Raw genomic sequence first — 63,311 nt, 5'->3', positions numbered from 1 at the left:
TACTTTACTATATGAATGTGTGTTTTGCCAATTGGAAGTTGTAAAATTTGTGATTCTTTTGGCTAGGAAAATAAAAACATGAGAATGAGTAAATTTATAAGTACTTTTATAACAATATATATATATAAAAAAAAGAAAAATCGAGCCCCTCTTTGTGCATGATGACTATAATAATGTATCCATAACATGGCTTGCATTGAAGAGTCACCTTTATTTTTAGCATATCAATTATCAAGCAAACTGATACTAACCTCAGCGATTAGTTTCGTGGAACTTGATTCTTCATAGAAAATTATTAGAGAAACACAGGTAGCTAAGAAATTAATTAATAAAGCATACAAGTGGTGATCAAGTTTGCTGCTAGGGGAAATTCGTACCACTTTTCTACTTGGCCCAGTTTCTTGCTGGTAAGCGTGCTAATGCTCCACGTGAGGCACTTCAAATTCTGACATTGTACTCACCCTAGAATTCAGTTTCTTATTCAACTCCAATTCAACATGAAATTTCTCTCTACTCTTCTATGTTTCCAAGATATGGCTTCTGCTGCATTTATTGAACCTCTTCCAGTAGTGGAGTGTGCTGCCCAGCTGCTAGGAAAAGATTTACTGTCAAGGCAATTGTCTGATGCTGATCGCATTAAGGTACTCTATAAACACAGTTTGTTCAAACCATTTTTTTTAATGTTAATGATGTACAATTTAGGGAGCTACTATAAGATGGTTAACAAGAGAGCCCGTGTAGTTATTTTTTCTTCCTGGTACTGTCCTACAATAATTTCAAAAAAAAAAAAGAAAAACTTCTTTTCAATAGTTCTCTTTATAAGGACGTTATATCTTTATAGGCTCCATGTTGATGAGAACTCGACTATGAAATCAGTTGTTGAATATTTTTCAGAGATGTATGGTTTCACTATTAAATACAGTCACCTTCATTGTGTACAAGTTGGAAACCAAAATAAGGCAAACTATTTACCTATGGAGGTAGGAAAGTTTATGGATATTGAAGTAACCAATCTTCTTACTGATAGTTAGATTCATTATTATTACCTGCTTCTCATTCCCCAGGCTTGCAAAATTGTTGAGAAGCAACATTATACAAAAAGGTTGAACGAAAAGCAAATCACTGCTCTTGTTAAAGTTACTTGCCAAAGACCTCGCGATCTGGAAAATGACATTTTGCAGGTATCTCTATAATTAGCTAACTCAAATACACACTCATTATTGAATCCTGGCAATAAAAACTGGATGACTTAGCTTATTAGGAAATAGGAATGTAGGGCTTTTAAGGTATGATTTTCCAACGATTCTCTTGAGCAATACTAGGAAGTAGCAAGTGTGTGTTTCTATCATCTACCCAAAGACTGTTAAGGCCTAACATTAAGGCCTAATACTTACAATGAAAATGAAAAAGAATGCATATATCATGATTCTAATGATACCACCCAATTGAGGAATGAATTTTGAAAGAACAAGGGACACCCAACCCAAGATATAGCCTAGTTAACACGGTTAAGTGGTTGCATCTTGTAGAATATCTTGTGTATAATATGGAATTTTGCAGAGTCAGCATCTCAAGGAGTAAACATCCAAATGACCAAATGTTAGCTTCTATGTGACAACACGAGTCAGTGCTGTGCGGTCACAAAATGCAAAATTGTTTTTTATGTTACATCAACATTCATACAACTATGCACATTTCAAAACCAAAAAGCAAAAATATATGCCTTGAGTGCAGCTCGGACAGAGCACAAATAACGTCTTTATATAAAGCCAAATCCAATATTTCACCCGCTTCTGATAGCTTCTTGAGATAGTTCTTTTAGGGGGATTTAAAAAAAAAACAATTAAAAAAGTGCAAAAATTTAGTTAAACAACAAACAATATGTCAGTATTAATAGCAATTGCTATAAGAAATCTTACTTTTAAGGACCCTCCATCCAAATTCATAAAAAAACACTACGCTTGACATCACCATCCGCAGAGAGTTTCCAATGGGCAAGAATTTGGTGTCCATCAATTTCTACTATGCAAGGGTGGTCCAGAGTACCTAGAACTCTTGCTTCTCCCAAAAAGTTATGTTACCGAATTTTTTATCCCGTAGGCTGAACTATCCTGAACTTCCAAAGTACGCACCTTCAGTATCATGCAAAAACATGTATATGAAACTACACTAACACAATTTAAATAACTAGTGGGAAAAGAACACCTATATCTGAAACAGGAAATAAATGAATTAGCGACTGAATAAGCAAATAATCCACCTCCCAAAACCACCCACTAATCAACTAGAGTGATTAAAAAAAAAATCACACTCTTGGCACAAGATTCAACGTCCAGCAGGCCTTCAGTAACATACCTTAGCCGCAGCTCAACTGATCCCAACTAGCACCTAACTAAAGTAGTTGAATTTGTCACAAGCAGAGAAAGATGGAAAGGAACAACCAAGATCAAGATTTCCTCCAGTTGAAAGAGGGATTTTGATTCGACAAAGAGGTATACACCTGAAACAAGTAGATTAGGAAGAATGACATAATAAGCAAAGACATCATTTTAAACTAAATATGCCTTTGATGATACAGACCTGCAAAAGCACTCAGGATCATTCTCTTCTCTTATATCATGTGGTCTACAACTACAAGCATCAGCAAGCATCCTGATGCATATATCACCCCCTCTTAATGAGGATGATATTCCATGCACGTGCTAAAAAATCCATGTAATCTCTTAAAATCTCATAAGATATAGGGGCCTCAATGTGATCGCATAAATACAAAACAATAGAATTGTATCAGATCATATGATAGGTAATGGAAGAGTTCCAGCAGAAAGGTTTACGTACAAAAATTTGGAATAAACACAACAATGATACCTTGAAAAGCAGGTTTTATGTCTGCACCACCGAACTGCTCAGCTCTAATTGGAACTATGAGATGTTGGAGAGAGTAATATTCTCTATGGTATCAACAACTTATCTAGCAGATACACTTATATCAGTGCTGCTCCCAGTTGAGCACATACATAGGCTTCTTGTACTTTGAAGCAGACACAGACTTCCGTGTCCTTTCTACAATAGCACTTCTATTGCTGTTCCAAAATGATCTGACATGAAAAGTGCAAGCAGCGAAGCAATCCTCGAGTTGTCAATAACAGCTTGATTTTCAAGAATGTTCAAGTTATTTAAGGGCTTCAGATGTAAGATCGCTGTACTAGCGAGAGTATAATAGCATCCGACTCCTCATCCCTGTAAGAAAGCTGAAAGAGAAAAACAATTCAATTACTGTAAACGGCCACTAACACACAACTACCATCAGTAGTTCAGTACTTCCACAACTAATATTATTACTACCAATAGTAATAATAACAACAAGCCTGCCTAACAAGATGACTTCACACGTGAGAAGACACCCATTTCTCTCATAGTTTTCAAGGTGCTATAATAGCAGATCATGTCCTGCATCATAAAAGCCATCTGGTAGACGGTATTCAATGCCACAAAAGGAGACCTTACTGTACTTGCAAGACAATAACAAACTGTTATCCATTGGTTTTCTTGACTTGCACGATTTAGGATTATCAGGATCATGATCTGAATTCCTCTTTGAATTAGAAGCATACATTGAAACTTCTAAAGATGATGCTTCATCCAATTCATTCAGTCCATTCGCCAAATAGAACGAGCATGCATCTTTTGCATCTTCATTCTCAGAAAATTGTCGTCTAAACTGACTCTCAGTGCATAATTCAGCATTTTCATAATCTTTAAATCGTCATTTTCTGCATCTTCATAGGATATTCTTTTCCCATCGTCATTCAGACTTTAATTGTCTGATATAGTTTCTCTATAACTTTCAGAAGCAGGATGTTCCAGATCTTCCAGTCACAAGTTCTGAGAATCTTTTGCCTTAGGGACAGTATCACCCGCATCTTTCCACTCCTGCAACTATCCGGGCAAGGCTTTCTGCCATAAACAATGCTGGCACTTCCAGCGTTTGCCTGATTTCTGAGATGCAATACATCTAATGGGCGAAGAAGGGCTATTAAATAAGCTTGATGATGCATTATAAGTGTCTGCAGCACATTACATATCAAACAATAAATTTAGATCCATTGCGGGAGGAACTTCTATATTCATCATTGCTTCCACCTATATCATTTATTTTCATGTTACAATACATCCATGAAGGAGTTTGAGAAATGATGTGCAGTTTGTTGTACTAAACAAAAAATATGCACACCGACGTGTTAGATGAAAATCAAATATTTTCTTTTTCAAATGAATCTCGTTGAAGAATGAGTTACAACTTACAGCACAACAACAACATAAACCTTTCCCTAACAGATAGCACTGGCTACATGAATTAAATGGCACCATAGTGCCCTCTCTTAAACTATGTCCATAGTCAAGACATTAAAATCTAAATCATATTTTGTCTAATTTTTTCGTCTGAGTCTCCTCTACCTCTAAATACTACCCTATTCTACCATTCTGGCAGTTTCCTCTGAAGATCAAATCACCTTATCAATTGAAATTCTACATAACATTGCGTTTTGTTTCACAAAAAAGATGCAATTACCAAATCTATACATTGGACTTTACAAATCATAGTTAGGTATCTACAAATTTAAGTTTTGAAGTCTATGCATGGAGACAAGTTTGAGAGAATTCAGTGAAGTCAACCTGTTATATGAAAGGTCCAAATTCTACTGCCTGGACAAAGAAGTCAAAGCTGAAGGTAGTTCCCCTTCACTATAGTGTCGTGAATTTGCTTGCTAATGCAGATAACAGTGACATAGAGGAACCTTAAAACAAATAAACAAACTAAAGAGGAGCAATAAAGTAAAATGTTAAAGAGTAACAGAAAGTCAGAAATACAAGCCTTACAGAGAATTGTGGTCAATCTATGAAGGCCAGAAGAAGAATTTGGAGGAACCTTTGAAAGCTCAAGACACTGTAAGCGATCAATGGCTGAAATATTCTTTGTTCAGTTGTTGCTACTAATTATGCTCGAGTCCCTCACTGCCTTTTTTTCTTTAATTATTATGAAAATAATATTTATAAGTCTTGTGAATATTCTTAGAGCACAAATTTATTATGTTCCAGCATCATTCAATAATTATGATAATTGCTAATTGAGTAATACTAAAATAGTTGTCTAGAATCTGTAGAAGAATATAATAGTATATTTTGAAGCCTTGCAGGGTTCCAACTTCCAAGAGTGCCACAGTTCCAATCCCAAGTTCATCGAGGCCACGTTCTGGTCCATATGTAAGCCACATGCACGCACATCTCTGGCTTTTCTCATGTATGCCTGGACAAGTTAACTCACGCGACCCAAGTTACCTTTGGAGCCTAAGCCCTAAAAGTATGCTTCACGCGGAAAAAAAAAAAATACCCACGCTTCATTATTGCTTCTGCCTACAATTCAAAGTTAAGTCTCTTTAAGCCTTCCTTAGGTATTCTTTGTGGTTAGCTTAGGTGCCAAGAATAGCAATCATATAAGTAGCTCTATCTATTGTATTAATTGCCATTGTAACCAGATACTCATAATAATAGTACATTCATCAGGAACAGTTCCAGCACACATTACTAACAAAATTCATCAATGGCTGCTGCTTCATCATATGCTATGCAGTCTTCTATTCTGGCCTGTCCTGTGACCAACATTTCTAACAGGTGCAGGGTGAACCAGTTTGGCATTCCAAGCCTGAGGAGGAAAGCTAGCCTCGTAGTTCGGTCCATGGCCGAGGTATTAATTCTCAAATTTTACTATTAATTGGTATTATATCACATGATGTAATCCTGTAGTTGTTGTGTTTTGTGTATTTCATCAAAGGGTTTAAGAGAAAACATATGCATTTGGTGACCATATATATCATTGGTCTTTGATCGCAGGAAGAGCAGGCACCAAATCCAGTTACACCACCAGCACCTTCACAAAAGGTGAGTAGAGAATATATTTAAATATCAAGTTGTGAGCATACAAATAATGAAATAAACATCATTAACACAAGAATATGTTTGCAATTTTTTAATTTGATTATCAATCTGACACCCCGTTAACACGAGTAATAACTGCAGGTGAGCAGCAAGTTGATAGATATTCTGGCTTTCAGTGGGGCAGCACCAGAGAGAATCAATGGAAGACTTGCCATGATAGGATTTGTGGTAGCATTAGCAATGGAGGTGACCAAAGGGGAGGGTGTGTTTGTACAGATATCCAATGGCGGGATCACATGGTTCCTGGGGACAAGTGTGATCTTGTCACTTGCTTCTCTGGTTCCACTCTTGAGAGGGGTTAGTGTGGAGTCTAAATCAAAAGCGTTCATGTCCTCTGATGCAGAGCTATGGAATGGTAGATTTGCCATGTTAGGCTTGGTTGCTCTTGCTTTTACTGAATACATCAAAGGAAGCACAAGCACCCTTGTTTGATTATTTGATTAATTATGGATGTATGTATTTATGGGGTTCAATTCATAGAATATGAAAAACTCAAATGCTAATGTATCAAAGTTTAGTGGATAATAAATGATCATATTAGACGAATGAATTTGTCCACGTTGGAACCCAACAATATCGCCACAATTCATTTAAAAACTATCAACCACGGGAATGAACCTTTCTTATCATGTTCATATGTGAAACGCAATTGATGAGTAAACATACATCTCATCTGCCAACAAAGCTAAGATACAACATATTTCTTGCATCCATCCTGCATGCGACTATTAAAAAAAAAAATCTAACACCTGCAAGTTAAGCATCAAATAGACTATTCCACTCTTTGGAAACATGATGTATTATTAATATTATACTAAGATGAGGTCCTAGAATATAACTAAAAACACTCCACTCCTTTGAAATTTTGTATTATATTGTAATATGATTCGACTGAAATGGATCAAAACAAACATACAGTGTAAATGCTTTAATTTCAAGCAGCTCATTGAAGAATTAAAGTTGGATATATGTTGATGTGGTGTTCTATTAGTATATTTTTTATGTTTGAAGGTTTTTTGTGCTCCCTCACCTCTATATATGAGACTGGTGAGTGACAACTCCAAAAAAAAAAACCAACAAAATCCAGAGTCAATGGATTTATGAGGAGAGCACAACCTTTGTAAATTAGAAGATCGCATGGGAACGGGATGCAAATGCTCCAATTTCTCTTATCCCCTGTTTTTTGTTTTCAGCTTATGCTTCCTTATCTTTTTCATTTTGGTTTTTGTATTTGAACTTGTTAATCCTTTTTTTTTTCAGCTTTGAACTTTTTTTGTAACAATTCGGTAAAATTACGAAATGAATCTTTCTAAAAATGATTATGATTTGTAAAATAAATTTTATCATAGTTTAGTGATTTAATTTTTAAAATTATAATTCAAAATATAATTAGCATTAACTATAATAACACAACTAAATTTCACCAATAATAATTTAACAATTAAATAAAATATAGAGGGCAACCAATCCTCTATTTATGAGGGAATTGGCTAAAATTTACCTAATTTTTATGTTATATACATAAAATAGGAATTACAAATATTTTTTTTTTCAATAAGAGACACAAACTTTGGCTCTTATTGTGATCCTACCTATTTAATTAATTAAAATGAAATAACAAAAACAAAATTTATTAATAATCTATCAAATATATTTTTCTATTTTTAAATATTAAAAAATAAAAACTACTTTTCAAGTCCTTCTTCTGAGATCTTCTAACTTTCCGTCTCATCTTCCCTTCTCTTTTCTCCAATGAAACAAATTCCTGTTTTCTATATTCTAACACAAAAACAAATTGGAGACAACCTTTTTTTGTCATTGGAATTGCTCTTAGATCCCAATTTTCAAAACTTCTTGTCAAACCTATGGAACAAACTAGACTCATATCCATCCAACTAGCTCAAAAGCTAATGCTTATTTATTTTTTTATTCTTTTGGGTCCTCAAATCTCTAACTCAAGTTTAGCCCATAAACTCGTGAACCCAACTGTTGTAAACTTGTAATGAACAAAGTGACATAGCACACCCTATAAACAAAATTTAGAAAAAAAAAAAAAAAAAAAGAAGGGTGGAGGTTGGGGGACATGATCCACACAGATATTAGTTCAGTGATTCAGTCACTTCTAACCTCATCTAAAACTCGTGACCGAAAAAAAAAGAAAACTTATCTATAACTAATTGATTACACCTTTTTTAGATGAATCCCAAATACGCCAATACAGCCAAAGAAGAACATATTATTACAATAAAATGCTGATATGCTGATGTCCATCACATTAAAAAAACAACGCTTGCATTAAACTTTTGAACACCATCAAACTTAATGGGTGAATAACACAAACAACATAAAGAGTAGCATCTTTATCCAGAGGTAGCATTATTCTTTTGAGTTCAACTCTTGTTTTAAAGCAGTGAAATCATAGTCTTTTCATCCAATCTTAGGCAGCGGCATCAACAGTTTGTTTGGCAACATCATTTTCCACAAAAGCCTTGATATATTCCTCTCTGCACATTCAAACCACAAAAATGAGGTTCTATGAATTTATGGAGTGCCATTGATTGTCCCGAATGTCACTCAACTCAAATCATATAAATTTATACCTCGCAGGCAGATGATCGTGTGGGCGATTGTACGGAGTCCAAATTGGTTCACCAACGAAAAATCGCAAAGCCTGCAAATGTATAAACAAAAACAAATGAGGATCTCTGCAGCCCTTCAGGATGTCTATTCATCCAAATAATAAGACACAATTAACCATTTAAAGGTAGACGAGATTCAGCAAAACTTAATGTAAATGAACATCAATTGGTAGAAGAAAATATATCAAGTTACATATTTGCATATCACAAGAATACAAGTAGAAAATATAATAATCAGATGCCTGACACCAATCGAAGTAGAAGATCCTTTGATTATAAAAATAAAAGCCTTCCAAAAAGGGAACAAGGCCACGAAGTAAATTTAATCACTCTTCCCACAAAATGGGATGGACTAGTAGGAAGAAATTGACAGGTAGAAGTTCTCTTCAATTTGCAACAATGAAATGCATATTAGTACTGTCATATACGATCAACACCTTAATGTAGTTGCTCTCATCAAGTGTGAAGCGATGATAAATTCCAGCAGGTAAGATGATCATTCCTCCTTTCTTTACCCATACACGAATCCAAGCATCATTTCGATCTCTAACATCAAAATAACCTTCAGGAAAGCACAAACATCAGCAATTTAACATCATATCTAATGTATCGCGACAATCAAAGCAGAAGTATTTCAACAAACCACTTCCAGCAGCACAAAAGCGGATCTCCTCATCAGTGTGAAGGTGTTCTTCAAAGAAACTTTTGATTTTTTCTTCATAATTTGGCAACTTTTCCGGGCAGACCTCACAGACATCCTGCAGAAAAAAATATGCATTTCAGGTCAAATATTCAAAAATTAACACAGGCAGAACATTGTTGGCAATGCCATAACTAGTGTACTGTTCATGTCTTAAACAAAAACATGTTATCCTTTACAATAATTATTGTTCCATGTAAGTCATAATTAAGGATGGTCGTGTATCTGCATTTTGTTGATATTTCTGATTATGTAATTGGAATGGTCAGATTGATGGTGAATAAAATCTAGAAGATAGTAAGGCAACTTTGAATCAACATATTATAACAAACCATGTAGGTATAGCCCCGTTCTTCACGGATCTTTTTCAGCTCTGGATCTGTTTCATGGTTATCAGCATCCAATCGCCAACTAAGAACTCCAAGTTCTGCATGTTAACATGGAAAATCCCAAGTGAGCGTAAGTTCCTCAATAAGCTAATAAAAAGGCAACACATTCTGCAAAGAATCCTACCGGCAAGTTGCTCCAATGACACAAACTGCTTGGGTTCTTTGTGGTGAGGAAGCCTCTGATCTTCTTCACTATCATCCATGTACCATGCTTGAAGGACTTCCTCTCGGGGATCCTGTGAATAAGTGACATTTGAAGAATTATTTATTTTTTTCTATGACTATGAAGTCCGAATGAATAACTCAAAAATTCCTCTCCATTATGTAAATAGAAATAGTAGCGATTTTAGCACAGAAAATTAACATTTTTTTCTTTTTATTTATTTATTTCTTTTTCAAATAAGCAACTATGTTTGAATATATAAAATTATAAATCATGAGAAACTTTCAGCGCTCTCTCTCTCTCTTCCACAAACAAACACAAAGCACACATACGAGGAGCAGAGGAATAATCACTATCGATTCACTAAGCCATTAAAGCAAATAATAAGTTAGAATTACACATTGATAGAAAGAAGCTCAACTTCAAAACAAATGAATCTCACAATTAACCGAACACTGTTCAGCTTGCTTGCCACAGCAGCACTATGCATGGTAAAAAAAATTCTAGACTTCATTACTTCAATATATTTAGTTATTTATTTGTTTATTTCTCTTGAACATATAGCAGCTTTATTATCGGCCCTTTTGAAAACAGTTGAAGAAGGAAGAATTTAAGTTTCTGAAATCTGAATGAAGGAAATAATATAGAGACTTAAAATTGAGCATGTGATGAAACAAAGCAGAAAGAGAAAGAGAAAGCAATGGAGGATATTGCAGAATCAGGACACATAAAACTTTGTAAGGGAGAAGAAGTAAGAATGTAAGATTACCTTGATGGAGGAAGCCATGGTGGTTGAGGTGTTGTTTGGGAGATTTTGATTCTGCGCTTCGTGGAGACGCGATTGTTAGTTAAAAAAAGCAGTGTCAACCCAAACAGAGAGTTTGCGCGTTTTGACCAACATGTCCTGGCCCCCGCTTTCTGGTTAGTTGAATCTGGACATCCTTAACAGTTAACACTGCATCAACAAATTAAAAAATGCCTCCTTTCAAGGCTCTCTTTGAATTTTTAATTAGTTAATATTATTTTTTTTTTTTTTAGTTTCTTCCTGAGCTTTTGATCCTAATCATTTTAGTGGCTTTTCTTTTTTTTTTTATAATAATTCTTTTTTATAGTGTTATAGTTGTTTTCAGGGGCGGAGTTAGATAAATTATTAAAGGGAGGTTAAAAATATTTATACAATAAATTAAGATTAAAATAAAATTTTAAAAAATATTAAACTGAAATTTATATATAATTTACATGTAAAAAATTAAAATTAGGGAGCATCACTCCTTTTCCACCACCTAACTCTGCCCCTGGTTGTTTTATATGAATATTTTAGATTTAGTTATATCTTTTCTTTAAATTTGGGAGAAAGATGTCAAAAGAAAAGTTTTTTATTCATAGAAATTTTTGCAGACTAGAAAATTGTTCCATTCTACATTTTGGAAGAGAAAAAAAATCCCATTATGTTAAAGCATATCTAGATAGATTTAGAAAAAAAATCAATTTTATTTTTGTTTTTGTTTGTTAAAATTCTGTATAATTCAATCAAATATTGTGTCTCCTTTCAGTTTATAACTTAACATAAAAAATATATTTTTACAGATTTAGCTAACATATGACGGCTAATATATGACTTGAAGACAAATGATAATTTATTATTATTAAAAAATTTTAAATATTTTTATTTAATAAATATATTAAAATTTTTATTTTTTTATATTTTTAATAAAAATATTTCTACTAATAATAAATTTATCATGTAAGAGTAAGACACATGTTAGCTATTCTTTTTTTTAATTATAGAACTAATGTGTTTACTGTAATGTGTATAAGTGCCGTTTGATAATATAAATGAAAGTTAATTTTCCTGTCAAAAGAAAATGAATAGGAGTGGCTGCCTTGCAAATTGCAACATTCAATTTGTATTTAATTAGTTAATTGAACAGTATTACTCAATTAATAGTTTTAATTAGAGATTGATGATGTAAAATGTTAATTTAAATATACATGACACTTAATATGTAAAATTAGACACTAAATAATTATGGTTATAAAAAATTATTAATTTAGTCTATTTTTTAATTATATAAAGCATAATTCTAATATGACTTAACAACACTAAATTAATAAATTTTTATAAATATATTTATTCAACATCTAATTATATATACTAAGTATCATGTATGATATGAGTTAATATTTTATATTATCAATCGTTGACGAAAATCGTTAATTAAGTGACTGAAACATAAAAATGATTAATTTATAATCTTTGAAAAACAAATTTAATTGATAAAATTTTTCAAAGACAAATTTAAAAGACAAATCATCTTTTAAAACTATTTTAACTATTAACTCTTATTTTTTATCAGCACTTGATCAGAAATAATATTTTTATATATATGTTTAAAAAAAAGACCCAAATGCATCATGTATAAAAAATAGTAAATACTATGCTGACTAAAATTGATAAAAAAAAAAAATACTAGCACTTAACTGTTGTAGTTAATTAATTGCCACTTGCCTCCTACTCCCATTTGTAATTTTTTCCAATACTAATATATAATGAGAAATATTAGAAGATTATGAAAATTTATTATTTTTATTCATCACTTAGTCATTAATTCAATTTTTTTAATCTAATTTTTTTAATTTAGTAATTCAACCATATATCTTATCTCATTCTTTTAAATATTGATACCTAACTTATAGACAAAAATAATAAAATTTGATAACTCTATAACATTCGTGGCATATAATTATAGATGTCCGTTAGAAATCTGATTAAAACTTGGATTATTGTCTATTATATGATACAATATCTGGTGCTAGAGTAGACATTGCAAGTGAAACGAAACATAGCATGTATGTTCATGATTTACCTTGAACTGTCACCATGGGAAGTAAAATGTGCTATCCTTATGAACGTATAGTGTAAGGAAATAGAATCGGCTATTTCCTGAAAACTAATTAAGTACATGTGTCGACGAGCACGCAAGTATATACTATACTTTCCCTAAGTTGTATGATCTTTTTTCAAACAAGACAATCAAATTTGAAGTCCAATGGTATTGGTACGCTCTGATGCCTATCTGTTGCAGTTGTAGCCAACAAGTGAGTGTTATCTCCATTGAGGTAAGCATTCAAGAATGCAACAATAACTCCTCCAACAAACATCCTCATTGGTTTCCTTGATTCCCCATTCTTGCATAGACAGTAAGTAGCTTTCCCTGCAAGTCCCTTGGTATCATCATCAAGCATGTCAAGATGCCCATAATCCTTGGCCACAAAATACCAAGCTGGTTTCTGGCATTCACTGAAGAAGTTCTCATGGTTCACACCTTTCGGTGCACAAGGGGGAAACAAGGGATTCCTCTTCACTTCACCTAGCCCTGACCCTATCACCAATGCAGCCATATCAACATCGAATGAGTGAGGGACATATGTCAGAACTGGCGGCGGAGTTTGCTTTCCCTTGTCCATTCCATCCACCGGATCCACTCCAATTACAGCCGAAAACCTGAGATTAGTGGTCGTGTTTAATTTTCTCAGAGCAAGAGCGAATGCTGTTTTACCTCCGCGACTATGGCCTGCCAGTGCTAACTTGCTGAAATTCGGCCTTACATTTGATGGCAGGAATTTGGTGAGTCCTTCAGATAGCCAATTTGTTATTGCTGCTGCAGAATGAATCTCATCGCTTGTATCGGGTCCAGCCACCGTATATAACTGTAAATTGCGCAAACAATGCATAACTTTCTTTTCAATCTATTGTTTCAGAAAAATCTTGTCATTGCTTATTCATGTGTACCAGTAATGCTGCATGACCAACAAATATTATATTTTGGATTGAAGCACTTGGTCCACAATAATTTGCACCTATATTTATAAGAACTTTTACTCAAAAAACACATAATGTGCACCTGTATTTTTGAGAGTTTGTGCATATAAATCAGTAAAATTTATTTATGGAAGACAATTTAGTATCTATGCTAGCCGACGATTCCGCCAAAATTGCTAAAATCTGCCCCAAGACTTTCTGTTTGGATAAAAGAAAACGATCGCAGACATGAACCATTAACATATGACAAAGCAGATCAGAGAAATATATCCATGACCTAGGCCCTTCAATAAGTAATCAGTGGCCCCTTGTCAATAGTGGTGCTTTAGATGAAATTAAGTGGCATTTTAGAAGTGCATGTTGCAAAACGAAACTATATTTGACACATTAGAGTGTAAAGAGGAAGATTGATTAACCTGTGGAGCAATGACAATAAAGCCATGAGAAGCAACGTGTTGGATAAGTTGGGAGTAGAAGATATTATAAAGAAGGTAGCCATGGAGGAAAAGCAGAATTGGGAACTCTCCATCTTCAAGAGGCGTTGCAAGTAAGAGCGGTTTTGGTGGTGGAACTGAAAATATCAAAAGCAGATACAAGCTAAGTCTTGTGAAATTGAGCTTCATGCAGGCCTAAAATGAAGGAAAATAAATAAGCAATAGAGAAATGAACAATTGTAATTACCGGTGCATGTGGTTGATCTCCATTCAACCCTTTGAACATGGGTGCTGTGTTTTCCACTATCAAAGACATTGGTTGAGGAATAGGAACACATGACATGAGAGAGCTGCTTCCGGTTTTCCCTTAATCTGCAGCTGCAACTCTTACTCTACATCCAAAACTGATGATAAACTTGTGGCTTTTATACAATCTTCTAGATTTTTTGGTTTCCTATAATCTGCCCAATGGATATTTTGGCGGGTGTCCTTTTTTTTTTTGTTCAACTTATAGTTTAGGAAAAGAAAAACTTCCAATAGTTTTTATTACTATAAATATTAGAATGTGTTTAGAACTGGAAAATAAACATTATGTTTGGAATGAATAAGTGGTTTTTTCATAGTCCATACAAATTTTAATTTAGTTCTAATAAATTATTAGTTTTGACGTTTCGAAAATCACTCCAATTAGATAAATAGTTACTTCTATCGCTTTCAACAAAATTTCAAATATGATGGATAAATAAGTTTTGGTAAATTTTATTATAAAATAATTAAATTTTAAAAAATATTATCATGAAGTAAATTAGTTCTTTACAAAAATCAATTTGTCTAAAAAACTTTTAGAATAATAAAAATTTATTGAAAAAATAAAAAATCTCATTTAAAATTTTCTAAAAATCAATTTAAATCTTTATCTATAAATTATTACCAACAAAAATTCCCTTAAAATATGAATTAAGATAAAATAGTGATAACTAATAAGCCCAAGGGGTTTTTTTCTCACTTAAATCTAGCCTGCATTAAGAGCACTAATTATAGATTTAAGAGTGAATACCAATTTGGCCTCTGATAATTATTTCGAAAGGACAACGAGGCCTTCAAGAAAAAAAAACCATCCAACCCGGCTCATAATATATTTTTTTTATGACTGATTAGCCCCTGTAAAAAAACTAACATTGACTTTTTTTTTACACAGAGAGCTAATCTGTCCCATAAAAGTAAAGCTCAGGAGTTGGGTTGGTATTTTTTTTTTTGTCAAGGACCTCGTTGTCTTTTGAGGTAATTATCAGGGGCTGTTTAGGGTTTTTTTCTAGATTTAAAATAAATAGAGTTGTCCAAAAAGATTTAGTCATTAAGAAAAAATATAGATAAATAACATAAATATTGAATAACATAAACAATAATTTTAATAAAAAAATAAATTAATTATTAAAATCAGATTTTAAATTTATTAGAATAATTAATTTTTAAATTTAAATTATTAAAGTTAGGCAACATAACTTCCTCTTAATATACTGTCACATTACGTTTCCATTCTATTTCATTAATCTCGTCGTCCACGTTGCCGCTGTCGGCTACTGCCGCGCAAGTGATGCCATGGCGCACGTTTTACATGCGCCACTGCAGCTATCTCGCGTTCCACGAGTACTACTGCTGCTGTGCCTCGCAATTCTTGGGCAACGTTGTTGCTGTCTCGTCGTCATCCTCCCTCCCCTGCCGTGATCCTCCTCCTCCTCTTCTTCCTCCTCCTCTTCTTCCTCCTCTTCTTCCCCTTTTCCGGATGAGATTTGCATTAGATCAAATATCTCTTTTGCATGAAAAATAAACATTCTATTTGTAGGAAAAATAAATATCTGGATTGGATGTTTATTTTATTAGGTATGTAGATAGTTATTTTTATTCTATAGTAGAAATTTATTTAATTTGGATTAAATTTAAGTAGATTCAATAAAATTTGTTGGATGTTCATTTTACTAGATATGTAGATGGTTATTTTCATTCTAAATCGATGTTCTTGATGGAAAAAAGCTCGACGGCGCTTAGGCTGGGTGGCGAGGGAGGAACCGCCGGCGCAATGAGGGTTTGGGGAGGGAGTATACGGCAGTAAAAAAGTTAGAAGGTGGATGGTTAAAATATAAAAGATAAAAATAGGATTTTGAGAGGATAATTTATGATGAACTGTTTTTTTTTTTTTGGCCTTTCTATAGGCTAAAAATGCAACCTCTTATTTATGTTGTTTACAATCTCTGTTATCTATCTAGTGAAACCGATTATTTAAATCTTTTGTTAAATTTAAACCAAATTAATCACTTGATAACAAAGGAATCCCAAGTCAACCCGTATATTTTTAGTTATGAAACTAAGTAATATTTGTTACCAGCGAAAAGGAAAGGAAAAAAATTAAGAATGTATTTGGTTTCTATTTGTAAATTAATATATCTTTTTTTATTTTTTTTAATCTAAAACAGAGAAAGTGAAAATATTTTTTTTTTAAAAATATTAAAAACAAAATCACAAAAAAAATAAATAAAACGCGAACTAAAATTGCCCTAAATTTGGAAAAAGAAAAAGAAAAAGTGGGATAATGAACAGAAAAATGTTGCCAATCCCCAATTCAACATGAACAGGTCATGGGAGCCTTATAGCTATGAATTATTAGGCTATGAATGGGCTTGGTGACCTCAAAATGATAATGACCCTAAACAATTCATGCATATATGTCCCATGTCTTACCCCGGCATAGCTAGAATATATCGTAATAATAGCTAGATTCCCCCAATCGATCTCTTTCACCATTATTATATGCTGTAACAAGCATTATATTATATTTTATCTGCTAATTGTCATACACATAAACAATCGGAAAAAAGAACACCACAAGCCGTCTCTCCTATAAGAAGGAATCACTACTTATCATTCCTTTTGTTAAATATAAGTAAAAGGAAATATACAATGCAAATTAATCTCAACTATCATTAATATTTCATTTTTCTAAGGGTCTATACAAAGAAGTCTATAAACAGTATTGTTTCTGGACTAAAAAAAAAAACTTGCCATATCAAATCAAGTTGCTGCTACAAAGCAAACTTTGTTTTGTTTTTTTTTTCCCCTTTTAGGATAAACATCTTTAATTTTATCATTTATCTTAGCCACTGATCTTATTCACTTTCTTTATACTTACCAAAAATGAGACTCTTATTATTAATTCCTTAATTCGTCTATACTCATTACTTTAAATTTCAAGATTAAATTATTTATTTATGTATTTATTTTTTATTTCCTCTTCCAATCATGGATTTTTCTGCATGCATATAATATACATTGCCCATTGCGTGCATCAAGTTTCATGATCTTAGTAATAATGAAGGTATCATTGTGCTACAGTTTTGAACCGCCTCCTGCACCTTTCTTTCGCGAAAAAAAGATACATATCCGTGATGATGAGACTCAATTCGCTTTTACCTCTAATCTCCTATCCCTATGTCAAGCAGCATCTTCTTTCTTATATTGTGTCCAACAATTTTGTTCTTGGTTCTTTCTTGACTGATGACTTTATTTAGTATATCACTTTTTTTACTTTATTAGGAGAACAATATGCACATATCTTAAAATTTTAAAAACTACATCACCCATTCACCCGTTATAATTTGGTGGTGACCATTATAACTCGGTCAGTTATATTTTAGAATAATAACTTATCTTTTCAATTATAAAATCCAAATATTATATATTCTTTTTATTGTAACCAATTAATGATTATATCTTTGAATGTCTCTATATGTTACATTATTCATACAGAGAGAAGTGTTATTGTTATTGTTGTGTATGTACTTTGTCTCATACCATACTTCTATTTATATACATATAAAATTTTTTTTTAATTTTATTAAATTTACTTTATCTTGAGAACTTAAACATTTTATCATTGAAAAATGGAATGGCCTATATAAGAAAGAAAGTTACAAGTCATTAAATGGACAATCATCCATATCACAACACTCTTTTTTAGATGTCCATTTAAGATTATATTTTATTAAAATTTTACTAAAGAAAAATCTAATAAAAAAAATTATTGAAGAAAAAAGAATATAATATCCTTTGTAAATTTTATAGAGAGAAAAATCTGACCAAGGAAAAAAAGTACACCCTCCTTTCTTGTTAACATTATTTAATATCTCAAAATCGACATATCTCGATCTAATGTATCAATCTTTCAAATGGAGATTTTGGAAGTGACTTTGTAAATAAATCTGCCAGATTAATATATTATCGTTTGAGCTGATCTGTTGGACATTAATTATTCTTTGATTTTGAAGATCGTGAGTAAAGAAGAATTTGGAAGAAATATGCTTTGTTCTGTCACTTTTGATGTATCCACCCTTAAGTTGAACAATGCATGCTATATTATATTCAAATAGAACGGTTGGAGCTATTTTTCTCAATCCACATTATGCTATAATATATTGGATTAAACTCCTTAACAAAAAACACTCGCGATTTACTTAATGTATCGTTAGTATTTTAGCATGACTAGAGGATGTTATTGCTATTGTATGTTTCGTGAACCTCCATGATATAACTGTATCACCATATATGAATAGGTATCCTGTTTGAAATTTTCTTTTGTATGGATCATACAAGTATGATGCATCTGCATAGCCAACTAATTGTGACTTGGATTCATAGGGATAAAATAATCTCATATCAACTGTTCCATGAAGATATCGAAAGAGTTGTTTTATTCAATTCCAATGTCTTTTGGTTGGAGAGGAACTATACCTTGCTAGTAAATTCACAACAAATGATATATCGGGTCGTGTATTATTAGCAAGATACACTAGTGCTCTAATGCCACTGAGATATGGTACTTCAGGATGAATGACATCTTCATTCTCTTCTTTAGAATGGAATTGATTCTTTTCCACATCCAAAGACCTTACGATCATTGGGTTACTTAATGGATGTGACTTATCCATGTAAAATCTCTTCAAGATTTTTTCTGTATATATTGTTTGATAAATAAAGATGCTATTATTTGTATGCTCGATTTGCAGGCCGAGATAAAATTTAGTCTTTCTAAGATATTTTATCTCAAACTCTTCTTTTAGAACTTTTATCATTGTTGGAATCTCTTCAATGGTTCCAATAATATTTAAATCATCAACAATCAACATACACAACAATTATAATAAATCCATATGAAAATTTCTTCATGAAAATACATGGACAAATATCATCATTCTTGAATCTATTTTTTTGGTCAGATATTCAGTAAGACAATTATACTACATTCGTCCAGAGACCATATAAAAATCTTTGCAATTTGATTGAGTGTAACCCCTGTGAATATTCATTGGATGATTTAGATATCTTTAATCCTTCAAGGATTTTCATATAGACATCATGATCTAACGATCTGTATAAATAGGTTGTCGCCATATCCATTAAATACATATGTAGTTTATGGTATGCGGATAAACTGACCAAAAAATGCAATATTATTGCATATACTACAGGAGAATATGTTTACTCATAATCTATACTAGGCCTTTGTGAAAATCTTGTGCCACAAGTCGAGTTTTGTAGTTTACAACTTCATTTTTCTCATTTCATTTTCTCATAAATACTCTTTTGTATCCAACAGGTTTTATATCTTCTGGTATACGGACTACAAGTCCAAAAACTTCACGTTTTACAAATGAGTCTAACTCAACCTTCATAACTTCTTCTGATTTTGGCTAATTATTCCTTTGTCGACGTTCTTCGATTGTTCTTGGGTCAAGATTCTTACTTTCATGCATAATGTATAATGCCACATTATATACAAATATTTCATTGACAATTATTTTATTTCGGTTCCATTTTTCTCCTATAAAGACATAATTTATTGAAATCTCATCATGTTCACAATTTTTTAGAATTTCAGGTACCTAAACGTCTTTTGTCGTCAACACTATATCAAAATTTTGGACACTTACTAGTGTCTCTTCTATGTCTTTATCTTTTTTAACAAGAGTACTCTTGGTAATATCAAATGACTCTCTTCTTGTTCAATAATTTTTATTTTTAAAACTAATTGGTCTACCACACTTCTGGCATGTACTCGTTTTAGTAGCTATTTGTCTAACTAGAACGTCAATTCGAATTGAAACATTTTCAGCTGGTATGTAAGATTTGGTTATCTTATTTGTATCAGAAAATGAATTAAGTAATTCATTTGCTATTTTTTATAAATGTATAATCTTTTGAAATTCCAATTCACATTGTCTTGATCGTGGGTTTAGATGTATTAACGATGATGCAATCTAATTAAGTTCTTTCTCAAGTGACTTATTCTCTCCTGATATTGAAAATATAATTGATTCATTAAAATGACAATCTACAAATCGAGCTTTAAACACATCTCGTATTTGTATCTCAAGATACCTCACAATAGAAGGAGAATCATATTCTACATAAATCCCTAATTTTCTTTAGGATCCCATTTTGGTGCGAGAAGGTGGGGCAATTGAAATATATATCGCACACCCAAATATTTTTAAATAAAAAATAGTTGGCTGGTGGCCAAAAGCTAATTGCAAAGGATAGAATTGATCATAACTTGTTAGTCTCAAATGAATAAGTGCTACAACATGTAAAATTGCATGCCCCAAATAGAAATAAGAAAATTTATTCTCATAAGTAAAGATCTAGCAATTAATTGGGATGCTTAATGAGTGATTCTGCTAAAACCCATTTTGTGTGTAAACTTGAGCTGCTGGATGTTCAATACTTATTCCATTAGCCATACAATAAGCATCAAAGGCTTGAGAAGTGAATTCACCAGCATTATCAAAGTGAATTACTTTGATTGGATTTTCTAGAAAAATGTGCTCTTAATCGAATAATTTGAGCAAATAATCTCGCAAGCGCCAGGTTGCGAGATAACAATAAGCACACATGTGACCATCTCGAAGATGCGTCTATTAGGACCATAAAGTATCTAAAGAATTAACATGGTGGATGAATTGGTTCACATATATCTCTTTGAATTCTTTATGAAAATTCAAAGAACTCAAACTTAATTTTTACCGGTGATGACCTTACAATTAATTTTTTTGAGAATATGTAGCACAACAAAATTCACTAGATTGAAAAACTATTTGACTCTTTAGTGAATATCCATGTAAGTTTTGAATAATTCTTTGCATTATGGTTGTTCCAGGATATCCCAAACGATCATGCCAAATTATGAATTTATTTGGACTAGTAAACTTCTAGTTTACAATGGTATGTGATTCAATTGAACTGATTTTAGTATAATATAACAAAAAAAAAAGTGAGAGTAACTTTTTTAATATAACTTTTTTTATTTGAATAATGAGTTGTGATATATAAGTACTTATGATTTTCCTCATTCATGGTTTTAATATGATATCTATTTCGACGAATATATTTAAAACTCAACATGTTTCTTAGAGACTTAGTAGACAATATATAATGCATTATTTATTATGAATTTTGTTCTTTCAGAAAACAAAATTATAACTCTTCTGGAATCTTCTATCATATTATCTGAGCCAATGATTGTATTAACTCATTCTTCTTTTGGTATAAGATGAGTAAAATATATATTATTTTTTAGAATGATATGCAAACTTGTATTATTCGCAAGACAAATATCTTCATTATATGTCCTTATCATTTTTTGTGTCTTTTTAAATTTTGATCAGAATCTCGTGTTGATAACATGTTATAAAATAAATAAATAAAAAAGAAGAAATAAATATAAAATAAAAAAGTGTAAATAAAAAACTCTAGTATTAATATTCACTAATATTATTATCTCATATAACTGAGATGATTCATATATATATATATATATATTAGCTTTTTATATATTACATCATATATATAAAAAAAGTGTTTATATTTGTTTTTGTGTGAGTAACCTGGACGTAACTTGATTTTTGCCGAACTGTTATTTTCAACGCCGGCTATAAGCTAGGAGGATCCGAGCATTTTGTCCAGAAAGATATCACGTCACGGAGAGTATGAACAAAGGAGGAGTGTATCTGCAAAAGGCACTCCGATGTTTAAGTTAGTATTGTGAATTCAATGTGTCCCTTGGAATAAAATATCATATCTTTATAGGCGAGGTAGGATAGGTCGGTTACATTTCTATTGGTCGTCTGAATTGAAGAGCAGTTATTGGATTTTAATAGATGACAACGTCTAGTCGGACGTTTCTACTCGAGGATGTCATCCCTTGAATTTGATTGTAACGCATGATGCTGAGTTATAACGTGTATAGCCGAGTTATGGTGCATAATACTGGGTTATGGTGCATAATGCCGAGTTATGACTTTGGATTTGTAACAGTCATATCATAGCCCATAACCTTGACCTGGAAATGCCTTTTAATGAAGCAAGTTGAGCTTTTGATGAGTCATAACTCGGCCATTGAGTTAGTCTTGGACGTGGGGCTATAAGCTAGGAGGATCCGAGTACTTCGTCCAGAAAGATATCACGTCATGGAAAGCTTGAACAAAGGGGGAGTGTACCTGCAAAAGGCACTCCAATACTTAAGTTAGTATTGTGAATTTAATGTGTCCCTTGAGGATAAAATATCATACCTTTATAGGCGAGGTAGGATAAGTCGGTTACATTTTTATTGGTCGTCTGAATTGAAGAGCAGTTATTGAATTTTAATAGATGATATAATGTCTGGTCGAACGTTTCTATTCGAGAATATCATCTGTTGAATTTGATTGTAACGCATGATGCTAAGCTATAACATGTATACTCGAATTATAGTGTATAATGCCAAATTATGACTTCAAATTTATAACAGTCATATCAATATTATTATTGTATGTGTGTATTTTATCTCAAACTATGCTTTTATTTATATACGTATAAATTTTATTTTTTAATAAAATATATTTTAAAATTTTTTAATAATTATTAAATAACAATTTTTTAATTTATTTATTAATTAATTTTTTATATATTATTTAATTTTAAAATTTATTCTATATTTTATAAATTTTTATTTTATTATTTATTGTTTATTTTATTTTTATAATTTGATATTTTATTATATTTAACTTCAATCTTTTTCTCAATTTTATTTTAAGTTTGAAACTTTAATCTTATCTTTTTCGATTTTAAAATTAATAATTTCATAATCTATTATCAATCTCTTTTTTAATTATCCAATTCTATAATTATTATCGTTTATGATTCACTATATTATTGATTTGTTGCAGCTATTCTAATTATCATTTATCAATTGTTAGATATGCTTTTTTCGTAATAGTTGGAGAAATTGCAATTTGCATAAAAACAAACTATTTTTCTATTTCAGCAATCGATTGGTTATTAGCGAATGAAAATTCTTTTTCTTTTATAACTTGCATAAAAAATAATAGATTTTTTCATTCAATTAACTGATTGATTAGTGAATAGAAATTCTTTTTCTTTTGTAACAACCTATTGTTTTACAAGCAAAAGTTCAATTTTTTTCTAGTCAATTAATTTTATTATTTATCTAATTAATTAGTTGAAGAAAATAATCGATTAAATATTTTTAGAATTCATTTTTTTCATACAATAACAATAGCTAATTGATTGAAACATTTTTCCAATCGATTATATTTACAATAAACACACTCTTTTGCTTGTTTGTGCAAATTAAATATGTTAAAAACAAGAGATTGAGAGAGAGTAATCTGAAGAGTGTATTAATCAGTGTGATTAAAGATACAATATACAAAGGGTATTTATATGTGCTAAATGAATCAGAATAATAAAGACATAAAATCCTACAATTAATATACAGATATAATAATATATAAATATAGACGATACTAATCGATCTAAATTGATTCTAATGATTCTTTAACAAAGGATTGGCTCGGCGAGAACAAACGGGGTTTGCATACGATCTTCAATAACCGAAACCCTAGCCTACGTCTCCCTTCTATCTCCCAGCCTTCTACATCACAAACAAATAAATCCTTTCTTCTCTGTGTTCATATTGTTGATGATGGAGTCGGCGGAAACAGGAGAATGCCTGTGGATGGTGACAGACCAATACATCTTTGGCATCCGCGTTGAGAAGTTAGAAAAATTGGGGAAGAATGAGGATAGGGATTGGAAATCCCTTCTTGAGCGGGATCGGTTTGATTTCCTTTTCAAACTTCCAGAGTCCCGCACGTGGGATCACTTTATCTTCGACGGGAAACTTTTCTTAGTCGATGTTCAACCCGTTTCTGGCACAAAGATCTACCAAATCTCCTATGTCGGCGGCGACACGTTGGGCATATCTGAGGCAGTAGCGACGGGCGCAATCCCTCCGCCACCGACCAGCTACCACAGTTTCCTTGCAAACATTAAAGATAAAGTTTACATGGTGGAGCATACTGTGGCACCACCGTCAGGAAGAAAGAGGGGGTTATGGGTTTTACGTTCGGGTTCCAGTCCCCCGAACTGGCATTCCTTGGCCGCTCCTCCAATCGAACTCGCCTCTGATTATTCGATTCATGGTTTCGTGTTAAATGATAAACTTTTCTTGCATGGCGGATCCACACCAGGAATTGCCCATGTCTACCACCCAAAATGTGACGCATGGTCGGCATGGATTAAACAGGAGGGCGTATTTTCTCTTCCTGCTTATGATGTTTTCTGGCCTGTGTCGTTCCTTGGAGATGTAGGCGATCGCAGTGTGGTGCTGACATGGAACCTGATGGGTCTTCCCGGACCTGGTGTGAAATATGAGATACACGCTTTGCTGGTGGATAATAAAGAGCATTCTTCGCCATCAATTCCTTGATGAGTTGTGTGAGGCGATCCAACCATCCTTCTTTGATGATTCGTGCTCAAATCTCAACTTGGTTGACCTTGGCAACAGCAAAGTATGCGTTATCATCGGTGGTCTCGCAGAAGGCATTCCATCCCTTTTCATTTTAGTAGTTGAATTAGGGTTGGTACAAGAGGAGGAGCAGCATATATCAGAGGAGGAGGAGCAAAGGTTCTTATCTGTGCGTGTACTCGTGAATCGAGTCTTCCATATGAAGCGTCATCTCTCAGAGGACTTCTTTCAATTGCCCTGGACCTCCTTTCTTTTCTCGCTCAGAAAGGGAACGTCGGACATAGACAGGGATGCCGTGAAGGCCTTTTCCAGGAAGAGGTCATCCGGGAAGGAAAATAATGTGGTCAAGGTTGCTCAATCTAAGGAGATTAGTTTAAAGAGAACAAAGCTAGAGTCAGCTGTTGTAGGTCTTGATAAGTACCTGGAGGTTTCTCAATTGAAGGATAAGGCTAGAGAATTGGGTATGAAGGACATGACCAAGGCTTTGAAGCCGAAGGAAAAAGAGAAGATTGAGGCAGCATTAACTCTAAAGGTGGGTGAGCTGGAGAATGCATTAAAGGATGCTAAAAATTCAAAGGAGACAATGGCTTTTGAGATGTTTTGGAAAGGGTTTGATCGTGCTGTAAGTCAAATTAAGGCTCTTGCGCTGGATGTTAATGTGGATGATATGGATGTATCCAAGATTGTGGTAAATGGAGTATTAGTGGATGCTGACATCCGGAAGGTGGTTGTGATGAAAATGCTGCAGATGTTGAGAAGAAAGACCCATAGTGTGGTTATCATATGTATTTTAATTATTTGCTGTTAGTATGGATGATGATGTAGTATGTTGGATTCTAATGATTCTCTACCAAAATAAATAAAAAATACAATTTATTATATAAATTATTCTCAAATGATTCACGTTATTTTTTCTTCTTTTTTGATCTTCCAGTAATATTTTAATTCAAAACAATAAATAAAGATTGAATCTTAATTTTTAATATCGAACTAATGATGTATTCATAGAATGGATTTAAATTTTTTAAATTTTAGATTTTTACTTTAGAAGATAAAGTGAGACCCTTTACTATTAAATATTTTTTCTTTTAATATTTTTTTTTGGTTCTACTTATGAAATAAATGGTAATAGATTGTATTTTATCCTGTAAAATAAAATTCAAAATTTAGAAAGTTTAAATTATCATAGAATATATCAAACTAAAATTAAGATCATTATTAATAGATGTTTTATCTTTTTACAGTTTTAGGTTGTCAATAATAAAATTGTAAAGATAAAATAAATAATAAATTTAATAATAATAATTTATAAAATAAATGATAAATTTTAAAATAATTTAATATATAAAAAATTAATTAATAAATAAAATTAAAAGAATGACTAACTAATTGATAATTATTTAAAAATTTTAAAAATATATTTTATTATTAAAATCATTTAATAGTGCAAATCTTCTCACATCATTTAATCGAGTCCCCGAAAAAATTTTATCATCGTAGCGCCAATTCATCACCTACTAACTTCGGAACTTGGAGCTGCGTTATGACTTCGTTTTGTATCTCAATGATGTAAAATTTTCTCTCGATTCTCATGCATGCATGCAGGGTAAATCGGAAATTTTGAGAATAAAACAACACGTAAAAAGCCTAATTTCCTTTTTTATTTTCCCCTTTACTTTTTCTAGCTCTGGCACGTAAAGAATGTTAGATCGATAACCGTGCAACAAATAATAATAATAATAATAATAATAATAATATTGTTAATTCATAAGTTAAACTAACTGAATGGTGCTTGTTAATTCATAATAATATTGTTAATTCATATCACTATAATAATGTATATGATCAAAGTAGGTAAGCTTATTGCTAATAATTTAATTTAGGTCTTGATTTATTATTACTAAGTTCTACATTGTTATCGTTGGAGATTCTTCTAACTAAATAGAATGTCGGATCTCATTAGGGAGACAATGATTTATTTGTACAATGTGTACAATGAGTTATATGAGTTACAAAATGAATAGCTCTTTGTTCACCAAGAATCGAACTCTTGATCTTTAGAATCTAAAGTTTTAATACCATGAATGATTTTATTCATCTCAAAAACTTTAGCTGATGAAAAAAATAACACTAATAGTTATATCTCTAATACTTTCTAAACCTCCATTATACACATTATACAAATATTCCATTGACTCTTTGTACTCTCCCATAGAATTATTAGAATTATTAGGGTGGAATAAGCAAGCTAAGTTTTACTAACTTGTGAGCTACTTGGTTAGCTATACTTTTTGTATATGTGAATTCAAATTATTATTGGCGAGTCCGATTAAAGCGTAATTGCTAATAACTCTATATAATCATGCATGATACTATGAAAATAAAAGCCTATACAATCTAATTTTAAAAAGATGAATGCTATTTTGTCCAACACTACTCTTAAACAATGATCTCTGATGTTTAAGGTTGTGCTTAATTTATGTATGGGTTTAAATAGAGACAAAAAATATAGATATTGAAGTAAATTGCAAATATTAATATTATTTCTGTAAAAAAATACCACTGAAAAAGAGGAGATAATAAACAAAGCTAAAATTAAAGAAAAAAGAAGGGATAAAATTAAAAAAAATTATGTATTATAAGTTGTGTCTTAATTTTTAAACCTAAAAGAAAGACATAAAAGACATGTATTTTATGTGTTTTTATGTATTATTGTGTTATAAAAAATTTGTGTCTAATAAATCAAACAAAAAACACGTATTACCATATTTAGGAGTGTACATGGCCCGGCTTGACCTGAAGATTCGGCCCGGCCCCGAACACTTTAGGGACTAATTTAGTGTGATTTCATCGGGTCTAGGGTCGGGTAAGGGTCTCAAAGATAGATCCGATCATTATTTCAGGTCGGATCCGGGCCATAACTCGGGTCACCTGAACTTGGCCCGATGGCCCGGTCATCATACACAATTAATATTTTATGTTGGATGATGGCTATTTTTATGTGGAATTTAAATATTGTAAACCTTAATATCTTGTGTTATTAGTCATTTATAAGATTATAATTTAATGTTTTATGTTTAAAATGCATAAGACTTTACACTAATGCATAATATTGTGTTATTTGTATTGATTTAAATATTTGGTGTTAGACAATATTAGTATTGATTATGGTTATGTTTTAATTTTAGAGAATGGTTGGTTCTTGTTATAATTTTTTAAGTAAATTTTACTATGTGAATTGTGAAATAAAGATTGGAGATTTGGTGATTTTTACATGCTAAAGACCCGGTTTTTATCCGATTTTTACCTGATTTTCATCCGACCCGAATGTGCGTAGATTTTATCGAGTCTAGAATCGAGTTAGGATCCAAACATTAGGTCCGGTCTATATTTCGAGTCGGATCTGAGTGAAGCCAAACTCAGTGTGGCCCGACCCATATACACCCCTAACCATATCTATTAAGTGATGGACATGTTCAGCAAAACAAACGCTTCACAAGTGTTATGTCCGGCATCTAGCTTGTAAATCCTACTTTTTTTTTCTTATATTGACTCAAAAGAATTAGATATATATCAAACTTAATTAACTACTATATATATATATGTAACATTGTTTATTGCAACACTAGGATCTTAGGTATCATTTGGTGCGGTTATTGTTTTAAAATAAAGGCTATTAAGTTGTTAAATGTGAAAAGGAGGAGGTCCTTGAGCAGTTGAGTGATGAGAAACCTTTGGAATAATAATACTGTACCTGCATCTCTCTTTTTGGTAGCTGTAAGTTGATTATTTAATGGCATTCCATTTTGATGAAAACACACTCTGCCTTGTGCTAAATTCCAATTCAATGTGGTCCTGCTTTCACTCATGTCACCCTATATATATATATAAATAAGAGTTTATTTCCAAACGCCATGCATTTATAGGGATTCAAAATGATGTACTTTCTGTGTCAGTTAATTCATTAAATTAGAGGATCCTCAATACCGGTATTCAATTAAGAAATATAAAACTTAATTTGTGAAAAGACTTTAACAAATTTAGCAACCGATAAAAAAATCTATAAAATAGAAAACAATGAATTTATCTAGAATATAAATATGTGGGGTTATTAGATGATAAAACAGAGGCATATATATATATATATATATATATATATATATATATTATATATATATATATATATATATATATATAAAACAAAAGAAAAAAAAGGTGGTAATTGTTTCGAAAATAGAATTATAAAGATGTATTAGTTGATGAGTGTGGTAGAAGTGTTACAACCGTTGATATATATAAATATGCTAAGATGTATTTCAAAATCAGCTATTAAACTAAACTCAATTAGTATAAAATATATGATGAAATGATATAAATATTTATTAAAAATAAATTAAATTACATATATATTTATACACAAATATATTTGTGATTGATTTTAGTAGTTAATTTAATATACAAAAAATATTTTTATAATATATATTGTGGCGTAAGTCCCAAAAATGTTGGCTCTATATGAAGCACAAGTACAAACATTATCCGGCTCTTCACCATTATTATTTACCAACCCTTGATAGCCCCACATTCGCATATCTATCCATCATATATATTTCCTCATTGATCACATTCAAATGAATCAGGCCAAAGAGACACGTTACAGCATACAAGGAAAAATATCATCGAATATATATGAACGCAAGATGAGTGATTCATGGTCATCATCAAGCTTTAATAAAAGGCTCATCAAGTCTCTGAAGATCGGATTTGATACGATAAAACGTGTCTTAGTGCATGAGATCGAGTGAGAGAATCATATAGAAGTCACACTTGATATACTTATCATTAGCATGCAAGTAATAATTATTTAGCATGCAGAATCAGAAGAATGAATGAAGGCCATAACCACATAAAAGGGTCTTATGAATTATTTACAAAAAGCTGCAGCTGTTGCTGCTTTAAGTTCTATGCATCATGATGAGCTAATTTAAAGTGATCAGCATTCACTATGCATGTGTATGTAAGATTCATCACAGCATGCATGCCCTTTGCTCCGATCCGATCCTGTTCATTACAAACAACACCAGGATCGTTCGGAACGATGCTTCATAATACCAACAACAGTATATATGCATTGAAAGACAGCAATGTTTCACTCACTCACTACCTCGATCAGAAGCAAAACAACCAGTACGTACATAGGAGATAGGACACAAATTTAAAAGTAAAATGAACAGACCCTATGTATATAATATATATAAGTATAGGCGCGCGGCTAATTAACTCCAATCCAGAAAGGGTTAACTATATGCCCCTTATATAAAATTGTGATTACGGATGGCCGAAATCCAGCTCTTCAAAAACATGTAACAGAATTCAATTTACATTCAATTTCAAGTAGTGGGTAGAAATTAAATAAGATCATGAATAATATAATTTATTTGAGTCATCAAGCACAACATACAACTTGAAAATCTTCTGTTATTATAAATATATTATACTAGCTAAGTAGCTAGTGTGTAAAAAAGAAACATGTAAAATAAAATGATTGGTATATAGGGAAGAAAAGGGTATGTGTGTGCAGACATAAGGTAGCAGAGTAGCAGCAGTAGTAGTGAAGCAGATCAGAGTAGGAGGCAGCAGTGGTGATGAGTGGGGTGAAGGCGCGGCATTGTCTCAGAGTCTCAACAGAGAATATGGTGCCGCGTACGGTTTATTATTCTATGGACATGGATGGACCCATTTACTTGTTATTGTTTTTATTACTGTTCAATTATTATATTACTGCTACCATGCCTTGTTCCTTTTTGTCTTATGCCTTAATTATGCCTTATTCCTTATGCTTATCTCTCTATTACATTGCAAAAGACAAATATCTCATCCATCTTCCTCTACCATCAGTCCGTCACCCTACTCATTCTCGTTTATATCATTTTTTTTCCTGTTAATATGAGAAATTAAAACTTAAAGATAGATTTGAGTATACATAAGAAAATAATAAAAATTAGTAAAAAAAAAAAATTGTGTACATCTAAAACTTGAAAATGTGTATACAGAGTCTAAAAATTGCACATCTGAAATTTATGTTAACTAATTATTGCATGTTTTTGTACTACATTTTACAGATTTATCCTATTTAAACTATGCCAACTTATCGTAATTTGTTTTTGTCTTAAAAAAAAGGGGTAAAAGTGTGAAATAGAAATTTGAAGAAAGTACTAGACATAAAATCACGTGTTATTACTTAAAAAAACTTTTAGCTAAATAAGCCAAATTGAAGATATTTTTCTTTATTTGATCTAATTGATTGATAACGTTAAAATAAATAAAATCGTTTTCACTAATTATTTATCTTATTATTTTTAGAATCTAAATTTAAGGATTCAAGTCTACACATCCAAACTATGTTAAGTTGTAGATAACTAACTTACAAGCCAAAACATCTAGCCCATGCATTATTCAAGTTTTTGTATGTTAAGACCTATATTGTTTGTGGAAAAAGTCTAGGGGCAGCCATTTTTATGTTTTCTAATCATCGCTTAACCATTAAAATAAAAGTGAGTGATCTCCACCATTAGATATAATCTCACACCATTAAAAATACTATTGATGGCCAGTTGTTTGTCCATTCAAGCAATTTATTTTGCTCCTTCATGTTGCTTTTTTCTTTCCTTTTATACCAGAAATTCTCCATCTTTATATCTAAATTTTATACCTTTACTAAGCCATACAAATTACAAAGACATAAAGTGTAAGATGCTATGATTCGAGATCCTTTTGTGTGTATAAGCTTTAATTAATTAATTGAGTATCCGACTGGACACTCTCACTCACTATAAAGCCACAGAAGAACCAATATACTCTTCTCCAAAACTCTTCAGTCTTCATTCACACTTTGCTTTCTACCGTTTGCTCTCTCTATCTCTTTTGCTTCTCAAAATAAATTTTAACAAAAAAATGGAGAAGGAAAAACCAGAAACACAAGCATGGAGCATGTTGCTGAGGCAACCTGAGACACCACAAGACCCTATGGAGTTCTTGTCTCGTTCATGGAGTGCCTCTGCTCTTGAAGTGTGTAAGGTTCTTTCTCCAGCTCAACTTCCAGCACCACCTTCTTCTTATAAGGCCAACAACAACAATGGTGGTTGTTCTAATAATAATAATAATAATCATAATTCTATGCCTATACTTGAGGACATTGCTGGTGAAGCTGCTGAAGAATCTGCCATTGTTTCTGGCAACCCTTTTTCTTTTGCTTCCTCTGAGACCTCTCAGATGATCATGGACCGAATCATGTCACAGTCGGTATGTTCTTTCTTTTGCTTTATTAAGGATGTTAATTCAGTTTCAATTCATTCATGTTTATAACATGTTTTGCTGAAAATAGTAGAATCACCTCTCAACTTGATTCGTAGGTCACAAACCATAATTTGAAAAGAAGTACTAAAAAGATGAAATTATTTTAGAAATTATAAGCCAAACACAGCCTTAATCTACGCTCATCTTCTACAACAACTCACTTTCCTTGTTTCATGCGACTTTACTTTTGTTTTCACTTTTTACATGTCCTCTCTTTTTGATATTTTCTGTTCTGTTTTCCTCTAGTGGTCCAGAAGCTTATTTGCGTTCTGCAGGGTCGGTCTTGTTGTTCAGTTTCTTACCAAGCTTTCATTTTTCTGTTAATTTTGAATGCAAATCCTCCTCAGTAAGCTTAAAGTTCCATTTTTTCTTATCTGGGTCATATTGGCAAAAACAGAACCATTCCAATTTTCATTTAGCTTCCAATTTTCTTGTCTTAAACAGCTTATGTTGAGTTATTCTTTAGTGTGTAGACTACGGAGTGTTTAACGTTTCACTATAGTTAGTGAGCACTTTATATGTTGAAATTTAATTCAGAAAAAGAAACTGAAGCAATTGGTGATTGTTGTTTGAGTTTGGTCAGCAGGAGGTGTCTCCAAGAACCTCAGGGAGGCTATCTCACAGCAGTGGCCCACTCAATGGCTCCCTCACAGATAGCCCTCCAGTTTCCCCAACTGAAATTGATGATTTCAAGGTAAGCATCCTTCTCTTCATTTTCATCTTTCTCTTTCTTTTTTAGCAATAGCAATAGCATGAATCCCATATCAACCTAAACAAGACACAGCCATGTTGATTTGTTTTGGCTTTCTTAAGGAAAGGAAAAAATAAAAGAAATATTTTTTGGGTACAAAGCACGAGCACTGACCAAACTGTACCATGTTAGTTCCAGCTTTCTCTGTAACCACAAACAAACTTCGATGACACTCGGAGGACAGTACCCACAGGTTCTCTCTGCATTCTTCACTACTATACTAACACTAACAGACAAACAAAAAGTAGAAATTGAAAATGTTTTAGTTTTGGTTGCTAGTTAAAAAGGCTAAGCTTAATTTAGCTCCAAATGATTAGCACAAACAACAATTTTTAGAGGCGAATTTGTTAGTAATTGATTTTCTGGGGACTGGATAATACATTAATAGTTAAAGTATATCGAAGATTGAGAGAAAAAAAAAAAATCCTTTTGAAGACTAAATTATTGGCATTTCTATCTAACATGACAAAAATTTGGTGTTACCATTTGTCTTTATTGCTGCTCTTGTTAACAAAAGTTGAGGAAGGAACAAAGAAAAGAAAAGAAAGAACAAAATCTCTATATTTGTTTGTTACATTGCATCTCTTATCATGATTGTCTAAAACCTCTGTCATTCTTCCTGATTCTGGTCCCCTCATCCTACTGTGAAATTGGTTAACAAGATCCCACCTTGAACACCAACCAAAACTGCTCCCTTTGAGTCCAAACTTCAGCCCACAAGGGGATTCAAAATTCGTCTTTATTCGTCTTTAGCTCTGGCACACCAATCTTGTTACCCATTTAGTCTCCCATAGCAACATTTGCACATTTTAAAGAAAACTAAATAATAAAAATTCCTCACAATTAAACAACAGCAGAGTGAAACAAAAACACATCTAGTGTAAAGGTTTTTTACTATTATTTTGTACGGAACATCTAAGCTTAAGTTATCATAATAGAAATCAATCTCTCAATAATTCATAGTAGAAAAAGAAAAGAAGAAAGGTACATTGTGACTCGCGGAAGGAAGACATAAAACCTAATCTTTATTAACATCATATATGCAGTGTAGCCGCTCCAACAACAACAGCCATAATAGCAACAACAACATCACCAGCCTGAGTAGTCAATACAGGGCTTCCGCCACCGGTGGCGCCGCCGTGGCAGCAGGTGGTGGTGGTGGCAAGACGGTAGGAAGGTGGCTTAAGGACAGGAAGGAGAAGAAGAAGGAGGAAACAAGGGCCCACAATGCTCAGCTGCATGCAGCGGTTTCGGTTGCTGGTGTTGCCGCCGCTGTTGCAGCCATTGCCGCCGCCACAGCTGCCTCCTCTGGGTCCGGCAAGGACGAGCAGATGGCCAAGACAGACATGGCAGTGGCGTCTGCCGCAACGCTTGTTGCGGCTCAGTGTGTTGAGGCCGCAGAGGCTATGGGGGCTGAGCGTGATCACTTGGCCTCGGTGGTTAGCTCCGCCGTGAACGTAAGGTCCGCCGGCGACATCACGACCCTGACGGCTGCCGCGGCAACAGGTATGCATATAGAAAAGCATTGTTATGAGATTAGAATAACTTTTCTTTTGTTGGATTTTATTTAAAGTGTTGAATATTTTGCAGCTTTACGTGGGGCTGCCACGTTGAAGGCAAGGGCGCTGAAGGAGGTTTGGAACATCGCTGCTGTAATTCCTGTGGACAAGAATGCCCCTGCTGGTGGTGGTGGTGGCGCCGGCGGAGGTAGCAATGGAAGCTCTAATAGTAGCTTCAGCGGTGAGCTTGTTCCTGAAGAGAACTTCTTAGGCATCTGCAGCAGAGAATTGCTGGCAAGAGGTTGTGAACTCCTAAAGCGCACGCGCACAGGTCAGCATAGCATAGCATGGTTTTCTGTCTTCTGTCTCTTACTGAATTCCATGCCATTCCTTTCATGCATGTGAATATGTCACTTGATTTGTCGCAGGCGAACTTCACTGGAAAATTGTGTCTGTTTACATTAACAGGATGAACCAGGTTATTTCTTTTTCTTTTTTCACTCCTCAAATATTCCACTTTAATTATTTGGACATCAATTAGACTTTGTAATGATTAGAATCTTAATAATGAGGGGGCTAGTATGAACAAAAGTTGTCATGTTATGGCGCCTTAGCTTTGATGCGATATGCTAAAGGATCCACCTTTGCTTTAGTTTCCTAGAAATCTGTAATTTTAACTCTTTGGAAGCTCTTTTTGTGCAGGTTATCCTCAAGATGAAGAGCAGACATGTTGCTGGGACCATCACAAAAAAGAAAAAGAGTGAGTCTTTGAATACTCTTGTCCCCTCACTCTCTCTCTCTCTCTTCACTAATTATCTTTGACAGATTCTTGAGGGTGGGTCTAATTCCATTTTCGGGATTTGTGAAAGTCAAGCTCTTTAAAGTTGGAAAAACATCAAAACTCTTCTTCTTTAATTCCAACCCCCTTTTGAAATTGTGTTCTATTATTTCGAAATTATGTTAGGAATATAAAATATAAAGCACTTCGTATTATGTATGTATAACTATAATAATGTTCAACGAGTAAGCATTCTTTTTCCCTTTTGCAATTTTGGACAGATGTGGTGCTTGGAGTGATCAAGGATATGCCTGCTTGGCCGGGCCGCCACTTGTTGGAAGGGGGCGAGAACCGCCGCTACTTTGGGCTGAAGACAGTGATGCGTGGCGTTGTTGAATTTGAGTGCAGAAACCAAAGAGAATATGATGTTTGGACTCAGGGTGTGTCAAGGCTTCTCTCCGTTGCTGCAGAAAGGAATGGTAGAAACAGAATATGTACTTCTGTTGGATTGTGAGGGATAATAAACAGATTTTTTTTGGCACTTGGGAATGGTAAAATCTTATTGATGCATGGTATTATTGGCGGGCTCTAGATCAATTTGTAAAAAAGGGTGTAAATTTCTAGTTTATGTCAGATGGGGTTTAGGTTTAATTTGATATTGGGATAACATACATTAGTACTTTGATGTATTTATTTAATTTTTTTCAAATAGGAAAGCATTGCTATTTAAGCCAAAGTATGTGAAGACCATGTGAAACCTTGTGTTTCTTTCACTGAGATGGAAAGAAAAGTAGTCAAAAGAAGAAAAAGGAGTCACATTTGGATTTGGGTGAAGGTGTAATATTGAAGATCGATAAAGACATAACATTATTCTATTGTGCTTTGTTTATTATACCATACATGTTGGTTTGGGATTTCTTTTTCTTTGTTTTCTAGGATTGGATCCCGAGACATTGTTTTAAGGTTGATGATGATGATGATGATCTTGAGCCATCACTATCTTGGATTACTTCCTTCCACTTTGTTAATTCTGTTTGCATTAAAAAAATTTGAGATCAGGAAAAAAGAAAAGAAAAGAAAAAGTGATCCAAAGGTTAAAAGAAAAGAAATCATTGATTTTGTTTTGGTACAGTAAGCCATAAGAAAATTGGAGCCCTGAGGTCCTTGAATTAATTGGAGGCCTAAATAATACTCTTCTAAACCCACGATAAGTATATCTGAGCTTTTGCTTCCTAGAAACTTCCATTAGGAAAGTAAGCAGCTTTCAATACTTGAACGCAAACTGCATTCGGCTGCTTGATGGTCTTCTAAGCTTGTTTAGCCAAATAAGCAAGGTTTTGTGTTTCCCAATCCTTAAATCCAAGCTCATCATCTCTTTTGCTTGCTGTAATTGATTTCCATCCCGTTTAATGTATTCTTCTTTCCTTTCTTGACGAAGCCCACCAGAATTTAGCCATTATAGAGCTCAACTTCTTACAACACTCATAGAGTCATAGTGTTAGTTAGAAATAAATATCGAAGAAGAAGGTTATTCAAATTGTTAAGTGAGCTTTTAGCAGAGAAGTTGGTGTCGAAAGAAACATATTTAAGGATGTTAAATGAGAGTTCGATTAACTTAGCAAATCGAGGAGTTATTCGAGCGGAAGGATCGAAGATTCTTGAAATCGAACATTATTCTATAGCCATTACATGATTAGGCAAAAAAGCGGAACGGTGACTTGTGTTTTCACATACGTGGGATGTTCATTTTAAATTGATCAGTTAGGAAAATAGCTATAAATACTAGAAGGCTCGAAGTCACAAGGGTTGAAACTTTACTTCAGAAAACACTCAAGCACACTCACATCCCCAGCGAATTTCTGAGTCTGTGTTCGAGTCTCTTTTTTGTAGGATTCCTTCCATATTTTTATCTTTTCAATTTACAATTTCTGCAAAACTATACTTTCCATGTTCAATTTATCTTTCAAACAACTTTAATTTTCTTGTCAAATTTACATTCCAACATCTTTAATTTCCATGTCGAAAGTCCTTTGATTCACTCGAAGGTATTTTATCGCATTGTTTAAATTCAATGCAAATTATTTCGATTTCAGTCAATTTTATTTTCAAAATATTTATTTAACACCTTTTTTAGTCTTTTCTTTTAAATCTTGTCCGATTTGAAGATCTTTGATGCACTTCCAGAAAACTGGTACTCACAAAAAAGAGGAGTTATTCAAGAGAACTTTTAGTGATAATATTTTAGGAGTAAATAGGCTTAAACAAATAAAAAATAAATTTTTTGGATTTTTTTTTTGTAAAAGCAGCCAAATAGAATTTTAAAATAGTTTTTTTAATTATGCGGATATACCCGATATTCAATCCGATCTGCAAGTATGCGAATTGAATCAGATTCGGCCTAAAAAAATGTGGATATCGTATCCGATCGATCCGATGAGTGCAATACGGATCAGATAGAATTTTAGGCTATATCCAATCCGATTCGATCCGTGTGCAGTCCTACTAATTAAAATAGCGAGTAACTTCTTTTAAGTTGCCTTTGATCCAATCTAGAACTTGAGAATTCAAGAAAGAACGGTGAAGGTTACTAATTTTAGTGCTAATTCAAAGACTTTTCACAATCAAACAATCGCGAAGGACATAAAACACTGATTCCACCTTGCCAACACACACCTCACAAGTAGGTCTATAGTTGAATGTTTTCTCATCCTTTCTTGGTTTGTTAGGAGGGACCCACTATATGCCAAACAAAGAAAATATCGAACAAGTTGTGGACATTGAAGCTTTTATACCAGTTTATAAACAGCGCTACTGCTATAATGTTTAAAGTTTATGCACACTTCATAATTCATATGCAAATTTGCAACTAAACTCTATTGATGCTTCCAAAAAAAACAAGCCAAACATGTGAGTCTAAAACAAAAAATCAGCAAGAACTCCAATTCATCCTCCATAGACACTGTCTCTCCTCACGCTGAGTTAAAAGACACAATCTGAAAAACTTGACAGAGAAATAAAAAAAAAAAAAAAAAAAGTAAAAAAAAAAAAACCACGCGTGTCAAATGACAACCAAGAATATCACTATGTGAAATGTTACACACATAGACTTCTTTCTCTCACCGCACCCCAGTACACCCACACTCTTTCAAAGCAAATATCTAACTACACCTCACAACACTCTCTAATCAAAGAGTACAGAGGAAAAGAAAAATCAGATACAAGCTTAAAGTGTTTCTGACTGGTGCAAAAACAAATGAAGAACTTAGCCTCATATTTATAGCCTAGGCCACCCACTCCATTTGCTATCCTAAGCAATGTAGGACTAATTCAACCAAATCCTAACAATCTCCACCTTGATTGAAATAGTCACACATCTTCAGCTTCCATTGTCAACACCGACAATTCTTTGCTGCCATTGTCTATACCGACAATCATAGTTCAGAGAACTATCATACTCCACCATGAAAGTATACTCACTTGGAATTAGACCACTCCAAGCATTTCGCCTTGGTACAGATCGAAACCTTGCTGAAAATTCATGGTGCAACTTCCAAATTGGCTTTTCCTGGAAGTTCTTCAGCCATCGACCTAACTCCGCCACACACCTTGCATCTCAACGCCAACCAATGCCCGTGTGCAATTGTGGACCCGATTGCCACAACTTATCCTTATCCATGGCAGTGCGGTAATACCATGAGGATACTTCTTGTCTTCTAGAGAACATCATCTTCTCTCATAGAGAGAGCAACCAGAGATCTTCTCCTTCAACGCCTTGTGCAAACCTGATTGTATCAACACATCCTTGACTTGTACTTGCCACAAGCCAAAATTGATTCTTCCATCAAATTTCTCTATTTCAAGCTTCACAGCACTTGAATATCCAGACATTGTTGCAACCGTATACTGGAATAGTATAACTCAACTGTAGACCGTGCACTAGGAAGGGTCCCCAGGAAAGAGAGGTGGGTCACAATGGACACACTTAAATACCAAGTCTTTCCTTAGCCAGAACCTTTTCCAAACTGCACTCTCACAGTGTCACACTGCCTTCCAGCAACAACAACAGCAACCAAAGATCAACCTCAAGCCACAGGACAAAATTCTTTTCTGATGTGGAAGGTCAGACTAGGCTGCAACCACAGAGCATACTAAGAATAAATCCACCGAATCGAAGTCTATACACTTGTTGGGAATAAGACACAATTCCCCTGAGAAAACACCTTGACAGAGAAATAAAATAACACAATCACAACACAAGAATTAACGTGGAAACTCCAATTACCGGAGAAAAAACCACGGCGTTGTCAAATGACAACAGAGAATATCACTATGTGAAAATTGTACAACACATAGACTCTTCTCTCACCGGCACCCCAGTACACCCACACTCTTCAAAGCAAATATCTAACTACACCTCACAACACTCTCTAATCAAAGAGTACAGAGAAAAGAAAAATCAGATACAAGCTTAAAGTGTTTCTGACTGGTGCAAAAACAAATGAAGAACTTAGCCTCATATTTATAGCCTAGGCCACCCACTCCATTTGCTATCCTAAGCAATGTAGGACTAATTCAACCAAATCCTAACATTGAGATATGAGTTGAGCCAGCTTTTCAATACACAGAACAAAGACGTATGGAGACATTAGGTCGTCTTGTGTGATTCCTCTACAGGATATGAACGAATCTATTCTGTCTCAATTCCAAAGTAAGCTCATGCTGGTTGACGTAATGCACTCCCAAATAATACTCATGATGAATGAAGAAATTTTGGCATCTTTTAGAGGGTCAAGGATGAACTGTCAGTTTAATATATCATATGCTTTTTCTAAGTCTATTTTTAGTGCCATAAAACTCACCTGACCTTTCTTAGCATGCATGACATATATTACTTTTTGGACAACCAAGATATTATTAGCACCATGATGCACATCCACCAACTCACTCATGACATTTTTTAGCTTAATAGAGATTAATTGGTCAGTAGCTTGTACATCATATTGCACAACACCAATTAATCGGAACTGAGAAATCATCTTTGGATGGTCCAGTTTATGAATGAAAGAGATGAAAGTGGAGTTAACAATTAAAATAGTTCATCTAAGTAGGATCCTGAAAAATATTTTTTATCCACTGCTCCACTAAAACTTTAACATGTGACTAAACTTTTTTAAAATACATGGCAAGCAGCCTGCTCGGTTCAGGAGCTTTTTAGCTGCCTATTGCTAACAAAATCTCTTTAATTCATCTGGCATTAAAGGAAAAATTTGCTTTCCAAATTCAACTTAACATTCGAATCTTCTTGTGTATATAGCTTAGCATAAAAAGCAATACCAAACTCTTTGAGATCATTCGGGTTCTCAATCCAGTTGCTATTATCATTTCTCAACATAAGGATCTTATTCCTTTTCTTTCTAGAAGTTGTAACATCGTAGAAGTATTTTGTATTTCCATCTCCAAATTAAAATCAATTACACCTAAAGTTTTGCTTTTAATATATTTTCTCTTAAATGCAAAATTGTTCATATTCTTACCACAACTCTTTATGTAGATTAAGAATGTTTATCTTAAAAATATAAACTACGAAGATATTCCTTCAAAGCATACTAGAATATTATATTTTTTTTCTCATAATATGCTAAAAATTTTCAATATTTCAAACTCTGGTCTTATTTATAAAAGAAAAAAAAATCTAGCATAATTCACCTTCCTCTAACCAAACACAAAAATATCTTATTTATATTTAACGTATGAATTTTTTATTTGATATTTCTTTTTGGTGACTCTTGAATTGATATAATATAGAATTCAAATAAAATAAAAATAGAGAATAAATGAAGATAAATAAGAAAAATAAAATTATTATTATTATTATTATTATTATTATTATTATTATTATTATTATTATTATTATTATTATTCATTTCCGAAGAAACCTGGGGAGAACAGATGGGCTCAGGAATAAAATGAAATATATAAAACAAAAAAGGTAAATAATGTAATAAATAAATAAATAAATAATAAATGAAGTTCATGAAATGAAGGTTGAGTGATTGATGGTCATTCTCATATTACACAGTAAACACTTCGTTTTCCCCCAAATCTGTGAAAACCCTAAAGCACAGCGAAAATTCGCAAATTTTCAAATCGAGAAGAAATGAGTATTGAGAAGTTGAGCACCGAAGAATGTCAATCACTCTACTCTCTGCTCAGAGCTGAGCAACGCCCACTCCATGAGATCGTTGCAGATTTCAACAGCTCTCTCCCTCGCCATCGCCATTTCACTCTCTGCTCCTACCTCCTCATGCTCTTGCAGGCAACACTCTCAATTTACCTCTTTTTTCCTTCGTTTTTAATTACTGCGTTTCTGCACTGGATTTTGGCCTCGCTTTATACTAGGGTTTTGGGATTTTATGCTTGCTTTTGGGTTTTTCGTTGTGTGAATTCTCGTAATTGTGTGCTGATTTTTTCACAAAAGTGAAAAAAGCCTACCTGTACCTAGTCAGATACTGGTACAAATTTTGGCGTCATTTTATTTATCTGTTATTATTTCTTAAAGAGATCTATTTTGCTCAATCTAATTTCTGAGTTACTCAGGTGGAAATGTTATTGCTTTAAAATAATGTTTTTATATTTTATTTTTCAAATTTTGGTTCCCTTAAGTTTTGTATTGAGAATTCTGAAGACGAGGTGCTGGACTCTCAATGAGAAACATTGTATTGTAACTACTTAGAAAAGATTGCACATTTTGACATGTCATTTGCGTTTCTGGTTTCTTTTTATTTTTATTTTAGTGACATTTGAATTATAGCTAATTAAGTGTGGATATTGTTGGATTTAAACAAGGGGTGCATTTCCCTGCTGATCAGTGTTGGTTTCTGTGAAAAATTGCATTTTGACAGGCATGTATTGAATCATGCGTGTTTAGATTTATAGGTTTTTTTATTGCTTATTTAGGTGCAAGCAATGTTGAATGTTATCTAATTGGTATCTTTCGTGTGCAGGACAAGCAACTCAACATCTCTGAGCGAATAATTGCCTTTGCCCTACTTGTTGAAGCATATTCATCCCAGAGACCCGCTTCAAATCCTTTCATAAGCTTTATTGTAAAAGTAAGTCTTTTTTTTTTTCATTCTATCCTTCTCGTGCTGTTGCTCAAAGCTCTGTGCAGTTGTTAGAACCGGTTCTAATTTAGTTGTCTTTTGAAATTCGTAGCTGAAACAAATTATCAAGAGTAATATTAAGCAACTGATATTTCTGTAGTTTTCATTTCTGCTATAAATTAACTTGGGTTTATTATTTCCTTTTTTTAATAATCTTTTTATTACTCCTCATAGATATTTTGCAATGATATTGCATCATATGACACACAAGATAAGTATAATTTCTTGTCTGCAGGTTGCTTGTCATGAAGGGTCTGAAAAAGTTGTGAGAGCGTTCATTCTACAATTGTTAGGTGTTAATGCCTCCAACAGTGGCAAAGAGGTTATAGTCTGATTTATTTCTTGATTTTACAGCATTCATTCTCTTTTTATAGAATACGTCAAATATTATGTACTCTCTATTGGTCCAGAGTCTGCTTTCATACCTTCTCTTACATGAGATGTGATCTTTAGTGTTTAATGGTATGAAATTCTGAGGTATTATTCCTTTTGGTGGAGGATTGCAGTTTCTTAAACAGTCTGCTTCTGATTACGTGAAAGGATTTGACCAATCATTGCATGTAAGTTATGTATAAACTTTATAATACATTACTTGACCAGGATATATTCAGTATTGCCCTTACACATCATCTAAATTCTGATAATATTCCTTTAAATGTCTCTAGGATGGACCTTCCTTTGCTTTACCTCATGGGACATTAGTACCTAATTTATTCTCTGATTCCAGGATTTTCCACCTGTAGATCAGTTGCAGCAGCAGTTTTCTGATAAAGTTCATCATGAATCATATCATAGCTTATTTAAGGGTGGTTCTATAAAAAATGTAGTCCCAGACCCTGATGTTCCTCCCAATTGTAATGCAGATTCAGCAGAGTATGGCCCTATGCATTGGATTGACCAATTAATGAAGCTTTTCTTAAAAAAAATAAAGAAATTGTTTGGTCCTTCCTTCAATATTTTCATATAGCTATTTTATATCAAACCTTATATTTTCTTCATTATAGTAATGGCCTGATTATAGGTTTGAATTGCGACCGGGAACAAAACCTAAACTTGGCACCGGCGACAAAGACGAAGCAGTAGTTGGGTTATTGTCTAATCTTTCACTGGAAGGATTGAGCCCTCACTGGATCAGGCCCCTTCCACCAAGGCTACCAATACTTGATGGGGAGGTATTTCGCATTTGTTTCTGCAATGATTAACCCGAGCCTTGATAGTTCAAACTATTTATGCTGGAGAATCCTTTTCAGCTAGTTTGGCTCAACCCTGATGACAATCATGAACTTATGTGGGACTACGGTATGTGCGTTGATACTAGCAGAGGTGCTGCAGTAAGAGATTTAATTGCAAAAGCTCTGAAGGGAGCCCTTGCACCTGCACAGCAAGAGGTGATCACTGTTACTATGATTTTGTAGAAGTAATTTATGAAAACAAAGAAGAAAAGGATACAAGGCTTGCATCATTTCCTGTAGAAATGTGTTTAACTCTGCATGTCTTTTAAATTAATTTGTTGCAGAAAGTATTTTATCCTTTTATATATGATATAAGCAAAATATTGGGATTTTAAGGAAAATTACACCCGCTGGAATAATTTTCCTAGTAGTATATAATATATTCTGTATATATTTCTTTTTGCATTGTCATACCAATTGGCTTGGACATCAGACCACTTGTGCTCGCTCATTTTGTCTCGCCTAAATGGAATGGCACTTAGTTCCCCAGACTGAATCCCCATGTCTGCTCTTCTCCACCTGCAACCCAAGGAAGTTCACTTTACCAACACAACATTTGGGTCGTCCCCTTAATTTTTTGCTGACCCTGGCCCTGGTCCAGGGCTGGCCTTTTGGAAATATAAAATTAGTATCGTGTTAATTGTTTCATGAGGACTAAGATGGTTGTGTTTTTTGCATCCAGCAAGTGTTGGTGGAGTTGGCGAATGATCCAAAGCTTGTATACCACTGTGGACTAACTCCAAGAAAGTTGCCAGTATGTGTCTTTGTAATGTTTCTGATAAAACGTCAAGCAAGTTGCTTTTTGTAATATTTATTTTCAAATTGGTAATCAGGAACTGGTGGAAAATAATCCCCTTATTGCAGTTGATGTTCTCACTAAGTTGATAAACTCCCCCGAAATAGCAGAGTATGTTTTTGGCCTTTATTTTATCTCTTTCTTTCCTCTAAGTTATAAATTATTCAATCGCTATTATATTCTTTGTTTCTATTTGCTCATTTATGGAAACAGATACTTTACAGTACTCGTGAATATGGACATGAGTCTACACTCAATGGAAGTTGTGAACAGGCTAACAACTGCAGTTGAATTGCCTTCAGAATTCGTTCACATGTACATAACTAATTGTATATCATCTTGTGTGAACATTAAGGTATTTGACTTCGCCTAAATTATTTATTTTTCATGTCTAAAACATGACAGGATTTTTGTTCCTATGGTTTATATGTCTAATTGCCTATATTTGTGCATCTAAAATATAACCGTCCTTTTCTAAGTCTTGCTTTTGGCAGTTGGAACAAAGTGTGATGTAAAAAATCACATAATAATTATGTGACCCTTTAGGTGGTCTCCTAATCCTAACTTATATGCAAAGATCTTGTGGTCAAAATGTTTCAAGGGTCCTGCCATACTCATGAAACTTAAAAGGGCCAAACATGTATTGACTTTTGAATGTTTATAAGCACGACAAAATTGTGTCACCATTATACATTCAGTTCAATTTGACATTTTTTAAACAGCTTGCAATAATTTTTCTTGTGGATTGTTTCGTTCTATTGGATGAAGAGACAATGAAAATATGGTTGCATCTTTTGTCTGTCTTAGTGAATCATATCAACTGAAAATGAAATTAATGTTTGTCTCTCTGTACTATGCATGCTGTCTATGTTATTCCTATAATTAATTAACATGTAAGCATTTTAACCCCCCCCCCCCTTTTCTTTCCCCAAACAGGACAAATACATGCAGAATAGGCTTGTACGACTTGTTTGTGTTTTTCTGCAAAGCCTTATTCGAAACAACATTATCAATGGTGAGTTTTCTCAGCTTTTGAAGCCTGAAAGCTGTTGCTAAAATGTCATGTTATATTATGTATCTTATAACATTATATTCTTGAAGAAATGTGAAAGAAAGTTGTAACCACCGTGTTACTTACGTGTGTATACATGAATATTTTTCCATCATCATAACCTGTCTTTTGCGTATGCATATGTAACTCATGTTGGTAAATGGTCCTTCCTTTGCAGTTAAAGACCTCTTCATTGAAGTTCAAGCGTTTTGCATTGAATTCTCGCGGATTAGAGAGGCAGCTGCATTGTTTAGGCTTCTCAAGTCATTGGAATGAATATGATTGTTTTGACTTGTTAAAATTTTTTCCTCTATTGCTTCTCCATCCCTTACAATACATTCTGATGTAGATATGTATCTACCTAGAGCTAATTAGCATTCTGTACTAATTTTCATTTTATGGACAATAAATATCAGTTTGTTGGCCTACGAAGTCAGTTATTTCAGTTTTTAATTGAACTGGGCTATATCATTGAATTTCACAATATGTATGTACCTTACCTTCACAATTGGCAAATAGGTGTAAACAGTGTATTTGGTTTCAGACCGAAAACAAATTTAACTGTCATTTGGATGCTGATATTTTATCCTAAAAAGACCGGCTATTTTATAAGAATTTAATACTCAATAGCAATGAAATGTATATAATTTATAAGATGATATTGTAGTGGGATGCATTTGGTTTCTATTGAGTTCTATAGATTTTCAAGATTAATACTTCACGATTCTATCAGAATAAAAGAAAAACAATCTTAAAATACTCATGTAATTCGGTTTTTATAATTTGATTATTATTAGTTAAAATTACGAACCAAATCTGACAGCATGTATTTTGGATTTTAGTAATTTTCAGGGTATAACTAAATTTTATTTTATTTTATTTTTCAATTTTCTTTAGCGTAGAGTCCAATTTGGTCAGATTTGGGTTCAACTGTTCAAGCACTTTAATAATACAAGGAAACAATTCCAATTTCACTGCTAAACTCTCAACCCTCGAGAGAAAAATATGATGTAGCACAATAGAAAAATGTGAAATATGATTGATTCTAAAGCTACGAGTTAATAGTTAAATTAGTCCCTAAAAATAATATTTTTCAAATTTGTTCTTTAAAGATTTTTTCAATCAAATTGATCTTTCAAAGATTACAAATTAAACATATATGTCCTTCAATTACTCTACTCATAATTTTTGTCAACTATTGATAATGTGAAATAGTAATTGATAACATATATGACACATAACATGTTCAATTAGATATTAATTAAATATGTTTACGAAAATCTATCAATTTAGTCACTAAGCCATATTAGGAATAGGATTTTTGTAATCGGAAAAAATGACTAAATTAATAAATTTTTATAAATATATTTGGTCAATATCCAATTAAACATATCAGATACTATATATGTTATCAATTAACATTTTACGACATCAATCTTTGAAGAAAATTGTTAATAGAGTGACTCGAGGACAAATATGAATGACCAATTTGATTGAAAAAATCTTTCAAGGATGAATTTAAAGAATGTCTTATCTTTCAAGGACTAATTTGACTATTAACCCTAAAGCTACAGTAAATTCTATCTCAACAGATTATAAATAAATAAATAAATAAAGGATATTTTTTGTTCCTAAAGTTTGACAAAAATTTCAAAAATATTCTTAAGTTTTATTTTGTTTCAATTTGCACCAAATATATCATTGACAGATAAATTTTCAAAAAATTTAAGATCAATCCAACAATAACACATGAAAATTATGCTTAATTTATTTTAAAGGTTGTTCTTATAAAATTGTTGAATTTATCTTAATTTTTTTAAAAAATTAGCCGTTAATAATATATTTGATGCGAACCAAAAAATTTATCAAATTTCAATAACAAAAGATATCCTTTACCCTAAATAGATAGATAGTAAGATACGGATGGCAGGTGGAAAGCTCAGAAAAAATACAAAAGCATCAAACAATCAAACATGAATTTATATTCTGTACATGAAGAAAAGAAGCAGCAAGGACATATGGAAGTCGTATGACAATCTTTTGTGTACTACAATACTACATACACTAATCAACATATAATTAAACTCCTCCAATGCCTTATTTATATGAATCCATATCCATCCAACAATTATCGCAATTGCAACTGCATCTCTGCCATCAACATAATCAGCATGACCACCCAAATGAAACTTCCTTGCACAATTGAGCTACCTGAAAAACATTAAATAATAAGCAAAAAGAAATGGCACGAGGATAAGAAGATATAATAAGTTGTAGCTTTACCTTCACTCTTACTATTGTCATTCAATGCAGGTGGTTCAGAAGATGATGAGTTTTTCACTGATATTCCAAGGTTAGAACAATCCATCCCAAGAGCACCTTCAATCCAAAATTCTATTATATATTATTTGAGGCAAAAAGTGAAGTGAAGGTTACGTTGCTTGCATTGTAGTCTTACACTGTTTGTAACAAGGGAATGCAGTGGAGTTGAGGAGATTGTCGTAGCCAGTATCGCACTCACAAGCATAGGAAAATGTTGATGTCTTGTTGCATGACCCTCCTCCACAATCAACCCAATTGCAAGCTACATCAACCAACATACACTATGAATCATGCATATATCTCTACAACTCCATCAAACTCAAATCTCACATGCATTCTTGTCGGTATCAAAGTTCTTACATACTTCACCCTCTACTTATATAACATATATATATCAACTTTAGAACTCTTTAAATGTCTATCTTCGATTAAAAAAAAAAGTTTAGAACCCTTTAAACTGGTATGTTATCTACCAAAATTCGTCTCATCCTTACCGTCAAATATCGACTCGTTAGTTTGTCTTGCTTTTTGTGGAGCAGGAGAAGGGGCTTTGGAGCAAGAGTGGTTCACAGTGCCTACAAGATCCAAGTATTTATTCTTTTAGCAAGAAAGATATTCATCTTTATCCATGTGAAATTTCCACTAGTATATATTGCTACCCGCCTTTGTCATTTCCCCCCAGAAAACTCAGTGTAACTTAGACACGAACACAATACCTTTTCAACCTCATGCAGCCACAATTGACACCAAAGAGATAACAATTTGTGCTTTGCAAAATGATACTATGTAAATGCTATCTTCCCATTTGAGGCAGTGTCAAAATAAATAAACAGAGAAGAACTAGAAAAAAATAGAAATAAAGACTATTGAGCACAAAGCGGTGGCAACAACTGAGTAGAGTTTCTAGTTCTTACAGTTAGGAATTATGCAGGGAAGAAAGTTGAAAGCACCGTCGTCATTGGAAGCAAAGAGTTTGTTCCAACCTGGATCACACTCGCATTCGAAGAAGAAAGAGCTGTTCTTAGAAGGCTTGCATGTTCCTTTGCCGCATTTCACATCTTTGCACACATCATCTGAGCTCACAAACAAAACAGCATGTCAAAATAGTCCAGAAATCACGGATAAAGTTGATTAAAAAAAATCTTTGAGAAGGCCCTTTAGATGAATACTGAACAAATCTCAAACTTGCAACTGCAAATTACATAAAGTATCCCAAACAGAGGAATCCAATAAAACAGATTATAAGAGTCTGAAGTTACCAAAGATAGGAGAGAGCAAAGGAGAAAGGAAGTCGCTTGAAGCTGAATATGGATGCAAAAGAACAAGTTCAAAAACAAGAGCTATGATAACTCTTGCGAATGCCATAATCCCAATTCTCAAATGGTCAGGGAGATAAAGAAAGAAAGAGAGGCCTTCTCATTAACAGAAAAACAGCAAAGCATATGTTTAGGTGATTGTTTTATAAATGACAATAAATAAATAAATGAGTCATGTGGCCAACTTTGAAAATGACGCTCTTTTTCTCAGCATAGCAATTTATTACAGGAGGTGACTATCAAGCAGACGTGTGTTATTTGCAAAGTAACGGATTATTTTCATAATAATAATATGAATAATATACTCCTATCTCAGTTCACAGACAGAAAATAAAATAAGTACAAAGTTAACCAGTTTCCGTAAAAATGGATTTCATTTAATGCTCACGCTGGGTGGTTGGATGTTGTGTGCGTGTGTGTGTTAAGTTTTGTGGCAATGCAACCGGCCAATTGAGCACCAATTGGGAAAAGTCAACCCTTTTCCTTCCTCATTTACTCATTTTTCTTTTATGGGGGTTTTAATCAGCCGACCTATTTATTTTTTATCTGATTGTTAGTGTTATGTCTTGAGGCCCACTCCGAATTAGCTTTAAAGATGGTATATTCGTCATGAAGCATTATTTATTACAGGGTTAATATGCAAGTATGTTCCATTTCAATTTGCAACCTCTTTGACTCATTGCTCATTACTTCCACCTTTGACTTTGATGCTCTCTTATTTATGATTAAGTGGAAAAATTGGCTTCATTGCGAGCTACACACACTAGCCTAACCACTAACCAACATACACTTACATTTGTGCAGTGTTAGTAAAGTTTTGTATTATTGGGCTAATATATGGGCTTATTTGTTGGGCTTTGATGAGGCTTAGTACAGTTCCATGAGATACCGAAATCCATAATTCATTAAAGATACTTATTCTGCTGCTACCTGCACTGCAGGCAATGGGCAGATGTACCGTGTTGAACTTATTGCTTGGATTGGAAGTTGGAACACAACACAATCATTCTTGTCTTTGAATTTACTTCACCATTTTTTGGGGTGCTTTCTCTCCTTATCAAGAGTAATTCTTGTATCCCTTCACTGCATGGTTATACTTTCCATATAATTTATGCTTCTGCTAAATACCGACATTTAGATATTAGAAAGAAATTCAACCTGCATTACTAGTTCACATCTGTTCATGCAGCACATTGCTTGATACATTCTTTCTAACAGAATTGAAATTATAAGCATGTGCTGAGAGGAACAAGTACGTAAACAGTAAAAAAAAAAAAGGTTTCCTCTCATTAGCAATAATTTTCTATACTTCATTATGGATAATAATCTTGATTAGTTCCGGATTAGTTGCTGAAAGTATAAGCTAATGAGTTTGATTTAAGGAATTATAATAAGTAGGGAATAGAAGGAAATGAATAATGTAAGCAGTCAGAGTGGGAGCTTATAAACATGCCATGTGATTGCCAACTAACTACTAATTGTTTGTTTACGGAAAGACATCCCTGATCTCCTACTAATATACGATAGGCCAGGTATAATAATGGGGCCTGTTCCTCCTGTTCATTTGATAATCCATGTATAGACAACCACTACCTTATCATTGATTACGATTTAAATTCATGTATACAGATCAAAATCTTACATAAATGTCCTTAAATGAATAAGGTTATGGATCTACTGTTGATTGAGGAAGCAATGTTGAAGGAAACTTGCAGCGCATTTCACTCAAGAGAGAACATAGAAGAAGCTCTTCAATCCATAGCAGCCTTTGGTTATTGGGAATGACTTCAATCCCACACTTATAGAGCACATTCAGGAAAGAAATTAAAACAAGAAACAAATTTGATTAACTCGTTATCTCTTAAATTTACATATATGTCATATGATCCATTGGCACGTGCACACACACAAAACAGTTGTATGTTAGTGGATCTTTCAAGCTTCAATCACACAAGGTCTTCTAATTTTCCATGCTTCAACGTCCCTAAAATGGACCCTCATCTTGATACCTCCACTATCCAAATATGAGTATTTTTAGAAGGATTCAGTATGCTGCATGTTGACCAAGTTTCTCACGTGGACTCTGATCCAATCCATTTCACAATAACCGAAAAACTGAAATCACCAAAACACCCTTGGCAACCAACCAAATGTGCTATTATAGTATTGGAAGCTTATCGCGTAATCTATGAAGAAGACTGGAATAAATACGATTATTGAAGCAGCAAATAAATGTGAATATTTAAGTTGTAAATAAACACATTCAAAATCTGATTTATAATGTGAAGAAATTGAAAGGCGGAATAGTACTGTTTCAATTGGAGATTTATTGGTTGGTGTATTTGTTTGTCATCTATATATGAAAGTTGTGTAACAGAATACAAATTATTAGTATTTGTTCGGAAATGGATCTATAATTCTATATTTAATTATTCTGTTAGTCTTTATAAGGGAAAAAAATATAAGAACCTAATTATAAATTTGGTAAAACTTTAGAAACTAACGGAGTAATTAAACCATAATCCTATATCAATATCATTTGTGTTCCAAGTAAGATGTGGCAAACTTATTATGGGGTGCTGCTTCTATGCTACTTCTTGCACTAGCAGCCCTGACCTAACCACATGGGATCGATATCTATAGAAGTGAAGTGCTCCTAATGGCCATTGCTAAGTCCGCAAGTCAGTTTATAGATCTTATGACATTCTGTATATATATAGAGAGAGAAATAGTAGAAGCGGAAAAAACTCTTGTCCTAATACAAATATATTTTGCCTATTTTTCTAACTGCTTCCCCTTTAAAACATATTTGTATATCTTGGACATCTTTGTATAATTGTATTTGAGTCCTGTGACACAGTGTCAAGGCACAAAGTGGTAGTTAGTACAGAAAAATGAGATAATGTACAAGCCAGTGAGTTTAGGCTGTCAAAAAGATTGGCTACATTTAATAGGAGGGCCATAGTACTGAATGCAATTTTCATATGCAGACATGAAGAGATCTACATCTCATTTTGTACCTTTCTTTTAAGTTGTTGCTGCCATTTTCCAAATTGTGTGTTTTTGATAGAGATGGGGAAGACAGGGAAATGGCTTAGAAACTTATTGACAGGGAAGAGAGATAAAGAAAAATACAGGGAAAAATGTGCAACCATTAGCCCAATTGTTCTGTCAAATGGTACAGAAAATCCAATCACTCCAAACTCAACAACACCAAAGGAGAAAAGAAGGTGGAGTTTCAGGAGATCATCAGCCACAGCTACAGCTTCCAAGGAACTGAATTTTGCAGAAGCAAGTGCCACAGATGCTCAGAATGAGCAGAAGAATCATGCCACGGCCGTGGTTGCCGCCACAGCTGCTGCCACCGTGATCCGCTTGACTTCCAGTTCTAATGAAAGAACTGGAAGCATTGAAGAAGCTGCTGCCATTAAAATTCAATCTGTGTTCAGGTCCTACTTGGTATGTAATCATATAAGTATTACACTTGTTTTAAAATATGTGTAACTTTGGAAATCTAGTACATCATGTACCAGGTCGTATATGTGAATGGGTGAAACGTTTCAATGTTGTGTGTACCAGGCAAGAAAAGCATTGTGTGCTCTTAGAGGGATAGTGAAGTTGCAGGCACTGGTAAGGGGTTACTTGGTGAGAAAACAGGCCAGAGATACATTAAGGTGCATGCAGGCTTTGGTCATAGCCCAAGCCAGAGCTCATGCTTCAAGGCTTCGAATGGAATCACAAGGGAAGCGAAAAACCTTATTAGAGGATAATTTGTTCAGGCATATGTATAATGTGAGTTCAGCATTTCTTGCTAACTATCTTTCAAACTGTAGAGTGATGACTGAAATTTCCAACTTAATTGCTGTCATCAGATGATGATGATTTGTATTAGTATTTTTCTAGTGAATGAGAATGAGTATGGATTTTGGTGTTTTGTCCATGTAGGAACATGAGAGGGGCATGGAAGAGAACATCAAGATTGTGCAGATGGATGTTTGTGATTCAAGAGGAAGAAACAGCACATCAAATCACGGATACGGCCATAGATATTCAACATATTATTCACCAAATGGTTATGTTTATTCATACTTAAAAGAAGGAGGCAGCAACAAGGCATCGCCAGCACCTTCAGCAATGACAGAGTTCAGTCCAAGAGCATGCAGTGGCCACTTTGAGGATTGTGGAGCCTTCAACACAGCACAAAGCAGCCCTCATTACTACTCAGCAGTTTCAAGAGAGGAGGATTTGAATCTTCCTTTTGCTTTTCCTAAACCAAACTATGCAGCAGACTCCATGTCCTATGACTACCAATTTTTCCCAAATTACATGGCTAACACTGAATCATCAAGGGCCAAAGCCAGATCACACAGTGCACCAAGGCAAAGGCCAGATTCATTCGAGAGGCAGCCAAGCCGGCGAAGAGCTTCGGTGGAGGGAAGAAGTGTCCCTAGGCCAATGAGAATGCAGAGGTCATCTTCACATGTTGGTCTCACTGCACAAAACTACCAATATCCTTGGTCAATGAAGCTTGATAGGTCAACTGTTTCCCTCAAAGACAGCGAGTGTGGCTCTACAACTTCAGTGATCACAAATTCCAATTACTGCAGATCTCCTGCTGCATATAATGTGAGTACTTAGGTATTTAGTTAAGTTCTATTCATTTTTCCAACTTGTGTAGCAACACCAATACTCTTCGATCTGATCAGATTTCATGAATGCTTGCTTTCGATGCAGCCTCGTGGACATAGGTACTGAAATGGTGCATTCCAATACCGGTTTTGAAGGAGACCTGCTTTTAAACTCGAGTGCAAATAACAAATCCATTTGATTGATGTTCAGCTTTTGAAGTGTTTCTTTCTTATTCTTCTGCATGTTTAAACTTTTAACTATTTCAAGTGTGTATAATTTTACCAGCATCAATTTTAGTTTCAGATGTCTATTGTATTTCTGTAGAAAATAGAGATGACATAAGTAACGCCCAATAATCTGGAATTTGATATTCAAAACGATATCAACGCATGACGGAGAAAGAAGCTACTTAAGAAGGCCATAATATGTGTTATGGCCACAAATTTACTCTACCATATATATTGCAAGAGATACAAAGGAGAGAGGAAAAAGTATCGAGATACAAAGAGGAAAATCAACATGCGCGTGATTCCGTTCGCCAATTGTAGTTAGAATAATAGCATCCTTGCCATATATGGATGTTGTTAATTGGGATACTTTAGATAAAGCGAGTTTAGTTCACTGGATAATTTTCCCTGTAAAGAGAATGCCATTCTGCTTGCCAATGATCGACAAAGTTAAAAGAAAATTCAACAAAACATAACAAGTCAACATCTTGGTAAGAAGGGGTATACTAAATAGAATTGTTTATCGCATATATCCATGTTAAATTTTTTTCTTGTTATTGTTCACACTTTATTAACGACAAGCCAAAGGAACTGGTAACCAGAAACATAGTAAGCCTACCGCGAATCAAAACTGACAAGATCTTTTCTCAATTGAAAAATAGTAGAAACGATGCTGGTCGAACCAAATGTGACATTTTCATAACTAGCATACAAAATTGTCCATAAAACACATTCAACTCGTAACAAAATTCATAACATATTAGAGAAACTATAAGAAAAGAGAAGAAACATGCATTGCACAAATTTAAGACCTTGGCTTCTCCTTCTTCTCCTTGAAGAGAGCCAAAAGAGAAACACCAGAGACCTTCACCACCTTAAACCTGACTCCAGGAATATCTCCCACAGCATGACCCTTTCGTCCGAATCCGGCAATCAAGACTTCATCCTACAGAAACAGGCACATCTCTGATGTTAACAACATATTCTACAAGTATTAAAATAAATTGGATCAAGTTCTAAAAGAACACTCACATTCTCTTCTATGTAGTTCAAGCAACCATCATTTGGGACGAATGCAGCAATCTTCTTGCCATTCTTGATGAGCTGCACTCTGGCACACTTACGAATGGCAGAGTTGGGCTGCTTAGCTTCAATACCACTGCACATAGAAAACCAATTAGTTCCCCTCCCCAATATGAAAAGTTGAACTTTAAAGTAATCTTACATCTTCTCAAGGACAATTCCCTTGGCATGGGATGAACCAGCAAAGGGTTTCTTCCATTCATTGCCGAGATGGGATTTCTTGTAGGACTTATCTGCCCACCTTTGCCTCCTGCGGTGGGACTTCAACTTGCGGGCAGCTCCCATTCCACGTGTCTTCCTGTACATAATTTCATACACCGCAAATAATCCCTACTTATCACTAACTATGCCGATGCCAAAGAATATCAAAATAAAAAATTTAAAACTCAATAAACAGAAATCAAATGCTGACACTAATTCAACTCCTAAGCTCAGGCTTATAACCACATGGCAAATATATATAAAAAACTAAATGGGGCAGATAAATGCAACCTTGAATCCTACAAGATAAGATATACCATAGGGTAGAAAAATTAAAACTTTCCTAGGGGTTGTTGAGGTAAGAAGCAAGGATTTGATTTGATTAAAGAAATATAAATACATAAACATTGAGACAGCTACCATACTGTAGGATTCAAACAAGTTCATCCTTTATGTGCAAAATTGGAAGATGGAGGGAGAGGTGTGAAGAGTAGTTACCCCATGGCGACGGCGGGTTAGTTGTTCTTGTGCTGCTGCGGTAGACGAGCTAGGTGAAGGTGGAGAATCAACTGCAGAAAGCCAGAAACCCTAATGCTGTTTTGCGAGTCAGAGTTGGTGCCTTATATATACTTGGACATACTATTGAGACTTGGGTTCTGTTCAGCTTAACGAGCCCTTTGGCCCAATATTTACTTACCTCAAAGACCACCTCCCACACAAAAAAACCTTAAATAATAAATTAAAAAAATTAATTTTAATTTTAAAAATTAAATTTTAAATTAATTAGATATAATTCTTATTATATATGGATCGTGAGCCTAAACTGCGGCCGTTATTTACGTTGTTAGCATATCTTTTTTTTTTTTTTATCCAAATAGTATCTCTAACCCGATAAGGGTCTGTTGTTGGCCAATGAATTGCTACATGTACAAGGTGAACTTCGAACTTTCGACACTTATTTAAGCGGACTACTCGACCAACTCAAGTTGGTTAGTATATCTTATTGTTTACTTATTGGAATTGAAAAAAAATATAACCTACCCTATGTTTATTAGCACTTGTATAAAAAAAGAGAAAAGAGTAATGAAATTGGTTTGGAAGTTTATTAGTTTGTTCAAGTGACAGTTGAGAATTCGAATATATTTTGCATGCAGTCTATTATAGTGTTTATAAATATAATATTTATATAATAAATTAGGTTACATTTAGAAAAGAGGCTAAAATCGAGAGGATGAGGCAGAAAATAAATTAAATTTTTATATTATATTTGGTATAAAATATATTAAATTGAGTTATATTTAAAAATTATATTTAGTTTAAAATAAATACAAAGATTAAAGAGTAAATTTAGAATTTAAAAAATTAAATAAAAATATTTTTTTTAAAAAAATATTATTACAATTTCAGTGTTTATCTTCAAAAATTTCAATCGGATATCCTAAAACTAAAATTTTAAAAATTTCAAACACTACCTTTTAGTGCCATGTAGAAAATTTTGAATTTCTATATTAAACACTTTGTTAGCAAAACTCGCAATCCATCAATAGTCAATTACTTAGTTTTATAACTGTGTTAAAAAATTTGTCTTTCTTTTTGTTTTTCATTTTTTTTGTAAAAAAAAAAGTAGTAGGCTTTAAAAATTATTCTTAGAGAGTATTAAAAAAAATAGACGGGAATTGAATATTGAATATAGAATTACAAATTGAGACATATAAAAAACTAACTATTCGGTTGTGAACTCAGCCACTCAATTATTTAATCCTTACTTGAAAAAAGTATGAAATTTATATATTCTATATCAGAAAGCATAGAGAACTAAGTTATAATTAGTTAATTCTTTCTTTAAATTTTAAAACCTTTTGTTTTTGGAAGATTTAAGATGTATAATTTGGAATTTAGAAGTAAAAAAATTTATCATATAAAATAAATAAAATAATTTTTAGAAAAGAATAAATGATGTTGATAATCCAAAAAAAATAGCTCCCTAATATCACTGGTGATATAAATATGCTAGTAACCTTGGTTGTGTAGCACAATGAAATCAATTAAGCAAGAGTGATGTGAATTGTATCTCATTCTAATTTTAAGGGGAAAAGAAAAGAAAAGGGTCAGATAAGAAAATGCCCCTTTTTTCTTCGTTTATTCAAAAGATGGCATATAACATAAAACATACATGATAGTTGTTAAATACATACATCATCAAAAGTTGCCCAACATGGAGTCCTCACCCTTCTCTATTACCCACTAACTAGTAACTAGGAATGTGATGACATGAAAACTTCAAAAAGACCAAGCATTGCGCCATTACAAAGCTGAGGGAATTGAAACCACCATCATCTTCAAATATACATATTTTTGTGATGTTGTGACACCATGATCTTTGTAAGGTTAAAAGTTCCCCAAGTAGTGCTTGAAACCTGAACATAACCAAAAACAGAAAGGCCAGCAAGTAGTATGATTATGGAACAAAATGAGTTAAACCATTTGAGCAATAAACCAACAATCATGAAACGCTACCTTGGACACTCAATGATTCTTCTTCCACAAAACTCCAATCTTCTTCAACATGTTTGTGTTTTTCTTCTTGGGCGAGTCATCATCTGTGTCTTCTGAATAAGGAGAAGTCATCTTGCCAGTGATAGAATTGAAATTATTATCAAGTGAACCGGTTCTCTCCACAACCTTTCCATTGTTTCCAGCAGATAGTATGGTGGCAGCTGCTTCGGCAGCCTTCCTCCACTGATCCGACTGCACTTTCAGTCTCCTTAACTCGGCCTCTAACTCAGAATTTGCAGTCTGTGCAGCATCTAATTGCTGGGTTACCCGAGCTGCTCTATGGTTGCTTTTATCCGCTTCTTCTGTTATGGAACCGAGTTTCATCAGTGCCTCTCGCTCTGCAGCTCTTGCTGCTTCTGCCGAAGCAACAGCCTCATCAGTAATCTTGTTCTTCTCTGATTCCCGCCTCTCTATCTCCATTTTCAGCGAGCTGTTCTCCTCGGATATATTCTGCAGTTCGGTCTCTCTATCCATTAATGTTTCCTTCAACTCAGCTACATTAACTTCCAATTTTCTGAGCTGCCCCACGAGTTCAGATTCTCTTTCACTAGGCTGGCTCAGCTTCATCTTTGACTTGAGCCCCTCATTCTCTTCCGACACACCCTGCAACCTCGTTTCCTTCTCCATCAGGCTCGTCCTAAGCTCTTCCATGTCAGCTTTAGCTATTTTCAGTTCCTCGCATAATTCAGCTTGTCGCTTACATGACTCCGATTTTGTATGCTCCAGCTGTTCATATGTACTTCGAATCTGCAATGTGCTCTGGATATATTCTTCTTGGTACCGTGCCTCAGTAACATCCAATGCAGATTTCAATTTTGCTGCTTCAGATTTCACGGAGATAAGCTCTGCTTTGAGCTGCTTTATGTCCTCATTTTCTACAGTTTCCATTTCAGTTCCAGGTTCATTGCTTGGGCCTGATGTATCTTTCTTAGCACCACAAGCCAAATCAGCCTGGAGCTTGTTCACATGTTCCTCCAATGCTTTAACTTGACCTCTTGACTGCTCCAACTCCAAAGCTATGGCTTTATAAGCTTCTGAGGCTTTCATAGCTTCTAACTGGAGTGTTTCTACAGTCTTATTTGCTTCTTCTAACTGCATTTGAGTTTTGCCAACTATTTCCAATGCCCGGGACTCAGATTCTTTGCAATCATTTACTTCATTTTTCAGCTTTTCCAGAAACGAGAGTGTCTCGTCGAGCTCCATTCTCAGCTCCTGAATCTCAGCATGAGCTGTATCTGCATTGTTTGCCTGAGAAGCTTCAGATTCGCGTGCTCTTTCGAGTTGCATTTTCAGCTTCTGGATTTCATTCATGGCAGATGCCAGAGCAGATGAATCCATTGCATGCTGCTTTTGAACAGCCTCTAGTTCAGACTGCCATGCTCGGTCGCGGTCTTGAGAGATTTTACGGAGTTCTTGAATCCGTTCTTCTTCAGAAGCAGATAGTTCCAAAAGCTGATGCTGGGACTCCTCCAGCTCTTTTGTCATTGCTACAAGCTGCTTTTTCGCCTCTTCGGCCTCTTGCTGAGCCTTTCTTTTCCATGACTCAGAGGAGTTAAGTTGATCCTTAGCTCTCTTGTGATCCTCCTGAAGTTGAGCAAGTTGAGACTCCAATTCCTGGACCCTAGTCGGCCTCTTCTTCTAGAGTAAATAATGAAGAAATTATCCATAATTTGAATATACTTCAGTGTTGGAACTTTTCATATCCATGGAGATAAATATTGTATAGTTTCTATTACTCATAAGATTACCAATATAATTGCCAAAATTACAGGCTTTTAGTCAAGAAGAATACCTCAGACAATGGACTTCGTGGTGACTTGTGTTCAACAACCTTTGGGATTTTATCCTTTGGAGTCTTACTCAATGGGTTCGGAGATGAGGAGGCAGAGTCTGAATCAGAGCCTGGTGCCCTGGATTGTCGACCGGCACGAGGAGTTGCAGGAGATTTCCTTCGGGGCATTTCTGAAGTGCTAGCTCTGATCAAAGCCAACCATATGACAATTAGCAAGCAAAATAAGCATAGAATGCAGATCAAAAAGCATCTTAAACCAAAATTTAAAAGATAAAAAATGAAAACATGCATTTGAAATAATTTCTTTTTAAAATTTCAAGAATGAAATGGAATATTCACAAGAAAAGGTGCTATGTTTTTTACAAAGATACAAAACAGCCCTTCTCAAGTCTCAACACATGATTGCCAAATGGAGGGGAAAATAAGACAAAATAACAACACGATTCATTATTTCATTAGCATCTCACCAAACAACTCCAATCAAACAGACATGTCTCCTTAAAAAGTAAAAACTATATATCAAAGATCCAAATCTTGTTGTAGATAAAATGTAGATGTTCAAAACATGTAATATGATCCTCATTATGAATCCACTAAAACACCAATTAAATAAATAGAGAAGGCACAAAGATGGAGTGTTGGAAAAGAGTTAAGTACCAACAACCTTACCTTGCTTTTGTTGTCTGCATATTTTAACGTCAAAGTCGATAGGGAGGCAATAGTAATCTGAGAAAGAAATAAAGCCAATAAGGATTTTGATTTATAAGAATGAAAGAGACGGATTTGTTTGCACTTTGCAGCAAATGACAATGGCATTCAACAGAAAATAAAAAACCCAACAAACAAATAAACCTACATATAATCCCTTCAAAGAAACTCCATGTAAACTAACTCCACTACCACCAAACAAAATAGAAATAAATGGAACACACTAAACATAATAAAACCTTGCACCAACATAATAAGTAAACTATCATTAACGGAAAACTATCTTCCACCTTTTTTCAAAATTTTCTTTAATGACATTTCCTCCCTTTTACTCCATAGCAACAAGGAGCACTTGAGCCCTCCATGGACCATCAATAAACTACAATGACAGCTACATTAGCATCCCACTTAATGTAATCTTCTAAACCCATGATGCGGTCAACGAAAGCATATTATAACTAGAAATGATTGGGTGTGCTATGCTGTACAGAATTGCTGACAACCATAATTCCAAGCTCATTAATGTTCAGGATTAAAGTGTCCTCCTTTTATTTTATTTTCTTTATTTTTTCCCCTGAGAATAGTAGAACTTAAGTGAAGCTCAATGAAGTGGCAATGGTCCCTTTTAAGTTTTAGCCATTACTCTCTACACATGTGGAAAGTGAAAAACTAGCTCGTTTGAAGAATAGGGGAAAGACACAAACTTTAAGCACCCCATGTCTGAATATGAAAACTAAAATCCCAGATCTACATGCAGTGTATCACCAATACATCAAAAGAAAGCAAAGCATTTAAAAAAAAACGTATGAAATTGAAAGAGGATACAATGTACAACCAAAGTGTTGTAAAACAAAGAAGTAAAAAATAGAATGAAAATAAAGACAAAAGTTCCTTTTTTTAAAACACTCAAATAGGCAGGAAAATGACAGATTTGGGAGACGAGAATGGAAGAATCATAATGAAGAGAAAGGAAACTAAGCCAAAACCAACAAGCCCAACTGTACAAACACACACCCCAACACACCAACAACCAACCTGATTAGGAATACTATTATAAACAATACACAGATGAAAAATATCAAGCTTTTGTCGTAAAAAACATGGGAAAATGATAACAGAGCTGAACCAATGGGAAGTGGCAAAGAACACACCACAGCTATGAAACAGCAGTTACCAGTGTATAGTAATGATGCTACTGCTGTGAGCTGGGACGCGCAAAAAAATGGTAGAAATGTTGGAGTAGCAAGGAAAAGAAAAGGAAAAGGAGCAAGTTTTGGGGAAATGGAGGACAATGGTCAAAGCCTCAAAGGTAGATTGTTAGAGTGGTAGTCACTACTCACTAACTAGTAAGCTCAGGTGTCTGTCTGAGCCTTCTCTCTCCTTTCTTTCTCTCACTAGCTGTGTTACTGTTCTTTTCTTTTTTATTTCTTGTTTTAAGTGTACAGAGTCTAGTTCCTTCAATCCCAATGTGTGTTAACAAAAAATTAAATTTTAAAATAATCAATATTATATTAATTTTTAAAAATATTGTTAAGATATATTTATCACTTTTTTTAATATATATTTTACTTTTTTTGAGAGGTCATCAAACAGAAATAAATTATTCACTAGAAGGATAAGTTAAATAAATTAGTTGTAATATATTATAATTATAAAAAGTTTAATTATATTATACATTTAATAATATAAATTTTAATAACAGATAAACGTATTTATTGAGGTAAACCTTAAAGTAATTTCTAAAATTGTAATCAAATTTTAAAGTGGTCCTTATAATTAATAATTGTTTAATTTTATCCTTAAACTTGCATTCCAGAATTCATACTAGTCCTTAAAATGACGTCGTTTTGTATTTAAAAAAAAAATCTGAGTCTCTTCTTCTCCAATTCGAGTCCCTTCCCTTTCCCCTTCTCCTTTCTTTCCGTTGCCACTTCTCAGTATTACGTGAATTTTATGCAGTAAACTAATGAAACAAAGATTCCAATAAAATAAGAAAGGAATTACAAAAATAGAGCTAAACACGTGTCAAAATCAATGCATTCAAACATTCAGAACAAATCTATTACAGTAAAAAATTGAAAAAAAAAACCTATACAAGAAGAAAGACAGAGAAGAGAGACTAGATTGGAAAGTGGAGCAAGCAGCGTGGTGTGCCGTGACGAAAGTCGGAGAGACGATAACAGAGATCTCGAGTTGGGAAAAGACCTCAGATTGAGAAAGGAAAAGAGAGAGGGAAAGGAAAAGGAAAAAAGGAAGGGCCTCATATTAGGGAAGGAGAATGAGAAGGGAAAGGAAAAAGGAAACTAGGGATGAATTGGGGAAAGAAAAGAAGAGCGTGGAAGAAAAAAGAAAAGGTGAAATGGGGAAGGATTGGGAAAGGAAAAATAGACCATGGAAAGAAAAGGGAAAGGGGAACTGGGGATGGAGAAGAAGAAGGGGAAGGGAAGCATGGAAGGGAAAGGGAAAGAAGAACCGAGAAAGGGTTGGAAAACGGAAAGGGAGTGTAGAAAGAAAATGAAAAAAAAACTAGAGAAAGAGGGAGTGTTTTTCTTTTTTTTTTAATAAATATAAAACGACGCCATTTTTAGTGTTCCAGTGAATGAAAAATGTCTTAAGGATTAGTATGAATCTCGGAGTATAAATTTTGAGACAAAATTGAATAACTTTTAATTTCAAGAGCCACTTTAAGGCTTAAGTAATTTCAGGAATCACTTTGAGATTTAACTCCATATTTATCATATCATTCTTTTTTCAAACTTATATTTTCTTTTTTATTTTATCACGTAAGTAATTAAATAAAGCCTTTTAGATTTTTAAATAGTCCTAAGTATTTGTCTCGTCTATCTAC

The 63,311-nt window shown here is 33.7% G+C and overlaps 10 protein-coding genes across 20 annotated transcripts; 5 read left to right on the top strand and 5 right to left on the bottom strand.

Moving 5' to 3' along the window:
* Positions 1 to 362: 362 nt before the first annotated feature.
* Positions 363 to 4,273, top strand: LOC140176456 (protein argonaute 10-like). The gene is made up of 3 exons (XM_072207844.1): positions 363 to 641; positions 1,065 to 1,181; positions 3,852 to 4,273. The coding sequence occupies exons 1-3, from the start codon at positions 498 to 500 to the stop codon at positions 3,903 to 3,905; spliced, it is 315 nt and encodes a 104-aa protein (XP_072063945.1). The 5' UTR covers positions 363 to 497; the 3' UTR covers positions 3,906 to 4,273.
* A 1,189-nt stretch (positions 4,274 to 5,462) lies between these two features.
* Positions 5,463 to 6,543, top strand: LOC112761393 (early light-induced protein, chloroplastic-like). Its single transcript, XM_025808182.3, has 3 exons — positions 5,463 to 5,746; positions 5,893 to 5,940; positions 6,079 to 6,543. The coding sequence occupies exons 1-3, from the start codon at positions 5,603 to 5,605 to the stop codon at positions 6,427 to 6,429; spliced, it is 543 nt and encodes a 180-aa protein (XP_025663967.1). The 5' UTR covers positions 5,463 to 5,602; the 3' UTR covers positions 6,430 to 6,543.
* Positions 6,544 to 8,213: 1,670 nt separating this feature from the next.
* LOC112761377 (acireductone dioxygenase 2-like) lies at positions 8,214 to 10,977 on the bottom strand. The gene is made up of 7 exons (XM_025808181.3): positions 10,658 to 10,977; positions 9,850 to 9,961; positions 9,669 to 9,763; positions 9,280 to 9,394; positions 9,074 to 9,198; positions 8,598 to 8,668; positions 8,214 to 8,501 (listed from the first exon to the last, which is right to left on the bottom strand). Exons 1-7 carry the CDS (start codon positions 10,673 to 10,675, stop codon positions 8,435 to 8,437), a joined length of 603 nt encoding a protein of 200 aa, XP_025663966.1. The 5' UTR covers positions 10,676 to 10,977; the 3' UTR covers positions 8,214 to 8,434.
* A 1,652-nt stretch (positions 10,978 to 12,629) lies between these two features.
* On the bottom strand, positions 12,630 to 14,671 carry LOC112761361 (chlorophyllase-2-like). Its single transcript, XM_025808180.3, has 3 exons — positions 14,393 to 14,671; positions 14,128 to 14,282; positions 12,630 to 13,599 (listed from the first exon to the last, which is right to left on the bottom strand). The coding sequence occupies exons 1-3, from the start codon at positions 14,481 to 14,483 to the stop codon at positions 12,910 to 12,912; spliced, it is 936 nt and encodes a 311-aa protein (XP_025663965.1). The 5' UTR covers positions 14,484 to 14,671; the 3' UTR covers positions 12,630 to 12,909.
* Positions 14,672 to 31,753: 17,082 nt separating this feature from the next.
* LOC112761324 (VAN3-binding protein-like) lies at positions 31,754 to 36,305 on the top strand. 3 transcript variants are annotated; one of them, XM_025808178.3, is made up of 7 exons: positions 31,754 to 32,305; positions 32,943 to 33,053; positions 34,157 to 34,616; positions 34,701 to 34,940; positions 35,038 to 35,087; positions 35,312 to 35,369; positions 35,669 to 36,305. In XM_025808178.3, the coding sequence occupies exons 1-7, from the start codon at positions 31,958 to 31,960 to the stop codon at positions 35,899 to 35,901; spliced, it is 1,500 nt and encodes a 499-aa protein (XP_025663963.1). In that variant the 5' UTR covers positions 31,754 to 31,957; the 3' UTR covers positions 35,902 to 36,305. The 3 variants fall into 3 exon arrangements, with proteins under 3 accessions (XP_025663963.1, XP_025663964.1, XP_025663962.1); XM_025808179.3 differs by having other exon boundaries at positions 31,825 to 32,305; positions 32,946 to 33,053; XM_025808177.3 differs by having other exon boundaries at positions 31,845 to 32,305; positions 32,934 to 33,053.
* A 5,021-nt stretch (positions 36,306 to 41,326) lies between these two features.
* LOC112761303 (uncharacterized) lies at positions 41,327 to 46,057 on the top strand. 2 transcript variants are annotated; one of them, XR_003181718.3, is made up of 12 exons: positions 41,327 to 41,703; positions 42,392 to 42,499; positions 42,786 to 42,872; positions 43,057 to 43,110; positions 43,278 to 43,423; positions 43,572 to 43,722; positions 43,801 to 43,938; positions 44,465 to 44,536; positions 44,616 to 44,689; positions 44,803 to 44,933; positions 45,515 to 45,593; positions 45,808 to 46,057. XR_003181718.3 is itself a non-coding variant. In XM_025808176.3 (12 exons), exons 1-12 carry the CDS (start codon positions 41,545 to 41,547, stop codon positions 45,903 to 45,905), a joined length of 1,308 nt encoding a protein of 435 aa, XP_025663961.1. In that variant the 5' UTR covers positions 41,327 to 41,544; the 3' UTR covers positions 45,906 to 46,057. The 2 variants fall into 2 exon arrangements, 1 of the variants encoding a protein (XP_025663961.1); XM_025808176.3 differs by having other exon boundaries at positions 44,792 to 44,933.
* A 1,531-nt stretch (positions 46,058 to 47,588) lies between these two features.
* LOC112761277 (uncharacterized) lies at positions 47,589 to 49,664 on the bottom strand. 4 transcript variants are annotated; one of them, XM_025808174.3, is made up of 6 exons: positions 49,211 to 49,664; positions 48,866 to 49,024; positions 48,446 to 48,526; positions 48,088 to 48,213; positions 47,913 to 48,008; positions 47,589 to 47,840 (listed from the first exon to the last, which is right to left on the bottom strand). In XM_025808174.3, the coding sequence occupies exons 1-6, from the start codon at positions 49,314 to 49,316 to the stop codon at positions 47,758 to 47,760; spliced, it is 651 nt and encodes a 216-aa protein (XP_025663959.1). In that variant the 5' UTR covers positions 49,317 to 49,664; the 3' UTR covers positions 47,589 to 47,757. The 4 variants fall into 4 exon arrangements, with proteins under 4 accessions (XP_025663959.1, XP_072063914.1, XP_072063919.1 ...); XM_072207813.1 differs by having other exon boundaries at positions 47,913 to 47,969; XM_072207818.1 differs by lacking the exon at positions 48,446 to 48,526 and having other exon boundaries at positions 47,913 to 47,969; positions 49,211 to 49,616.
* A 2,345-nt stretch (positions 49,665 to 52,009) lies between these two features.
* Positions 52,010 to 54,274, top strand: LOC112761245 (protein IQ-DOMAIN 19-like). The gene is made up of 4 exons (XM_025808172.3): positions 52,010 to 52,726; positions 52,847 to 53,059; positions 53,213 to 53,893; positions 54,002 to 54,274. Exons 1-4 carry the CDS (start codon positions 52,340 to 52,342, stop codon positions 54,020 to 54,022), a joined length of 1,302 nt encoding a protein of 433 aa, XP_025663957.1. The 5' UTR covers positions 52,010 to 52,339; the 3' UTR covers positions 54,023 to 54,274.
* Positions 54,275 to 54,797: 523 nt separating this feature from the next.
* On the bottom strand, positions 54,798 to 56,107 carry LOC112761261 (small ribosomal subunit protein uS12). Its single transcript, XM_025808173.2, has 4 exons — positions 55,906 to 56,107; positions 55,349 to 55,504; positions 55,156 to 55,282; positions 54,798 to 55,069 (listed from the first exon to the last, which is right to left on the bottom strand). Exons 1-4 carry the CDS (start codon positions 55,908 to 55,910, stop codon positions 54,929 to 54,931), a joined length of 429 nt encoding a protein of 142 aa, XP_025663958.1. The 5' UTR covers positions 55,911 to 56,107; the 3' UTR covers positions 54,798 to 54,928.
* A 1,381-nt stretch (positions 56,108 to 57,488) lies between these two features.
* On the bottom strand, positions 57,489 to 61,906 carry LOC112761199 (interactor of constitutive active ROPs 2, chloroplastic-like). 5 transcript variants are annotated; one of them, XM_025808167.3, is made up of 5 exons: positions 61,638 to 61,906; positions 60,425 to 60,481; positions 59,756 to 59,939; positions 57,925 to 59,601; positions 57,489 to 57,824 (listed from the first exon to the last, which is right to left on the bottom strand). In XM_025808167.3, the coding sequence occupies exons 2-4, from the start codon at positions 60,442 to 60,444 to the stop codon at positions 57,934 to 57,936; spliced, it is 1,872 nt and encodes a 623-aa protein (XP_025663952.1). In that variant the 5' UTR covers positions 60,445 to 60,481; positions 61,638 to 61,906; the 3' UTR covers positions 57,489 to 57,824; positions 57,925 to 57,933. The 5 variants fall into 5 exon arrangements, with proteins under 5 accessions (XP_025663952.1, XP_025663953.1, XP_072063892.1 ...); XM_025808168.3 differs by having other exon boundaries at positions 60,754 to 61,779; XM_072207791.1 differs by lacking the exon at positions 61,638 to 61,906 and adding an exon at positions 60,612 to 60,695.
* Between the last annotated feature and the right edge of the window lie 1,405 nt (positions 61,907 to 63,311).

The sequence above is a fragment of the Arachis hypogaea genome, chromosome 2, assembly GCF_003086295.3.
Source record: "Arachis hypogaea cultivar Tifrunner chromosome 2, arahy.Tifrunner.gnm2.J5K5, whole genome shotgun sequence".
NCBI lineage: Eukaryota > Viridiplantae > Streptophyta > Magnoliopsida > Fabales > Fabaceae > Arachis > Arachis hypogaea.
The sequence above is the reverse complement of the archived record's forward strand: the minus strand, read 5'-3'. Positions and strand labels throughout refer to the sequence as shown.

Excerpts from the sequence above, each read along its gene's own strand:
- LOC140176456 (XM_072207844.1), top strand. The coding sequence starts at position 498 with ATGAAATTTCTCTCTACTCTTCTATGTTTCCAAGATATGGCTTCTGCT. Across the intron at positions 642-1,064 it reads CTGATGCTGATCGCATTAAG|GCTTGCAAAATTGTTGAGAA; the intron begins GTACTCTATAAA and ends CTCATTCCCCAG. Across the intron at positions 1,182-3,851 it reads TGGAAAATGACATTTTGCAG|AAGCAGGATGTTCCAGATCT; the intron begins GTATCTCTATAA and ends TATAACTTTCAG.
- LOC112761393 (XM_025808182.3), top strand. The coding sequence starts at position 5,603 with ATGGCTGCTGCTTCATCATATGCTATGCAGTCTTCTATTCTGGCCTGT. Across the intron at positions 5,747-5,892 it reads TAGTTCGGTCCATGGCCGAG|GAAGAGCAGGCACCAAATCC; the intron begins GTATTAATTCTC and ends CTTTGATCGCAG. Across the intron at positions 5,941-6,078 it reads CACCAGCACCTTCACAAAAG|GTGAGCAGCAAGTTGATAGA; the intron begins GTGAGTAGAGAA and ends TAATAACTGCAG.
- LOC112761377 (XM_025808181.3), bottom strand. Across the intron at positions 9,764-9,849 it reads GTCATTGGAGCAACTTGCCG|AACTTGGAGTTCTTAGTTGG; the intron begins GTAGGATTCTTT and ends GTTAACATGCAG. Across the intron at positions 8,502-8,597 it reads CACGATCATCTGCCTGCGAG|AGAGGAATATATCAAGGCTT; the intron begins GTATAAATTTAT and ends TTGAATGTGCAG.
- LOC112761361 (XM_025808180.3), bottom strand. The coding sequence starts at position 14,483 with ATGTGTTCCTATTCCTCAACCAATGTCTTTGATAGTGGAAAACACAGC. Across the intron at positions 14,283-14,392 it reads GAGATCAACCACATGCACCG|TTCCACCACCAAAACCGCTC; the intron begins GTAATTACAATT and ends TGATATTTTCAG. Across the intron at positions 13,600-14,127 it reads TTATTGTCATTGCTCCACAG|TTATATACGGTGGCTGGACC; the intron begins GTTAATCAATCT and ends CGCAATTTACAG.
- LOC112761324 (XM_025808177.3), top strand. The coding sequence starts at position 31,958 with ATGGAGAAGGAAAAACCAGAAACACAAGCATGGAGCATGTTGCTGAGG. Across the intron at positions 32,306-32,933 it reads ACCGAATCATGTCACAGTCG|TTTGGTCAGCAGGAGGTGTC; the intron begins GTATGTTCTTTC and ends TTGTTGTTTGAG. Across the intron at positions 34,941-35,037 it reads CCTAAAGCGCACGCGCACAG|GCGAACTTCACTGGAAAATT; the intron begins GTCAGCATAGCA and ends GATTTGTCGCAG.
- LOC112761303 (XM_025808176.3), top strand. The coding sequence starts at position 41,545 with ATGAGTATTGAGAAGTTGAGCACCGAAGAATGTCAATCACTCTACTCT. Across the intron at positions 42,873-43,056 it reads CCTCCAACAGTGGCAAAGAG|TTTCTTAAACAGTCTGCTTC; the intron begins GTTATAGTCTGA and ends GGAGGATTGCAG. Across the intron at positions 45,594-45,807 it reads TCGAAACAACATTATCAATG|TTAAAGACCTCTTCATTGAA; the intron begins GTGAGTTTTCTC and ends CTTCCTTTGCAG.
- LOC112761277 (XM_025808174.3), bottom strand. The coding sequence starts at position 49,316 with ATGGCATTCGCAAGAGTTATCATAGCTCTTGTTTTTGAACTTGTTCTT. Across the intron at positions 48,527-48,865 it reads TCCCTGCATAATTCCTAACT|GCACTGTGAACCACTCTTGC; the intron begins GTAAGAACTAGA and ends TGGATCTTGTAG. Across the intron at positions 48,009-48,087 it reads ATTCCCTTGTTACAAACAGT|GTGCTCTTGGGATGGATTGT; the intron begins GTAAGACTACAA and ends TTTGGATTGAAG.
- LOC112761245 (XM_025808172.3), top strand. The coding sequence starts at position 52,340 with ATGGGGAAGACAGGGAAATGGCTTAGAAACTTATTGACAGGGAAGAGA. Across the intron at positions 53,060-53,212 it reads TGTTCAGGCATATGTATAAT|GAACATGAGAGGGGCATGGA; the intron begins GTGAGTTCAGCA and ends TTGTCCATGTAG. Across the intron at positions 53,894-54,001 it reads GATCTCCTGCTGCATATAAT|CCTCGTGGACATAGGTACTG; the intron begins GTGAGTACTTAG and ends CTTTCGATGCAG.
- LOC112761261 (XM_025808173.2), bottom strand. Across the intron at positions 55,283-55,348 it reads GGAATTGTCCTTGAGAAGAT|TGGTATTGAAGCTAAGCAGC; the intron begins GTAAGATTACTT and ends TTCTATGTGCAG. Across the intron at positions 55,070-55,155 it reads TGAACTACATAGAAGAGAAT|GATGAAGTCTTGATTGCCGG; the intron begins GTGAGTGTTCTT and ends CTGTTTCTGTAG.
- LOC112761199 (XM_025808167.3), bottom strand. The coding sequence starts at position 60,444 with ATGCAGACAACAAAAGCAAG. Across the intron at positions 59,940-60,424 it reads ATGCAGACAACAAAAGCAAG|AGCTAGCACTTCAGAAATGC; the intron begins GTAAGGTTGTTG and ends GGCTTTGATCAG. Across the intron at positions 59,602-59,755 it reads CACGAAGTCCATTGTCTGAG|AAGAAGAGGCCGACTAGGGT; the intron begins GTATTCTTCTTG and ends TATTTACTCTAG.